This window comes from Silene latifolia, chromosome 6, assembly GCF_048544455.1.
Source record: "Silene latifolia isolate original U9 population chromosome 6, ASM4854445v1, whole genome shotgun sequence".
NCBI classification, from domain to species: Eukaryota; Viridiplantae; Streptophyta; class Magnoliopsida; order Caryophyllales; family Caryophyllaceae; genus Silene; species Silene latifolia.
In genome coordinates this window covers 9,138,253-9,209,395 of record NC_133531.1, presented here as the reverse complement: position 1 = coordinate 9,209,395, position 71,143 = coordinate 9,138,253, and the positions used below count along the sequence as shown (strand labels likewise).

The 71,143-nt window shown below is 41.3% G+C and overlaps 4 protein-coding genes across 4 annotated transcripts; all 4 read right to left on the bottom strand.

Annotated features, from left to right (window-relative positions):
• Positions 1–796: 796 nt before the first annotated feature.
• Positions 797–2,488, bottom strand: LOC141587489 (putative F-box protein At1g32420). Its single transcript, XM_074408972.1, has 2 exons — positions 2,419–2,488; positions 797–2,067 (listed from the first exon to the last, which is right to left on the bottom strand). Exons 1-2 carry the CDS (start codon positions 2,486–2,488, stop codon positions 797–799), a joined length of 1,341 nt encoding a protein of 446 aa, XP_074265073.1.
• Positions 2,489–14,009: 11,521 nt separating this feature from the next.
• Positions 14,010–15,719, bottom strand: LOC141587488 (putative F-box protein At1g32420). Its single transcript, XM_074408971.1, has 2 exons — positions 15,674–15,719; positions 14,010–15,277 (listed from the first exon to the last, which is right to left on the bottom strand). Exons 1-2 carry the CDS (start codon positions 15,717–15,719, stop codon positions 14,010–14,012), a joined length of 1,314 nt encoding a protein of 437 aa, XP_074265072.1.
• Positions 15,720–16,385: 666 nt separating this feature from the next.
• On the bottom strand, positions 16,386–19,766 carry LOC141658553 (putative F-box protein At3g23960). Its single transcript, XM_074465483.1, has 4 exons — positions 19,692–19,766; positions 19,426–19,482; positions 18,471–18,527; positions 16,386–17,829 (listed from the first exon to the last, which is right to left on the bottom strand). The coding sequence occupies exons 2-4, from the start codon at positions 19,460–19,462 to the stop codon at positions 16,595–16,597; spliced, it is 1,329 nt and encodes a 442-aa protein (XP_074321584.1). The 5' UTR covers positions 19,463–19,482; positions 19,692–19,766; the 3' UTR covers positions 16,386–16,594.
• Positions 19,767–24,961: 5,195 nt separating this feature from the next.
• Positions 24,962–26,881, bottom strand: LOC141658552 (F-box protein At3g07870-like). Its single transcript, XM_074465482.1, has 2 exons — positions 26,816–26,881; positions 24,962–26,458 (listed from the first exon to the last, which is right to left on the bottom strand). Exon 2 carries the CDS (start codon positions 26,393–26,395, stop codon positions 25,157–25,159), a length of 1,239 nt encoding a protein of 412 aa, XP_074321583.1. The 5' UTR covers positions 26,396–26,458; positions 26,816–26,881; the 3' UTR covers positions 24,962–25,156.
• Positions 26,882–71,143: the final 44,262 nt, after the last annotated feature.

Genomic DNA, 71,143 nt, shown 5'->3' with positions numbered 1-71,143 from the left:
GTAAAATGCGAGAGAAGCCTCAAAACACGAGGAGAAAACCAAGACCTAACCCTAGACCTAGACCGAACCCTAGGAGAGAAACCCTAGTTTTAGTAACTAGTATAAATAGTCTTATATATTCGTATCAAAGGACACAATATTATCAATAATACAAAGTACGTTTATGAAATACTCTCCCTTATAAAATCTATCAAAGACGGATCCAAGTATATTGTACTCTGTCGTGTAACTGTTTGAGGTCGTAATGAAATTCATATTTCATTGCAATACTCTTGCAAAAGAAAGAAACAAGGAGATAAATTTTTTTACAAAACATGTAAATTTGCAGCTAATTAAGCGTCGTAAAGGCATTCAAAAAGAGGTTCCCGTGTGTCCTGATAAATTAACCCTTAACCTCGTTGAAGAAAGTGCCGGGAATAAATAGAGGTGGCAATCAGGTCGAGTTTGGGTCAGGTCAAATAGGGTCGTATGGGGTTCGCGTTCTACCTAGTCGGTTTTTGGGCGGCTTTGTCAGGTCGGGTCAAGTTTGTCAGCTCTAGCTGGGAGCTCTGCTTCAGGGTTTTAGGCATCGTCATGGACTCGTGCAGTTCCTCTTTGTCTCTGACAAGGATACTGCCGAGATTTTAGTAGTATACCATGCTCACAACAACAATAACAACATTACCTCGGTCTAATTTAACTCTTTATATTATGTTGAATTTTTCGGTGCAGTTATAAGAATCCAAGTAAATAATTAATATAGAGTATAATTTTTAAAATAATTCCCAACGGTCATGGACTTCTTCGCTAGGGGTCGCTACTCGTCACATGCATTCAAGACTTGATAAATACTGTTGAAAAGATCATCTTCAGTAGCATCATCACCCAACTTCAGCCTGTCTAATACCCATTTTCTCTTGGGATTAGTCTTCCTTCCGTTTTCCATAATCCTAACCGGAGAAACTAAACTTCTGACATGAGGAGAAATGCACTGTACATATCTCGGAGATGATCTGCCTTTACGTTCCTTTTCCAACTCAATATTCATGACCTTGAAGCCTGTACATCCCATGTCGTGGCTAAAAACGTTCATTGTGGATTCCACGTGCCCAAACACATCGCCATTCTCCAAAATACCAGTAAGCCGATGATATCTGTGCAACGGTGGGGCTGAAAAATCGTACCTTTTACTCCATATACCCTTGATTTTGTCTTCCAACACCCAAAGTCTCTCATCCTTTACATACCCTAGTGTGTGACTCATGCTTACAAGAGTTTCCGTCATTAAACTTACACGATCGAGTGTTATATCAGCAAGATTGCGTGGAGGGCCAGGTATCTCATGAAATTTTTCAGAGACAAGATCAAACGAAACTAAATTAGACCCGTTCATCCAAAACAGATTCCCCTGACATTCAGTAGCACGGCGATTAATAAATATATTAAGTGGGAATGGGACATCCTGTATATCTATCCATAAGTTGGAACCAAGTGTGGTAATTGCACCCATAGCTAATGAAGTTGGTAAATCCGAAGTTTTTCGTGTCCTGAGTTTAAGAATCTTATACTCGTTGGTGGACGGTGAATAACCAAAGAACCACGATGGTATGTTAAACCAATTTTCAGGTTTAGGGAAACCTGAGACTTGAACTTCCTCTCCTATATGAGGATTGCAAACACGAAAGCAATTCGATTGCCTTGAATAGACACACATCAAACCTCCGCTTGATTGACACAAATACTCAAAGGACCTACCTACTGAGTACTCGAAGATCTTGGAGGTATTGAGATGAGCTTTCGATTCTTCCACAAAGTAACAATTTAGTTTCTTTCGACGACTTCTAACGTAAGATGCAGTAAAAAGATAGCCAGGCGGTTTCTGGAGTGAGCATGTCAAATGCAGATTTACAAACTTAGAGTCTGTTAGAAGGTTGTACCAAAACTTACTCGAGCGTCTCAACAGTTTTATTGAGCTGAACGGTAGCATCAGAGCAATGTTTTGCAGGATTTCACATGGAAGGCGATCAAAACACCCTCCAACCGTCGCCCACTTTCGCTTCTTTTTAAGGCTTGTCTGAGCAACTTCCACTGATCACAATATTAACAACAAGAGATAAATTAGATAGTGGCGTAGCCAGAAATATTAAAGCGTAAGCTATCACATACACCATCTACCACTCAATCCAATTTATACACCCGGCCCAACTATAGAGCCTTATTATACGTGCCAAAAAAACGAGTACCCGATTTCAAAAACGCTCCTCGCGTTATACAGGAGTATTACTCTCGGATTAAGGGGTAACGGATACATGCAATTATGCAATATGACCTTGTTTTAGTAAAACATAAATCTTTCAAAGAATAAATCTTTCTCAGAAGCATAATTAAGTTCGAAGTATGTAGCTGATTAAAAATAACGGGATTTAATAGCGAATTTACCTGGATTTTGGCCTTGTATTACGGGTATTGTCGCCATGGAAGCCGTGCTGGTAATTCCTATCACTTCCATTAGAACAAAATCACAACAACACTAATACTCCGTAAATAAAAGAAATTGACAACTGGGTTATTAATATTTTCTCGCAATATACAATTTACTATCACCTTGAGAGAAGGATTATCTTAGTGTCAAGTTCCTATATAGCAAAGCATATACGAATTACGTCAAAAAACATACGTATATGGAAGTTTGAATGTACCTTCAATGGCAACTATGAATCTATGATGAGACTTAGGGATGTTTGGTTCAAACACAAAAGGTATGAGGTATGGGTTTGGAATGAGTCAAACCTATACCAAGTGTTTGTTTGGCAAATTTGGGGGTTTCATACCCATACCCCAAACCCATGAGGTATGAGTCCAAGGAGAGGGGTGGGTATAAGATTGATACCTATGGGTATCAAACTATAATAATTAAACAAAAATGTAAAAATAAATATTGTGACATATTGTAAATGAAATATTTTATATAATTATTTGATTAAATCTTTATTTTCATGATTTTATATGTTAAAATTATTATTTAAAGTATTAGATTTTATATATTTCAACTTTTGCTTAGTTTCAAACCCATACCGCATACAATTGAAACAAACACAAGGTATGAGGAATGGAGTTCCAACCCCATACCACCCAGGTATGATTCCTGATTCCAAACCAATACCCATGCGCGAAACAAACGCCCCCTTAGGGCGCTGGTTCACTATTTTTTTTGGAAATAAAAATAATTTATTGACTCATCGCATTATTATTATTATTATTATTATTATTATTATTTTTGGAAATAAAAATAATCTATTGACTCGTCACATTATTATTAATCCGTATTATTTATCATGAAGGCACAACTTTTATTAAGATAAGGGTTTTTTGTCAAATACTACCTTATATTATTTTTCTTGTTAGAGACTACCTTTGTTTTCTCATTTTTTTGTCAATAACTACCTACGCTAAGAGTCTAGACATATTAATATTACTATTATTATATAAAAACGCAGCTTTTATTGGATGTGTAATAAATAATTTTGCAAGAAATTAGCGAGCAGCTGAGATACTGTCTAGGTCATAGGCCCATGGATTTCATTATAATTGTGAAAGTGGCGATCAACAATTGTTTTTTTCGCTACGAGTTTATTTACCTAAGATCCAAATACGCGTAGTTTGACCCATATAATTTGAGTAAAAGTGAAATTCAACTAATTTTAGATTTATTTTTGAACCAAAGGTTTACCAAAATGTGCTTTCGGACTGCTGAAAATTCATATTCAAACTAGCGAATGTACTTTTAGAGGATATGTTTTCGGTTAAAAATGGAGGCTGGTGGTGTCCCAACTTCCAATCACACGTATAATTCAGAAGGTGATTGGAGTAGCACACTGGGACACAAAAGTGGGACAGAGAATCCTTACTGCTCTAGTAGCACATCATTATATGCACTTCCAATATTACAAACGGAATCATCTCTAGCCTTTTGAATCAGAATGAAACCGTAAATCAATCGTATGAACATCCTTCCCGTTAAATGCCTGCTCTTTTCATTTGATTTTTCATTGAATGCCTGCTCTTTATCTAATAATTTCACATTTTTTAATTTTGCGAGAAACTACCGATTATTTTTTTACGTTTGCCTAACACTGCCAAATTGCAATTTTTGGACAAATTAGAGAAAATTTCGGTTGATGTAACAAAAATTCTTTGCTAGATTAGTGAAAAATCTTGCCAAATAGGTCAAAAATCAATCCAAAAAATCCAACCAAACGAAATACTAGCAATAATTTGTAGTCGTCAACTAAAAAGGATAGAGTAAATAAAATGCCAGAGCGAGTGTTATCTCGCCGGATATGATCTGACTCGATTGACCCGTTTCCATGTCTAAAACCTAGTCGATATAGGTAAGCATTTTCTGATACGAAATCTCATTTTAACGTTGTCGCTTTTTCAGCTTCCGTCGCTTTGTACGTGCCTGCGAGTCTGCAACTGTAAGATCTGGTACATTCTCCGTGACATCACACTGATCACTGATTTGCTTATTTCCCATTTCCATGATTCTAAGAGGAGACACAAAACTTCTGACATGAGGAACAACATACGCTATTCTTTCGAAAGAATCATCCAAAGTAATTTTCTCGACCTCTGTACACCCCATGTCTTGTCGAAACAAGTTGGCTGACCGTCTAATGAACCCAAACAAACCGCCATTCTCGGACACTCCTGCAATATGGAGATTCCTGTACAACAGAGGATTTGAAAACTCGTACCTGCTTATCCATATGCCCTTGGTTTTATCTTCCAACAACAAGAGCCTGTAATCCTGTATACATCCTACAGTGTGACCCATGTTTATAAGATGCGCTATTAGTATACCTGCACACGGACGTACGGGACCTTTAACAAGAGTATCATCACGTGGAGGGCCCGGCATCACGTGAAATTCCTCGGAAGCAATATCAAACCAAACTACAGATCGGTTTTTTATCCAAAACAGATTCCCCTGACATTCGGCAACATAATTGAAATCCTGATGATGAGGAATATTCTTCTTGATTTTTGTTCGACAGTATAAATTTCCCGTCTCGCTTGAGAACATTCATAGTTCGGAGTAAAAAGATAGCCAGGAGGTTTCTGAAGTGCACGAGTCAAATGCAGATCAATAAACTTAGGGTCCATCAGACGGTTGTACCAAAACTTACTAGAACGGCGCAGCTGTATAATTGAGGTGAACGGTAGCATTAGCGCAATCTTGTGTAAGGTTTCGCATGGAAGGCCGCGAAAATACCCTCCAATCGTCCTCTTTTGCTTTTTCTTAAAGCGTGTCCGAGCAATTTTCGCTGTTCCTAATGTTAAAAAGTATAACAAATAGGTTAGACAGTAGCATAGCCAGAAATGTCCGGCTAAGAACCTCTAAATTTAAAATCGTGCTAGTTTGTACGCGATATCAAGTCGTACACATTGTTTATAGTTTACTCAAAATCAACAATTCAATTGAACTTTCGTCTATTTATAAATATCTAATGTAGTAGCCAGAAATGTCCGGCTCGGCCCGGCTCGAGCTCGGGCTCGGGTAGAGCACCTGCGGTGCGGGCCAAAGGCCCCCTTTTGTCCTTTCCTTTTTTGGTTTTGTGCGGTTCTGATTCGTTTGGCTTGTGCGGTTTTTGTGACTGTTAGTGGGTGCGATTTTCTCTCCCCACTTTCAGTCCCTTAACTGCTCGGTTTTAGGGAGTTGTTTAGGCTCCTTAACTGCTCTTATTTTGCTATAAATAAGAGCTGAATCGTCTCTGGAAAAACACACAAACAATCAGAAACATTACCACTCTCTCTTCCTCTCTTATATTTTCTGGGTAAAGTATTAATGTCGTTCCAGGCCTTGCATTCTTGAGTGGGCGAGTTTGTAAGGCGGCAGTAGTGTAAACCTTAGGGACTACCGGTCAGTGCTGATCGCCACCACGGTCGTACCGGAGAAATAGTTTTCAAAGCAGTGGTCCGTCCACGACACTACCTTCTGTTCGGTATTTCTGATCTTTATTGTTACTGTTTCGTTTTTACAACAACACTTTGAAAACTATTTATTTGTTGTTGTCTGCTGCTGTAACATGGCGTCTGTGTTAGCAAAAACTCTTCCTGATTTGACTAAATTGGAAAAACTAGACGGTCATAATTATAAGCGATGGTCACAAAAACTGCTGATGTTTTTCGAACAACTAGAAATTGATTATGTGTTGTTTAGTGATCCGCCTGCTCCTGTTAAGGAGGCGGCTGCTTCTGAGACTGTAGAGAACACCCCCCCTGCTAAATCTGCTGTTAAGTCAAACGAAGAAGATATTAAGAAATTTGATAAGGACAATAAACTTGTTAGATGCCAGCTTCTAAACAACATGACCGACACCCTTTTTGACCTATTTATGGTTCATAAGTCTTCCAAACTGATATGGGAGTCCTTAGAGGCCAAGTATGGGGCTGATGATGCGGGGAAAAAGAAATATGTTGTGGGTAAGTGGCTGGAATTTCAGATGGCTGACGGGAAACCCATCATGGAACAAGTTCATGTCTACGAAAATCTATGTGCTGATGTAGTGAATGAGGGTATGAAATTAGATGACACTTTTGTGGCCAATGTTTTGCTAGAGAAATTTCCTCCCTCCTGGTCTGACTATAGGAACCACCTTAAGCATAAGAAAAAGGACCTGTCTCTCCAAGAACTAGTAGGACACATGAGGACCGAAGAGGCAAATCGCCTTAAAGACCAACCTGCTAGTCTTTCTGTGAATGCTTTTGTTGCTGCTGTTAAAGCTAATCTGGTTGAGTTTGGTGGTCCGTCCAATGCTGAGAAGTTCAAGGGTAAGGGTAAGGCCAAGGTTGGTCAGGGTAAGAACCAAGGTCCAGCTAAGAAGAATGGTCCAGGGAAGCATACCAAACCTGTTGCTAAGATTCAGAAACCAAAGGGTCCCATTGTTTGCTATGTCTGTGGGAAAACTGGTCACAAAGCCTACCAGTGCACTGAAAAGAAAACTGCTGAAGCTAATGTTGCTGTGACTGATGATGTCATTGCTGCTGTGGTTGTGGAAGCTAATCTGGTGGGTAATGATGCTGAATGGGTCTTGATATCTTGGCGCTTCCGGACATCTCTCTTTGATAAGGGATTATTTGCTGAATTCGAGGAGGTAGCTGATGGGAAATGCGTCTACATGGGTAATTCTTCATCTGCAGTGATCACAGGCAAAGGCAAGATCTTTCTCAAACTCACCTCGGGGAAAACACTTGCTCTCACCAATGTTTTATTTGTACCCTCATTGCGTCGAAACCTCGTGTCTGGTGCCTTATTGAACAAAGCTGGTTTGAAACTTGTTTTTGAGGCTGACAAGGTTGTAATGTCGCGTAATGGGGAATTTGTGGGCAAGGGTTATCTTTCTGGGGGTCTTTTTGTATTGAACACTGATTCAGTTTCTAATAATATTGCATCTACTTCTGCTTATATTGCTGAGTCTATTGATGTTTGGCATGGTAGGTTAGGTCATGTGAATGTTGACTATATTAAAAAACTTAGATCTATGAGTTTAATTCCAAGTTTGACGAGTCAAGAATTCTCTAAATGTGCTAGCTGTGTTGAGGCTAAATTCACAAAGAAACCTAGTAAACCTGTCACAACTAGGAATACGAGTCTTCTTGAGTTAATTCACACCGACCTAGCTGACTTCAAAAATGTGGCAAGTAGAGGTGGAAAGAATTATTATGTCACCTTTATAGACGACTGTTCAAGGTACACCCGTGTCTATCTGCTTAAGACTAAAGATGAAGCAGAACAATCGTTTATAAACTTTAAAAATGAAGTCGAAAATCAACTCGACAGAAAAATTAAAAGGGTAAGGTCTGACAGAGGTGGTGAGTATAAATCTAGTTATCTAGCCGACTTTTGTGCTGCTAACGGTTTAATACATGAGACTAGTCCACCTTACTTACCTCAGTCTAACGGTGTAGCCGAACGAAAAATAGAACCTTAAAAGAGATGATGAATGCTATGCTTTTAAGTTCGGCCTATCCGACGATATGTGGGGGGAAGCAATACTATCGGCTTGTCACATTTTTAACCGTGTACCTCATAAGAAACTTGACAAGACACCCTACGAAATTTGGAAGGGCTATCCTCCTAACCTGAGTTACCTTAAGGTATGGGGGTGTTTGGCTAAAGTGGGTTTACCAGATTTTAGGAGACCTACCGTTGGACCAAAGACCTATGATTGTGTTTTTATAGGTTATGCTCAAAATAGTTCTGCTTATAGATTCATGTCTTTAAGTGATCGTTCTATATCCGAAGCTAGAGATGTCTTGTTTTTTTGAGCATGTTTTTCCATTACAGAAGAATGTTGATTCACCTCCTAGTTTACCTGTTACATCTATTGATATCTCTTCACATGCTAGTAGTAGCACTTCTATTGATCATGTTGTTGAACCTAGAAGGACTAAGAGACCTAGATGTCCAAAGAACTTTGGAGCTGATTTTGTTTCAACTTTGTTTGTCGAACATGGATACATTGTTTGTGCTAGTGATGAATTTGTTTCAGCTTTTTTAATAGAAGATGACCCAAAAACGTATAGTGAGGCAATGAAATCCATTGATGGTAATTTTTGGAAAGATGCTATTAAAAGTGAACTTGACTCTATTGTGTCAAACCAGACTTGGGAGTTGACTGATTTACCTAAAGGTAGTAAACCCATTACAAGTAAATGGATTTTCAAAAGGAAAATGAGACCTGACGGTACAATAGAGAGGTTCAAAGCTAGACTTGTAGTTAGAGGCTTTACACAAAAGAAGGGTATTGATTATTTTGATACTTACTCTCCTGTGACCAAAATTTCGACTATTAGGACTCTTGTCGCCTTAGTCGCTATTCATAACCTTATTATACATCGATGGATGTTAAAACCGCCTTTTTGAATGGTGAACTAAGGGAAGAGATCTATATGTCTCAACCTGAAGGTTTTGTGATTGAGGGTCAAGAGAGTAAAGTGTGTAAACTGAACAAGTCACTCCATGGACTGAAACAAGCACCTAAACAGTGGTATGAGAAATTTAACAACACTTTGATAAGTAATGGCTATGTGGTTAACAATTCTGATTCATGTGTTTATTCAAAGGTAACAGAATCCGATTGTGTGCTTATATGCCTTTATGTTGATGACATGTTAATACTTGGTAATAATTTGGAGGTGATAATTAGAACTAAAGAATTTTTGTCATCACAATTTGAGATGAAGGACTTAGGAGAAGCCGATGTTATCCTAGGAGTTAAGGTCATCCGAAACCCCAATGGAATCTGTCTAAGTCAATCTCATTATGTTGAAAAAGTGTTGAGAAAGTTTAACTGCTTTGATGATGTGCCTGCTAGAACACCCTATGATCCTGGTGTAGCATTGTGTAAAAACTTGGGCAAGAGTGTTTCCCAAGAAGAGTATGCTAAAATCTTAGGTAGTGTGATGTTTTTAATGAACTGTACTCGACCGAGATATTGCTTATGCAGCTTAGTAGATCGAGTCGTTATACACATAACCCTAGCAATGAACACTGGAATGCTCTTCGTCGTTTACTAAAATACCTAAAAGGAACAGTTGACTTATGTTTGCATTATAGTAAATTTCCTGCTGTGTTAGAGGGGTATTGTGATGCGAATCAAGGTTGCGGTAACGATGAGATCTGTTCTACTAGTGGTTATGTCTTTACCATGGGTGGAGGTGCTATATCGTGGAAGTCTTCTAAACCGACTTGATTGCACGCTCTACCATGGAATCTGAGTTCATAGCTCTTGAGTTGGCAGGACAAGAAGCTGAATGGTTGAAAACCTTTAGCCGATATACCAAAGTGTGGGGCGGACCACTAACACCGGTCTCCCTGCACTGTGACTCGCAGGCTGCTATTGGTGTTGCAAAGAATAGTGTCTACAATTCGAAAAAGAGACATATTCGAATAAGGCACGCTGCAGTTAGACAACTCCAAGACAATGGAGTGATTGCTTTGGACTATGTGAAGTCCGAAAACAATCTTGCTGATCCCTTTACTAAAGGGCTGGAGACTAGTCGTTGATACGTCGAGGGGAATGGGGCTTAAGTCCTTAGGTCAAGAGTGAGACTTGACTAGGACTAAAGCTTCTATTCCTATGGCGTTGTATGATTCATAGCCTTAATGGTGGTGCTTTTGAGACGCACTTGATGGATCATACACCAGGTTGGACTTAGGTCCTTAATGACTCATGTGAGAAGTGCTGTTGAGAAGCACTTGAGTCACCTACGTAGGTGTAACGATCATTAGACTATGAGAAGTCTTCTGAACACATCTATTAGTACCGAGGTAAACGCATAGCTCTTCCAAGAGCGCGTTGCACTTTGAAACGCGGAACGATCTTAATTCTGAAGGTATGATATGTGTTGTGGGGGTATCGACCGAAGCTCAGCTAGGAATTCAAATCGCAAGATATTCTCTCGCTGTAAGTAAGTTGTTTCCTCATTTCACTAAAGTGTCAATTCAAATCGAAAGATATTGATACCTAAGTATCCAATCCTTCCTTTACCCAGTGTTCTTTTCTTCTGTTTTTTCTCTTAGCCATTAGTGGGGGATTGTTGGAAGTAATGCCTTGAAGAGAAAAGGCAAGGAAATTGGTCTGTTGTCCCACATCGGTGGGAAACAACCTCTTTCTCCTATTTTTATATACTCTCTCCTTTGTATGGTTAAGAGAATGGACCAAGGTGGGTTTTGTTGTGTTTGTTGGGCCTGTGGGTTTGGGTCCAACACACACGCGCGCGCGCCGGCTCGGCCCGGCTCGAGCTCGGGCTCGGGCTCGGGTAGAGCACCTGCGGTGCGGGCCAAAGGCCCCCTTTTGTCTTTTCCTTTTTTGGTTTTGTGCGGTTCTGATTCGTTTGGCTTGTGCGGTTTTACTCAGTCTTTGTGACTGTTAGTGGGTGCGATTTTCTCTCCCCACTTTCAGTCCCTTGATCGCTTTCGGTTTTAGGGAGTTGTTTAGGCTCTTAATCGCTCTTATTTTGCTATAAATAAGAGCTGAATCGTCTCGAAAAACACACAAACAATCGTAAACATTACCACTCTCTCTTCCTCTCTTATATTTTCCGGTAAAGTATTAATGTCGTTCCGTGCCTTGCATTCTTGAGTGGGCGAGTTTGTAAGGCGGCGAGAGTGTAAACCTTGGGACTACCGGTCGTCTGATCGCCACCACGGTCGTACCGGAGAAATAGTTTTCAAAGCAGTGGTCCGTCCACGACACTACCTTCTGTTCGGTATTTCTGATCTTTATTGTTACTGTTTCGTTTTTACAACAACAGTTAAATTATACAGTAATTAATAATTTACTATAGTCATTCCCCAAAACCCTACGAAATAATATTATAGTGAAGGAAGGGGAAATTTCGGCATGGGGCCTAGGGATTCTAATATTCTTTTACAATTGTGGTTTAATACGGGTATGTCTGTCTCAATAAAAAAAAAGTCATCGACTAATAAAAGGCTCATCTAGACACTTTTAAGACCGATATATCCATCTTATCTATACAAGTGGGTTATTATTTGACGTCTTAAGCTTAAAACAGATACTTTCCGTTTTTAAATGAGAAGTTGTGCTTGCTAATTGATAAAACTAGATCTAGCAAACCCGACCCAACTTGCTCGAACCCTTGACCCGAAAGAACCCGGAATATAGCAACTCAAAGCCGACCAGACACCTGATACAACCCGATAATTAGTGACCCGAACGCAATCCGACCTTAATATGAACCCAACTTGATATCAACGTGATAAGATTAATGGCACAACAATCATTATCATTATTTAAGCTTAATATTGATTTAATACACCGACAAGACGGAGATTTCTGTACAACTAGCTTTAGGCCCGTGCAAAAATATGCACTGGTATATTTCATGTAATAATCAATATCTATCTATATTAATAAAGGAAGCTTTTTTCGAGCAATTCTAGAGACTCCAACATTGTTGAAACACCTCAAGTTAATAAATCTATCTAATTAATTCCAAATGGAAAAAAAAAAAAAAAATCTCTAGAGACAACCAAACGTACCAATTCATGGACTATACAACCAGTTGTATATGTTGTACCGTGTAGAATCTGAACTTTGTGTCAAAGTATCCGAGCTTTATATTAAAGAATATGAGCTTTATTAGAAAATATTGAGTTCATCCATTTAGACATTAAAAACATGAACTTTAAATTAGCTCAGAAAGAATACACATAAGCTCGGATTCTTATACTTGGTTGTACCATGCTTATGGTACAACTGGATGTATAATCCTAACTGGATGTATAATCACCTAAGATTATTAAATTATTCAAATTAAATCTTAATTGGGAAAAAATAATAAAAAATATTACAAACTCCTAATCGTACAGTGCAATGCCATCACTATATCCAATCAAATTGTAACAAAAGTGAGTACCAAACTCATCCGTACACCATTGCACTTCTACTCCCTTCATAAGACATTAAAAAACAAAAAAAACCTACAGCAACTGCAATCCTATTCCCATCATAAAACTGAGAAAAAGTTTATCCGTATAGTCGAAAAGCTATCCGTACAGCCATTGCAATTCTATTCCTATCATAAGACCTTCACTTTCGAGCTTATTCCCAATTCCAATCAGTTTCCCGTATAACATAAAATTAGTTTCATGTTAGGAGAATTATACACACTATATATACAGCTCTTTTTGTATGTCAAATTCCACACACCAATTATCACATATCTCATAGATCTTGTGAACTGCCTACAACAATGGCACCATCCAAATCCAGGTTTATCTTGCTTTTCTAATATTCATCATTACATCGATATTAAGTCATTGATATTAATTTCATTTCTTTTCTCTGTTTCAGTGCTTACTCAACTATCAACGAACTGAACGAAAGCAAGACAAGCGGAAAAATCAAGGCCCGTGTATCTTGACTTTGGGAAGTAACGAACCCTTATGTCGCTGGCCAGCTAATCTGCATAGACATGGTCCTTATAGACGAAGAGGTATGCTGAATAAACTCTTTACGTAATATTAATTCATGATATATTATTGCTCTACTAACTTCACCATAACCACTACTTAATCATTAATGTTCACTTTCACAGGGCGGTTACGTTCATGCAACCATATATGGCAATTCTCTAATTGAAAGGTTCCGTTCAAGTCTCAGTGAGGGCGATGTTTATGTGATGAACCACTTTGCTATTGAGAAAGTTCCACAATCCCAAGACACAGGTTTGACTTTGTATCATTCAAAACTTTAGAACAACGACGACTCAAACCGGAAGTTCTCACATGTATTTCCTAGCATACTTTCAGAAATCAAGTACTTCTTTGTGTTTCTGTATTATTAATATAAACTATTCTCTTTAAAAAGATGTATACGGCGTTTTGGTGAACGAATCTGTGGATAAGGATTCAACCGCTATTGAAATCCGAGACAAGAGGTATCAAACAATCTCATTGTTAGCATTGAATTAAATTCCTTATTACAAATTAATTAACTCTACTACAATGATTTATGCAGTGAGAACATTATCAAGCTTAAGCTATGGAGACAATTTAGCGTTGACTACAACGAACAAATGAAAGAACACCGTGGTCAGTATAACATTATTATAGTCGTGACTTCTACTTTATTCTCTTGATTTTTAAAGATAGTTTGCTTATCTCATTCTTATTCGATGCACAATAAATATACTGACAACATCTATGAAGCTTGACACTTCCTCATCAAGCAAGGTTTATGTTAATCTAGACTTTCCAGAAGTCAATGAACTAAAAAGCCTATTAAGGTAACCACCAATAACACATACAATGTTACTAACTTTATAGCTAGCATAGTTTGACCTTTATTAAGTATTTGTCTTCCTTTATAGTGAGAATAAGGAAGAAATATTTGTGAGCAGTGTTTTAAGTCAAAGCAGCAACATTCTCAACAAAGATATCTCAACAATTATCAATCATTGCAAGTTACGGTCATAGCTTTCTTCGCTAGAGGTCGCTACTCGTCAGATGCATTCAAGACTTGATAAATAGTGTCGAAAAGATCATCTTCAGTAGCATCATCACCCAACTTCAACCTGTCTAATACCCATTTTCTCTTTGGATTAGTCTTCCTTCCGTTTTCCATAATTCTAACCGGAGAAACTAAACTTCTGACATGAGGAGCAATGCACTGTACACATCTCGGAGATGATCTGCCTTTACGTTCCTTTTCCAACTCAATATTCATGACCTTGAAGCCTGTACATCCCATGTCGTGGCTAAAAACATTCATTGTGGATTCCACGTGCCCAAACAAACCGCCATTTTCCAAAATACCAGTAAGCCGATGGTATTTCTGCAACGGCGGGGCTGAAAATTCGTACCTTTTAGTCCATATGCCCTTGATTTTGTTTTCCAGCACCCACAGTCTGTTATCCCTTACATACCCTACTGTGTCACTCATGCTTACAAGAGTTTCCCTTATTAAATTTTCACGATCGAGTGTTATATCAGCAAGATTGCGTGGAGGGCCAGGTATCTCATGAAATTTTTCGGAGGCAAGATCAAACGAAACTAAATTAGACCCGTTCATCCAAAAGAGATTCCCCTCACATTCAGTAACACGGTAATGAAATATATTAAGTGGGAATGGGACATCCTGTATATCTCTCCATAAGTTGGAACCAAGTGTGGTAATTGCACCCATAGCTAATGAAGTTGGTAAATCCGTAGTTTTTCGTGTCTCGAGTTCAAGAATCTTATACTCATTGGTGGACGGTGAATAACCAAAGAACCACGATCGTAAGTCAAACCAATTTTCAGGATTAGAAAAACCTGGCACTTGAACTTCCTCTCCTATATCAGGATTGAAAACACGAAAGCAATTCGATTCACTTGAATAGACACACATCAAACCTCCGCTTGATTGACACCGAATCTCAAAGCGCGTATCAGCTGAGTACTCAAAGATCTTGGAGGTATTGAGATAAACTTTCGATTCTTCCACAAAGTAACAATTTAGTTTCTTTCGACGACTTCTATTGTAATACGCAGTAAAAAGATAGCCAAGTGGTTTCTGGAGTGAGCATGTCAAATGCAGATTTACAAACTTAGGGTCTGTTAAAAGGTTGTACCAAAACTTACTCGAGCGTCTCAACAGTTTGATTGAGCTGAACGGTAGCATCAAAGCAATGGTGTACAGGATTTCACATGGAAGGCGATCAAAACACCCTCCAACCGTCGCCCACTTTCGCTTCTTTTTAAGGCTTGTCTCAGCAACTTCCACTGATCATAATATTAAGTACAAGAAATAAATTAGACAGTGTCGTAGCCAGAAATATTCACATCCATCATCTACCACTCAAACCGATTTATACACCCGGCCCAACTATAGAGCCTTATACTTGCCAAAAAAAATATATTAATAATGAACACATGTATCACACGGGTCAACAAAACGAGTACCCGATTTCCAAAGCGGTCCTCGCCTTTTGGATACAGGAGTATTACTCTCGGATTAAGGGGTAACGGATACATGCAACTATACAATATGACCTTGTTTTAGTAAAACATAAATCTTTCTTATCATTCACGTTTCAAAGAATAAATCTTTCTCAAAAGCACAATTAATTAAGAACGAAGTAGCTGATTAAAAATAACGGGATTTAATCGCGAATTTACCTGGATTTTGGCCTTGTATTACGGGTACTGTCGCCATGGAAGCCATGCTGGTAATTCCTAACACTTCGATTAGAACAAAATCACAACACTAATACTCCGTAAATAAAACAAATTGACAACTGGGTACTGTCACCTTAAGAGAAGGATTATCTAAGTGTCAAGTTCCTAAATAGCAAAGCATATACAAATTACGTCAAAAAAAATACGTATATGGAAGTTTGAATGTACCTTCAATGGCAACTATGATGAGACTTAGGGCGCTGGTTAAATACTCTGGTATGACTACTTTTTTTGGAAATAAAAATAATTTATTGACTCGTCACATTATTATTATTATTATTATTTTTGGAAATAAAAATAATCTATTGACTCGTCGCATCACTAATTCACTAGTAGCAAGCCATAAGACGACTCTATGTTACATATAACCCAATCATTATATGCACTACCAATATTACAAACGGAATCATCTCTAGCCTTTTGAATCAGAATGAAACCATAAATCAATCGTATGAACGTCCTTCTCGTTGAATGCCTGCTCTTTTCATTTGGTTTTTCATTGAATGCCTGCTCTTTATCTAATAATTTAACATTTTTCAATTTTGCGAGAAACTACCGACTATTTTTTTGGTTTTGTCTAACACTGCCAAATTGCAAATTTTGGACAAATTAGAGAAAAATTCCGTCACTGTAACAAAAATTCTTTGCTAAATTAGTGAAAAATCTTGCCAAATTAATCAATATTTCAGCTACACAACTCAAAAATCAATCCAAACAATTCAAGCAAATGAAATACTAGCAATAATTTGTAGTTGCCAGAGCGAGTGTTATCTCGCCGGATATGATCTGACCCGATTTACCCGTTTCCAGGTCTAAAAACTAGTCTATATAGGTAAGCATTTTCTGATATGAAATTTCATTTTAACGTTGTCGCTTTTTCAGCTTCCGTCGCTTTATAATTGCCTGCGAGTCTGCAACTGTAAGATCTGGTACATTCTCCGTGACATCACACTGATCACTGATTTGCTTATTTCCCAATTCCAAGATTCTAAGAGGAGACACAAAACTTCTGACATGAGGAGCAACATACGCTATTCTTTCGAAAGAATCATCCAAACTAATTTTCTCGACCTCTGTACACCCCATGTCTTGTCGAAACAAGTTGGCCGACCGTCTAATGAACCCAAACAAACCGCCATTCTCGGACACACCTGCAATATGGAGATTTCTGTACAACAGAGGATTTGAAAACTCGTACCTGCTTATCCATATACCCTTGGTTTTATCTTCCAACATCCAAAGCCTGTAATCTTGTATACATCCTACAGTATGACCCATGTTTATAAGATGCGCTATTAGTATACCTGCACACGGACGTACGGGACCTTTAACAAGAGTATCATCACGTGGAGGGCCCGGAATCACGTGAAATTCCTCGGAAGCGAGATCAAACCAAACTACGCTTCGGTTTTTTATCCAAAATAGATTCCCCTGACATTCAGCAACATAATTGAAATCCTGTTGATGAGGAATATTTTTCTTTATTTTTCTCCAATTGTTTGAGCCGACAGTGCAAATCGAACCAACAGTTGATTCGATATTGTTATTTCTTAATAATACGCCAATTTTGAGAATCTCATATTCTTTGGTGGACGGTGAATAGCTGAAGAACCACCAATGACGACATTTTTTGAATACAGGAACATTGTGAACTTGAATTTCCTCTGCTATATTTGGATTGAAGATACGGAAGCAATTAGACTGAGTCGAATACACACACATCAAACCTCCGCTTGACTGAAACTTGTTCCGTTTATTAGCTTCCCACTTAATTGAGTACTCAAAGATATTGGAGGTACTGATATGACCTCCTGATTGTTCGACAGTATAAATTTCCCGTCTCCCTTGAGAACACTCGTAGTTCGGAGTAAAAAGATAGCCAGGGGGTTTCTGAAGTGCACGAGTCAAATGCAGATCTATAAACTTAGGTTCTGTCAGACGGTTGTACCAAAACTTACTAGAACGGCGCAGCTGTATGATTGAGGTGAACGGTAGCATTAGCGCAATCTTGTGTAGGGTTTCGCATGGAAGGCCGCCAAAATACCCTCCAATCGTCCTCTTTCGCTTTTTCTTAAAGCGTGTCCGAGCAACTTTCGCTGTTCATAATGTTAAAAAGTATAACAAATAGGTTAGACAGTAGCGTAGCCAGAAATGTCCGGCTAAGAACCTCTAAATTTAAAATCGTGTTAGTTAGTACGCGATATCAAGTCGTACGCATTGTTTACAGTTTACACAAAATCAACAATTCAATAGAACGTTCGTCTATTAATAAATATCTAATGTAGTTTAGACAAAATCCAAAATAAAATAGATAATCAATTACTCCCTCCGTCCCGGTCAATTGTTGTCCTTTTATTTTGGCACAAAGACCAAGGAAAGAGGAGTGGGCCAATAACTAAATGACAAGTGGAACAAATTGAATGAGAATGATCAAATTACTCATCAAGTTCATTCTTAAAATAGAAAGGACAACAAATGACTGAGACACCCAAAAATGGAAAAGGACAACAAATGACCGGGACAGATGGAGTATTATTGATTTTTTCTTTCTCTCGACAACTTCTTTTGTAAAAAATAACTAAAGGTCTCTCGGGTCTGCCACTGTTCTAAATAGCTGATTCGGGCTAGATATTAGAGAACCAAGCTAAGTCTGTATTTATGCCTAAGCTTCGAAGATTACAAAATTTAAGTAGCTAATAATACAAAATTACGAAATTTAAGTTTTACATGAATTTACCTGAATTTGAGGCATGTTTTTGACGTAGTATCACCATGGAAAGCTTGCCAGTAATTCCTAAAACGTCAAATAACATACAAACATCACATAAAAAAGACTATACCTTCCGATGAATAAGAGTAACATTGTAATTTCTTGAGCTAAATATTTTAACAAACTTGATAACTCTATATAAAAGCTTAAAAACCGGTGATATAATCCACTAACTGAGCAGTGAGCATCACTAACAGTCCAACACTAATTCAAGTTGTAATCATTGTCTACGGTTTACACCCATGACATAATTCAATAGAATTGTGGCGATTTAGGAGGTTAGTAAGGACACTCTTCCTCGCTGAAAAATAAAAAAACTCGCAAGTTTTAATTAAAATTTTGGTATTTTTTACATCTAATGACATTTTTTTTGGTAACGAGGAACATATCTTATTAGCAGCCTAGGACGATACACCTTTGAGAGACCAAACCCCAAGAGATACGCGACAGCACGTTAAACCGGCACTCTCTTTTACAAACCCTGAAGGTCCCCGTGCAATAACCGCATACTGCCCATGCAGGGAGTCGAACCCGGGACCTCGCAATTCATGCCAGTACATGCTTTGAGGGTGACCCGCGCTCCACTGCACTCACACCACTTGGTTTTCATCTAATGACATTATTTGTGTGTCCCCGCTGTAATTTTTTACCACGCTAATCTCAAATCTCGACTCCGCCACTAAATAGAACGTACTTCAATTCAAAATCTAATGCCTTTTAGACAAAATCCAAAATAAAATAGAGGAATAATTATTTATACCAAAATCAAGGATCTAACATGGCTCTAATCTAGTTATTCAGGTTAGATATTAAAGAATCACCAAGTATATTATGCATATGATTCCAAGAAACAATCTTTTTATGAAATTACAATTAATTAGCTAACTCGAAATTACGGAAATTACGTTCAACTTGAATTTACCTATTTTTGAGGCATGTTTTTCACGTTTTTTCGCCATGGAAGCCTTGGGAGGAGTTCCTAACACGTTAAATGGCACAAAAAGCACAACATTAATCAATCGAGGAATTAACAAAGTAGGTTTATCAATTTACACAAACACGGTATAAGGCGGTTTTATACAATTTATTGTAAATCGGAGTCTAATCAATTAATATGGTTGTGTTTGAAGCCGTTTTACACTGATTTTGGGGTAAAATCGCGGTACACAAAACTAATTAAGAAATTACCTTATTGCTTGTGAGCTTCGCTTCAGAACGGCAGAGATGAGACTGGGCGCAAGTTAAATTATACTGTAATTAGTCAGTCCCTAAAACCCTACGAAATAATATTATATGGCCTAGGGGCTAGGGATGCTAATATTCTTACAGATTTAGGTTTAATACGGGTATATCCGTCTCAATTAAAAAAAGTCGATCGACTAATAAAAGGCTCATCTAGACACTTTTAAGACTGATATATCCATCTTATCTATACAAGTGGGTTATTATTTGACGTCTTAAGCTTAAAACGGATACTTTCCGTTTTTAAATGAGAAGTTGTCCTTGCTAATTGATACAAGTAGATCTAGCAAACCCGACCCAACTTGCTCGAACCCTTGACCCGATATAACCCGGAATATAGCGACTCAAAGCCGACCAGACACTTGATACAACCTGATAATTAGTGACCCGAACGCAATCTGACCTCAATATGAACCCAACTTGATATTGACGTGATAAGATTAATGTCACGACAATCATTATTAAGCTTAATATTGATTTAATACACCGACAAGACCGAGATTTCTGTACAATGGGAATACTGCCGAGATTTGAGTGAACTAATCAAAACTATCTAGCTTCTTGGATACGCTTACCATATACTCCGTACAGGGCTAACAAAACAACCAACTTTTGGCAATCACAATTGGGTTGTTCAATTGTGCAAGAACCGGAGCTGCTGTATCCAACTGCACTTCAGTATCTTTCGCTCTGATTCTACTAATACCATTAACAAAAGTCCTAAGAAACGAAAAAAATGACTATTTCCGTCTTATTACCAATAACAGTTCATCGAAGGTCGACCAATTAGCAATCTAAGTATCATTATAGTTCAGCATCAAGCTTGTATGATTGCATCGCCGTTCAATTATTAATTCACTGGCAAGAAAGCGCAACTTTACGATAAAATGAAGCAAATCAGAAACATAGAACAATTCAAAAACAAAAAAAAATAAAATAGCACAATGATCATCATTACTACATAAAACTTTCAATATCACAAACGGAATCATTTCTTGCGTTTCGAATCAAATTGAAGTACTAAATCAAACACCTTTCATGTCGAATGCTTGCTCTTTTCTTTCGTTTTCTCTTTATACAACTTGAAGTTGAGTCTGAAACCGTCAAATAAATTAGTGTTGACAGTAAAATCACGAGTAATGAAAGGGAGCAATGAAGGGTGGAGGAAAGACAGGGAAGTGAACAGTTTTGCCTCTTCAACTCTTCTCCATCTAAATTACCGCCCGCCACGGGTGGCAAGTAGTGGGTGAGCTGATGTGTCAGTTCAATAGAGGCTCCAAAAGTCTTTTTATATTATTATTTAAATCGATAATATGATGAGTACCAAACGAGGCCGATATGAAATGTCATTTATTAGGTTAAGAAAAAGTGATATTAAAGGTAATATAATAGCTAAAAATCTCGATTAAAGATAAAATGAGCACATTTATTATGTAAATAGATACGAAATTACTATGTCACGATCAACAACAAAATGATCACGAAATACAAATAAAAGGGTACGGAAAACCGGTCTCTCAATAACTTATGAAAAGACAGTCTCTCACAAGTTTTAGTGAGGAAAGAAAAGCCTATAGAATGCAGTCCAAGAAAAACTTGAATCATAAGTTAAAATTTTCGAACTTTTTTTGGAGTCTTGGCTTTATCATGTTTTTCATATGCTTGCAAAAATTCATACATTTTGTTGACAAGATCATCATCAGTAGCATCATAATCCAACTTCAATGTCTCTATTACCCTTTTTCTCTTGTGATTTAACTTGTTTCCCATTTTCATGATTCTAACCGGAGACACTAAACTTCTAACATGAGGTGCGACATACTCATCCAGTGGGTCGTCATCTTCGCTCCCACACTCGTCCAATTTATTCTCCATCACCTTGAAGCCTGTACATCCCATGTCATGGCTGAAGAATTTGGTTGGATAACTATTGTAGCCAAACAAATTCCCATTCTCCGAGGTACCAATAAGCTTAGAGCCTCGGTACAATCGAGGGATTGAAAAATCGTACTTGTTTATCCATATGCCCTTGATTTTGTCTTCCAACACCCATAGCCTGTTATTATTGTCTACATATCCTACCGTGTGACCCATGTCTAAGAGACCGCTCATGAAATCGTAACTGTGATTGAGAACATTCGTCACACGAACAGGATCAAGTACTGGAGGACCAGGAATAACATAAAAATTTTCAGAAACAAGATCAAAATAATGTAAATCGGACTTTCTCATCCAAAACGGATTCCCTTGACATTGAATATACCCATCGATATCCCAACTAGGAACATTTTGTATTTCCCTCCAACTGTTGGAACCAAGTGTGCAAATCTCAGCGACGATACGTCCTCTATAAACCTGGCTTTGTCCCTTCTCTATTGATTCTCCCAGCTTAAGAATCTTATATTCTTTGATGGACGATGAATAACTGAAGATGAAACGTAGAAAGCGCCATGTTTTAAATTTGAGATCACAAGGAACTTGAACTTCCTCTCCTATATGGGGATTGAATATACGAAAGCAATACGATTGATTCGAATAGGCACACATCAAACCTCCACTTGATTGAAAGCTAGCCCACATTTTACGTTCAAAGTAGTCGAATGAGTACTCAAAAATCTTGGAGGTACTAACATGACCCCCTGATTGTTCCACAAAATAACATACGGGATCTTCAGTAAAAAGATACCCAGGTGGCTTCTCAAGTGCATGAGTTAAATGCAAATCTACAAATTTCGGGTCCGTTACAAGGTTGTACCAAAACTTACTCGAGCGCCTCAGCTGTATGATTGAGGCGAATGGTAGCATCAGTGTAATGTTGTGCAGGATTTCACATGGAAGGCGATTAAAATACCCTCCAATAATCCTCTTTCGCTTGTTCCTCGAGCGAGTACGACCAAATTTGGCTGATCAGACGGAGTACAAGACATAAGTTATACAGTGGCGTAGCCAGAACATTTAATTTAAAAACTTTAAGATCTAATATAAGAAGTATTAAACTCAGGGAATGTTTGGACATAAACGTAATTTTTAGTTTTGCACCACGACATAAACGTATACGTCTTTTAATACATAGACGAAGGGTGAAACAATTAGGACCAATTCCGGATCACTTATTTTTCTACGTTACAAGAGTACTTGAGCCTCAAGTTATTATGAGATCGGTACACCAATAGGGCCAACACTGGTGAACCAGCATCCTTGCTACGGACTATCAAATTGTCCGTCACAATTAAAATATCGCTCGCAAAGAATTAAAAATCAGACAATTGATTGGGACCAAGGGAGTATCAAATTGTGTGCATTATTTACATCGAGATAAATATTACCACAAACCAGAAATTATAAACAGGGGCTCTCATCAATTGAAATAGGTTGGGTATTATACAATTAAACGTTATTAAAATCAAATTGAATTGAATTTACCTGAATTTGGGGCATGATTTTCCAGTACTTTCATCATAAGACTTCTCTGTTGAACGGCACCAATTAACACTTAGCGCGCAGTTTGGTTTTTAGTAGATCACCAATTGAATAAATCCGTCTTGTTTTATAGACCGTCTTATATACAAATATTTAATAAATAAACGTGCCCTACCTAATAATACTTATGGGTTGTGGCCTGGGCTACACCGAATTGAATAGATCTGTGAAAATTTTCAACTTATTAAAATTCCAGACTTAACAAGGGCGATTTAGTTACACTGAGTATAAAACTTTAGAGTTTGTTTTAACGGCACGCGTCTATAATACAATCATAAGTATAAATATTAAGTCTTACGACCTTTTTTTTTTCTCCATTAACACAGTTTTTATCTTTTATTTTAGGGTTTTTTTTGTCAAAAACTACCTTATATTTAGGGGTATTTGTAAAAAGACTATATTGTATTATTTTTCTTGTATTATACTACCTTTGTTTTCTCCTTTTTGGGTTAAAACTACTTATGCTGAAACTATGACAAGATTTGGTCCATTTAACGACATTAACCTATCTCACATGACTCTGTCTACCTCTAACAACAATATTGTAAGCAAAATTAATATTTTCACATTTTAATAATAACTACGAACATCTACTAAAGTTAAGCATAAGTACATTATGACTTCCCAAAATCGGGCCTAAGCAAGATTAAAGCATAAAAGAGTCACGTAAGATAGGTTATAGCCACGAATTAGAACAAATTTATCTGGACTCTTAGTGTTGGTACGAAAAGAAGTAAGAATGTCGAAAGTTCCATCTTTTAAAGTTGCGATCACCGGGAACTTAAACTTCCTTAGCTATATGGGGATTAAAAATACGAAAGCAATTCAATTGACTTGAATAGGAACACATCAAACCTCCACTTGATTGGAACCTAGTCGGTATATAAGCATCGTCAAATAATTCCACAAAATAACATGCCTGATTCTTTTGCTCAGATTCGGGAAGCGTAGTAAAAAGATAACCAGGTGGTTTCTGAACTTTGTAACAAATCATATTGGAGTAACAAAGTTTGAATGATGAGGCGTAGATTGTTTTTCCGGTTTCACAATTTAATCATGCCATCACTCCCTATTTATAACACAGTATTATCATGCTTCGTTTTATTGAAGCTTTTTATTTGATTTTTCTTGTTTTTCTACGTGGTAAACATATAAGACGGTCTCCTATGATACGATCTCATAATTAATAACAACTTTTTATTATTATTTTCTTTTTATTGTTTTAAAAAACCTTTTTCTCTCTAAACATATGATGATGTCGGTCAATTTATAATGGGAAGTATTTTACACGTTTTATTTCACATATACTTTGTAGTTTGTACTTTCTCCGATCCATTTGTTTCTTTACGTATTCCTTTTCAGTCCGTTCCATTTTATTCTTTACATTTCTTTATCTGAATACACAACAAATGATATATTGGAGTACTTTGCAATGTAGTATGCCTGTTATGTTTTTGACATCGTTTGGATGATGTTTTACTATTTAGAAGTATCACACTCACAATAAAAATTTATAATTTGACCTTCATATTATGTTGAGCAAGAACATAAAAATAAATAAAATTCAAATATTCAAAAGATAGCTTTATCGTCCTAATGCAGTGGCGGAACGATGAAAGACTAGCAAGGTCCCTCGTCCTGAATAATGAAAACCCTGAACAACAAGTCAACAATTACAACACTGCCTTAAGTTCCAAAATGATTTAGAGCCGACTCAAATGAATCCTTATTCAAAAACGCCGAGGCACAAATCCTATCCTTCATATTTAATTTAACAATATGAAAATAAAATAAAAATCAATTCTCTCCAGCCCCGTAACAATGTAATGCCATATTACATTACGGTTTGATCATAGCTTTGAAATTCTCTCTGCAAAACTATTAGTTGAAATTTATCAGATTCGTTGTTATAAGCCTCCGCCTTTTCGGTTTTAGTTTGTCGTCGTATCCCGCATGAATTTATACACTTCGTTCAAAAGATCATCTTCAGAAGCATCGTGATCTAACTTCAAAGTCTCTAATATCCATTTCCTCTTGAGACTAATGTCCATGAGATCAGAATGATCATAAATTTGCTTATTTCTCATTTCCATAACTCGAACAGGAGAAACTAAACTTCTTACATGAGGACCGATAACCGATATCATATCCCGAGTCACTTTACCTATATACTTGTCTAATATAATTTTGATTGCCCTGAAATTTGTAAAACTCATGTCTTGGCTGAAGAAGACCTTGGTTAAATTTTCCATGAAGCCAAACAAACCGCCATTCCCTGAGATACCCGTAAGCCCTCGAGCATACATGTCCAACGGGGGTATTGAAAATTCGTACTTGTTTATCCATAGACCCTTTGTGTTATCTTCCAACACCCATAGCCTGTAATTATATACATATCCTACCGTGTCACCCATGTTTATAAGCCTATCTCCCGTACTTGCAGGTCTGAGTGTAGGGCCAGGAATTTCATGAAATTTTTCAGAAACCAGATCAAATAATGAAATTAAACCGGACTCCGTTACCCAAAACAATTTCCCCTGACATTCTGTGAATAAATCAAAAGACAGGTAAGAGGGAACATTCTGTATTTCCCGCCAAATGTTGGAACCAAGTGTGCTAATCGAAGCTACATTTCGTTTAAAAACCGTGTCCCCTGTCTTGTTCTCACTTCTTAATACCCCGATCTTAAGAATCTTATACTCTTTGGTGAACGGTGAATAAGTAAAGTACCACCATTTAAAGTTAGTGCAATATTTATTTATAGGAACATCAAGAACTTGTACTTCCCCTCTTATATGGGGATTAAAAATACGAAAGCTCTTTGATTCCCTCGAATAGACACACATCAAACCTCCACTTGATTGAAGACCCTCATACCTGTCCTTTGAGTATTTAAGGATCTCGGAGGTAGTAAGATCACCTCCTGATTGGTCCACAGTATACATTTTATAATTCCCTCGTTTTTCGTCATGTACAGTAAAAAGATAGCGAGGAGATTTCTGAAGTGCATGAGTTAATTGCAAATCTATAAACTTGGCATCTGTCAGACAGTTGTACATAAACTTACTCGAGTGCCTCAGTTGTATGATTGAGTCGAACGGTAGCATTAGTACAATGTTGTGCAGGATTTCACATGGTAGCCTATCAAAATATCCTCCAACCACTCTCATTTGGTTGTTCTTCGAGCATGTCCGACCATTGTCTCACTACAGTTTTCGACATTGTTGTATAACCTATATATCCAACACCAATTATACGAAATATTAAACTCGTCAATGTTTCAACATATATTTTTGGTACTCCGTAATTTTTAGCCTCGCACCGCAAGTCTAAACGTTTAAGGTTGTCTATTAGATATACGCAAGACCGATTATTTTAAAGAGACTATTTTCCCGATGATTCATGATGCAATTCACATTGCGGACAGGAAAAATAAACACTGGTGAACCAGCATCCTAGCTACGGTGCGGTTTGTATCGGGTAGTCTCTCCGTCTCAATTATTTGTCTACTTTAAATTAAAACATGCTCACAAGGAATTAAAAATCAAACAAGTGATAGAGACGATGGGAATGTTTTTAACTGAAGTTACCTGAATTTGGGGAATGTTTTTCCGTTACTTTCACCATAAAGAGTTGTTGGCAATTCCTAGCAGTTCACAAAAACGTAAACACCAATTAACGTTAAAATTTAACAATTGGATTTATCAATTTTAGACTCACTTCATCTCAATTTCGAGTTTCGACCAATATTTTCTCGCAATATACAATACAGCAATCACTCTAAGAAAACATGCAGCAGAAATTACCCTATACTAAAGTTAATAAAAGATGATAAATGAAAGTTTGAATGTACCTTGGGGTTCTCTGTTGAACGGCAGCGATGACACTTAAGGCGCACGTTGGTTTCTCACAAATATCATCACCACGACTTATTTATAAACCGTCTTACCCAAATATTTATGCAAACATACCCTAATACTCTTTGGGTCATTTTGGGTCAACCCACAATTATTATCAAGTTCTTTATGGATAATAATTAGTTTGTAACAATAAACATTTGGATCGAGTTATATTGGGTCTGGTCTATTCAGGTTCGAGTCAAGCTCGGGCAGTCCTGGCAAAATGGACCTGACCCGAATAACCTGAATCGTACCTGATCTGACACTGAACTTGAGACCAAATTTTGACATGAATCCGAATTGATCATACCCCATATAACTCGTCCCGAATGTTTATTGTTGCAAACTGATTATTCCATAAATATCTTAATAATCGTTGTCCCGAACCTAAAATGACCTGACCCGACCAATCCCCAAAATTGACGGAAGGCGACCCTAGCCCGACCTGTTTTCCAAGTCTAAGCTCGGGTCTTGAGTTTGGGTGTCGGGTCGGTGCAGGTCGAATTTTTTGGGTCGAGTCAACCTAAAATAACAGGTCACTTCGCGTTGGGGTCAAATTGGTCACGGCTTGAGTAATTTGGGTTTTGACCCTTGCAAAAATAGATCGTGTCGGGTCAAAATTTGCCCGGTCTAGTTTGAGGTCCTATACAACCTAAATTCATCTTAACAAATACGGTTCGAACAAGAGTAAATTCTTAAGTAAAAAGGCCTTACACAATAATTTGTGTTAAGCGGGTTTTTTGGTAGACGTTTTTTTTTTTCTTTTTTATTTATTTAATTATTTAGAGATCAGTTTCACTTTATTAGTGTAAAATCCCTTACATAAGACGATCCAGAATTTAACAATATAAAAGCTAAAATTTTAGAAGTTTGGGTATTAAAGCAAAATTCTTTGCAAATGGTATCCAACTTTTAAAATTTCTGCACATGGTACTCTTGGAGCTTGATTTTCAAGTACGATGTGTCTTTTTTATCGTACCAAAAATAAAAACATCAATTAAGCACAAATTATAGACCACGTACCAAAATTTGCCAAAAAATTCTAAATTGATTACCTTTTCGATATCTATAAATGACTATAATTCTAGCCAAATTAGCAAGAAATTCTGGCCAAATAATAAAAAAAATGTTTCACCCATTGGAGTCAAAAATCAACACAAAAGGGTCGAGCAAATAAATTACGAGCCATTTGAAACAATTTGTAGTGTTTGGCCAAGAAACTTTAACAAACCCGAAAATGACTTGACCTAATTGCCTCGTTTGTCAGGTCAAAATTTTAGTTTATATACGGAGTATGCAAGTATTTTCCGATATGAAATCCATTTTTAAGCTTATCACCTATTCAATTTCCGTCCCTTTAAGACCTCGTACATTCTGTGGAAAAGATCATCTTCAGTAGCATCATCCCCCAACTTCAGTGTGTCTAATACCCATTTTCTCTCATGGCTAATGTCGTCGACATCGCAATGATCATAGACTTGCTTATTTCCCATTTCCATGATTTTAACAGGAGACACAAAACTTTTAACATGAGTAGCAACATACACTATTCTTTCCAAATCCTCGTCTAAGTCGAGTTTCTTCTTGACCCTGATGCTTTCACATCCCATGTCTTGGATAAAAATCTTGGGCGAAAGTCCTTCGAAGGCAAACAAACTGCCATTCTCCAAGACACCGGCAAGTTGGAGATTTTTGTAATTTAGGAGATCTAAAAACTCGTGCCTTTTTATCCATATGCCCTTGGTTCTGTCTTCCAAAACCCACAATATATAATCCTGTATACATCCTATAGTATGACCCATGTTTATAAGACGCCCTGCCTTTAAACCTACACACTCAACTCTGTCCGCATTAAAAGAAGTACGTTTGCGTTGAGGGCCGCAACTCACATGAAATTCCTCAGAAACAAGATCAAACGAAATTAAACATCGTTTTTTCATCCAAAACAGATTCCCCTGACATTCAACAAAATTATCGAAAAACTGATGAGGAATATTTTGTTTAATTTCTCTCCAAATGTTTGAGCCGAGTGTATAAATTGCACCAACAGTTGATTCGATGCTGTTATTTCTTAACAATACCCCGAGTTTGAGAATCTTATATTCTTTGGTAGACAGTGAATAGCAGAAGAACCACCAGTGACGGCATTTTTTGAAAATAGGAGCATTACGAACTTGAACTTCCTCTGCTATATTTGGATTGAAGATACGGAAGCAATTCGATAGAGTCATATAAACACACATCAAACCTCCACTTGATTGAAACCGGCCCATTTTATTAACTTCAATGTTGGTTGAGTACTCAAACATCTTCGAGGTAATGAACTCGTCTCCTGATTGTTCGACAATATAAACTTCCCGTCTCCCATGACAATATTTGTAAAACGGAGTAAAAAGATATCCAACGGGTTTCTGAAGTTCGCGAGTCCAATGCATATCTACAAACTTATTGTCTGTCAGAATATTGTACAAAAACATACACGAACATCTCAGCGATTTGATTGAGGTGAATGGTAGCATCAATGCAATCTCGTGCAGGATTTCGCATGGAAGGACGTTAAAATACCCTCCAATCATCCTCTTTCGCTTGCTTTGTTTGCCTGTTTGAGTAACTTTCGCTGAACATAATGTTAAAAAGCATAACAATAAGTTAGACTGTGGCGTAGCCAAAAATATCAGGGTAACAATTAGTCTTGCTTAATGGTTTTAAGCTCTCGTTGTAAATTATTCTTTTTTTTTTCTTTTTTTTACAACGGTTGTAAACCAGAATTTGTGAAGTTACAATTGGGGCTCTTATGCAACTCCATAATTTTTCAACATCGTGTTATTTTAGAAAATAGAGACTATATCGTCAATTCGTCTATTTAATATGTTTCCGAGAAACAATCTTTCTTAAAAGCACAATTAAAGTAGCTTATTCAAATTTACGAAAATTAATTTATACTTAAATTTACCTTTTTTTGAGGCATGTTCTTCATCTACTTTCATCATGGAAGGCTTGCTGGGAGTTCCTAACAAATGGGAGTTCCTAACAAATCAAATGGATGGCACAAAAAAGCACAACACTGATTAATCAGAAAAAATATTAACAAAGCGAGTTTTATCAATTGTAAGACCGCAATACAAAACATATTGTAAAACCGCATTCACATAAAGGGTTTATATTAACGCTTATATAAAACAGATTAACGCAAGTATTTAAGGCACCCTTCAATACTTCATCTCAAATTGGACCAAAATTTTCTCTTTACAATGTACCTTGGGTTACTTGAAGGTATAGACAAAGATGAAATTCACGGGATGCAAGTGAGATGCTATTTAACTCGTTTTATATTTTTCTGATGATTATTCTTGTGAATAGATTTTCTGGAAAAGAAAAAAAAAAAAAAAAAAAAAAAGAGGCATTGAGCAGTGAGCACGCAATTAGTGCTTCTAATATCGACAATTTTGAGACTAATTTTTGCCTTTTAGGTTTTGTTTGGGCTTTCTAAAAAAAAATTACTGTGACCTTTTGAAAGAAAAACGAGTTTATGGGCAAATCTATAACTTTGGTTTTGGGGGGTTTAAAGACAGAGTAGGGTTAGCGTACCAAAAAAAAAAAAAGACAGAGTAGGGTTTAATCTCGTAAACGATATGACGCCGCTAGGGTTTGAACCCAGATCATTTGTGAAATTGTGCTGGAATAAGTAAGTTCCCGTGATGTTGTTTAACAAAAGATCTCTAGAAACATAGTGTCCCTTCCTTTAAAATCCGCCCTTACCCGCTAAAATTAGATATACTTGATAAAAAGAAAGAAAAAAAAAAACAGTTATCGGAGGGTATAATAAAAGCCGACTTTTTTAAAGTTTTTTTATTAGCTGAGAGATTTAAAGAAAACATGCATTTGTTTTGTTAGTGGTGGGCCTAGACCTGTCAAAATTCGACTCGGCCCGAAAACCCGACCTGCCCGACCCGTTTTTTAGGGTTACAAACCCGGTTTTTTCGACCTGCGCCCCGTTTGACCCGAACCCGAAATGACCCGTTATTTTAGGGTCGATACCCGACCCGAACGGGTCGACCCGTTTGGTCAAGGAAAAATCATGAATTTTATTAAAAATATTAATATTTATATATTATATTTGAAAATATAGTTAAAAAATTATTTTTTTAATACTTAAAATTAAAAATTAAACCAAAAAGTCAATTTTATATAACTTTTATAATATTTAATAATAAAATAATTATTAAAAAAACTTTATTTTAATAATTATTTATATCAATATAATTATTGTATATGATGAGTATGATTAAAATAATAATTTTAAATATATTTTAGTTTTTTAAATTAAAAAAATCGTTTAAAACAGACGTTAAAAATTATTTCTTGACCCGTATTCTGACCCTAACCCGACCCGTGACCCGTATCTGACATGATCCGTATTTGACCCGACCCGTATTCTAACCCAACCAGTATGACCCGACCCGCCCGACCCGTTTGACAGGCTTAGGTGGGCCACATTTGAAAAAAACAAATTAATTAATTTCAATTCTTTTATTTTGCAAGTTTAGTTTTACAAATTTATATGTCTATTCACCAAGTTTTACAAAACACTATACCAAGGTTGCATTATTATATTAATAAAATTGTCATTTTAAATCTATTTTATGCGCCCGCACTTTAAATTTTAAGAAATAATTTTACAATACTCAACAAAAAATCTACTTTTAATTTTGTACAAATTTAAGTCAAAAAAAAATTAACTTGCAAATGAAAAATCGATTTTTGAATAGAAATAATATAATGTGATTTCAGATTATGTACTTATAATATACTATATTTTACAATTTTTGAAGTAATTATATTCTTTAATCTGTCCAGAATAATGTATTTTTATATCTAACTTAATGTATTTATGAACGTGATGTTTACTCTTTTCTCGTTTCTTAGTAGAATTCGTTATTAAAAATACCCGTCCATTTTTTGCACTGGATTAAAACTAGTTTACGTAAAATGCTAAATTGCGTAACGCAAAGTTTTAAACCCGTGCAAAAAAATGCATGGGTCGTAAAAATAAACGCTATTTACATGAGCATATATAGAATCGTATAAGCGAGCGTGATTAAAAACAGTCAATATTGTGACAAATATGATTGTTGATATACTAATAATTTAAAACATATGATGGGGCATATTCTGCACCGCTGACCAAGTCAACATATTGAGCAAGGTCAAAGATATCCACAGCAAAGTCAACGACTCACAAATTAGCCGACGAGCCCATCGGCCACACCTGGGTCTCGGCCTGTTACCACCACCAAATGGGCACTATAACAACCCGACCCACCACATCGTCGAACACAACCCAATAAGATGGGATGTGCACTTTTGGGCCGTTATTTGTCCTCACTTAAGCCCAAAAGCACAAGGCCTTGTTACTAAGTGGTGGGTGGAATCCCTTATAAACATATCACAACCTCCTCAATTCCCCGATGTGGGACAACCTTACTCTCAATAACTTGGGGTGTTACAATCTCCCCCACTTAAAGAACACAACGTCCTCGTTGTGCCTCCAACTCGACCGCAGCCAAGCCCGGAATCCTCCCCGCTAGGTGTGTGACCCGGTACTCCCGACCACGGGCTCACCACACGGTCGCAGTGGTCGCTCCGATACCATTTATAACAACCCGACCCACCATCGTCGTAACACGATCCCAATAAGATGGGATGTGCACTTTTGGGCCGTTATTTGTCCTCACTTAAGCCCAAAAGCACAAGGCCTTGTTACTAAGTGGTGGGTGGAATCCCTTATAAACATATCACAACCTCCTCAATTCCCCGATGTGGGACAACCTTACTCTCAATAACTTGGGGTGTTACAGGCACACATCCGCGTACTCATATCCAAGACCCTCGGCGAGCCTGCCACAGGTCCATCGGCCGAGGGTACAACGGTCTTTCCACCTGATAGCCACTTGGCCACTTGGCCACTACGTGACAAAAGGTGAAAGCCTATAAATACTCCTCAACCTTCATTGAGGAAAGGATCCACAAATTGACCTAATAACCACTATTCATTTGGTATTATCTTCCTTATCTCTCTACAATACACTCTTAGCCAAGTTACAACAACATCTCTCTAAGTTTACTGACTTGAGCGTCGGAGTGAGTACGCTCGGCCAAAGACGAGCCCTCAGTTTGTTCATCGTTTCAGGAGACCGCGAGGAGGATTCAAGCAAGGACATCATTCTACTAGCCGCGCGTGGTAACTAATATCCGCTTCCGGAATTACACCCGAACAATTGGCGCCCCTCATGGGGAAGACACTAGAAGCTAGTCACATTCATTCCCAAACAACAAAAACAAAAACACAAAAAAAAACCCACCCCAAGAGCTAAGAAGATGTCGAAACAACAAGAGGTATTCGTGAATGACGAAACCGAACCACACCAAGATGATACTTTTCACAATTCTGGAGTAGTGCAACCCTCCACCGGCGGAGTAGTCCAACCGGAATTCGGAATGCCGATAATACCGGACACACCGCCGCCCGTCAACCAGGTCACCATCATGGGACAGGTAGTTGACGTAGCAAAATCGAAGACACTCCCGGACCTAATGGGAGTACACCACCACACAGCACGCCGACACGAGCGGCGGAAGCCGTCCAGGAGACCAGGGCCCAGAACGTGACTCCAAGAAACTTGAACGGAGCACTGGGAGAAGCAGACCCTATCAAGACGCCGGAAGAGCCCAAGGTGGACGTGGTGGACCTAAGCCCTTCTCGCACCCATGAGAGGACAGCGTCGCCGCAGCACCGACGAGGCACACCCCGGAGGAACCGGAGAAGCCCGACTCAGGAGAGTCGGAGAAGAAGCCCGAGTCGGAGAAGGAGTCCTTCCCGCTACGAGGAGAGAAGCCGGACTAGGAATGCGAGGAGTCGGTCGCCGCGTGTCATTCGACACGTGGTCAAACAGCCCCTCAGTGATTATGTCCTAGACACCGCCGTGCCAGCCAAGCTGAAGTTGCCGGCGTTGACGTACAAAGGAGATAGCGACCCAACCGACCACGCCGAGGCTTTCGAGTCTTACATGTCGGTATGGGAACAGCCCGATGAAGTCTGGTGCCGAGTCTTCCCGACAACTCTGCACGGGATGGCTCAGAATTGGTACAAGGGGCTTCCCGACGGCTCGATATACTGCTTCGCCGACCTAAGGGACGCCTTCGTAGCCCAATACTCCTGCAACAAAAGAACGGCCGTGGAGACGTCGGACCTCCTAACTATCAAACAGGAGGAGGGCGAGTCTCTACGAAGCTATGTGAAGAGGTTCGACGGCAAGGTTCAGCAGATTCGGGAGATCAACCCCGAACTGGCGGCTTTCGCACTAATGAAGGGCCTCCCGAAGGGAAATTTAAAAGACGAGCTCATCAAGCACGGGGGCCTGGGCCTAAACGCCGCTAGGAAGATGGCCGACCAGGCCATCAAGGTGGAAGATTACCACAAGACCTGGGTAGGCCCCAGCGAGGCCGAGCCCTCAGAGAAGAAAAGCCCCCGGGATGACAGCCGGATGAGAGACGCCGCGACAATAACAGTCACGGTCCGATGAGAAACGCCGTGACAAAACAGTCACGGTCGATAGATCCGCCAAGAAACAGGACTCGACGGGCGCCGGGGAGTTCGGGGATGTTTTACCAAAGGCATTACCATGACAAAACCCCTCTGGTCGCATCGGCCGCCGAGGTCTTCGCCCTGAGTAGAAGCGAGGGCCAGAAGTGGGAACGGCCTCCCAAGCCAAAAGGAGACGGTGACTCGAGCCAGTACTGCGAGTACCACGGTAGCACCGGCCACCTCACTGACAACTGCCGGCATCTGAAGAATGCCATCGAAGAGCTAATCCGGAAGGGAAGCCTCGACAAGTATGTGGCCAAAGGCCAAGACCGACGCCACGCCGGCTGATAAGAAATCCGTTTTCAACGGATAGGAGTGATCAATGTGGTCATCGGGAAACGAAACGGCGGGTCAGCTCATGGGCACAAACGGCACCTAAACGAGCTGTATCAGGCCATCAACTTTGTGCCCAACACGGCGACCGCCCCCGACATTCCCGATATGACTATTGGGAGGAAGGACTACGAGGAGTCATCGCCCCTCACAAATGACTCCACTCGTAGTCAACTTGGACATATCCAACCACCTGGTAAAGAGGTGCCCGATTGACACAGCGCCTACGCGAACATCATGTTCGGGAGTGCTTCCTTAGCCTCGGCCGAAAGTGAAGGACTTGAGCCCTGTACCAATCCACCGTGCATGCCTTCTCCGGGGCTGGCCCGATACCCCCGGGCTCAATCAAATTGCCAAAGGATGCTCGGCGAGGGAGTGCGGCTAAGAATGTCCTAGCCGAGTTCGTCGTCCATTGACGGCTCGTCCGCCTACAACGCGTCCTCATAGGCCGAGTCACTCGAGTGAGGCCGACGCAGAATGTCCATCCGGCCCGACACTAATGTATATCTCGGACCGGGGGGAAGCGCATAAACTCGTCTCCAAGGACGAGAAGGACGAGGCGGTCAACGTTCAGGTATCTGCCAGAGGATGCAACATGCAATCCCTCAAAGTGGCAAAGCAATCCGAGAGGGGGAAAAGCTCATCCTTACAACAGGAGGGCGACCTCATGGACGCGACCGACGGCTGACAGGGAAGGAGCGCCACCGAAAAAGCATTAGGGAACTAGATGACCTTGTGTAGCGGCGGAGGTGTCCAAAATGGCTGTGGACACCCCGACGCATTTTTTTATATCTAATGTGAAAATCGGCCAAGTCTCCCAACAAAACGTTCTTTTTCCCATAATCACTAGCAAGAGGCCGACGCCGTCTCATACTGTCGATTCGACAAGAGCGGCAGTCGTTATGAAGAAAGAGGTCGACGCCGTCTCATACTGTCGATTCGACAAGAGCGGCAACGTTATGAAGAAAGAGGTCGACGCCGTCTCATACCGCCGATTCGACAAGAGCGGCAGTCGTTATGAAGAAAGAGGTCGACGCCGTCTCATACTGTCGATTCGACAAGAGCGGCATCGTTATGAAGAAAGAGGTCGACGCCGTCTCATCTGTCGATTCGACAAGAGCGGCATCGTTATGAAGAAAGAGGTCGACGCTGCCTCATACTTGTCGATTCGACAAGAGCGGCAGCTTGTTATGAAGAAAGAGGTCGACGCTCTCATACCGTCGATTCGACAAGAGCGGCGATCGTTATGAAGAAAGAGGTCGACGCTGTCTCATACTGTCGATTCGACAAGAGCGGCAGCGTTATGAAGAAAGAGGTCGACGCTGTCTCATACTGCGATTCGACAAGAGCGGCAACGTTATGAAGAAAGAGGTCGACGCCGTCTCATACTTTTTTCGATTCGACAAGAGCGGCATCGTTATGAAGAAAGAGGTCGACGCCGTCTCATACCGTCGATTCGACAAGAGCGGCAGCGTCGTTATGAAGAAAGAGGTCGACGCCGTCTCATACTGCGATTCGACAAGAGCGGCATCGTTATGAAGAAAGAGGTCGACGCCGTCTCATACCGTCGATTCGACAAGAGCGGCACGTTATGAAGAAAGAGGTCGACGCTGTCTCATACTGTCGATTCGACAAGAGCGGCAACGTTATGAAGAAAGAGGTCGACGCTGTCTCATACTCGTCGATTCGACAAGAGCGGCAGATCGTTATGAAGAAAGAGGTCGACGCTGTCTCATACTGTCGATTCGACAAGAGCGGCAGCCAATGTTATGAAGAAAGAGGTCGACGCCGTCTCATACCGTCGATTCGACAAGAGCGGCAATGCGTTATGAAGAAAGAGGTCGACGCCGTCTCATCTTGTCCGATTCGACAAGAGCGGCAATCGTTATGAAGAAAGAGGTCGACGCCGCTCATACCGCGATTCGACAAGAGCGGCAATGCCGCGTTATGAAGAAAGAGGTCGACGCCGTCTCATACTCGTCGATTCGACAAGAGCGGCAAGTTATGAAGAAAGAGGTCGACGCCGCCTCACACTCACAATTGGACAAGAGCGGTGGTCTCCATGAAGAAATGTAGCGCCGTGGCGCCACCCCAAATAGTAGACGCTTCTTGGCAAAGCACTTAAAGTGGTAGACGTCGCGTAACACGTTATCCAGAAATGTGACGCCGACTCACACTGTCATAGACAAGAGCGGTGGTCTCCATGAAGAAATGTAGCGCTGTGGCAGTCACCCAAGTGGTAGACGCCGCGTAACACGCTATCCGGTAACAGACGCCGACTCATACTGTCGTACCGACAAGAGCGGCGGTCTCCATCAGAAAGCAGATGCATGATCGTCGCGCCCGGACGGGTTGATAAACAGATCAAAATGCCTTAAAAGCGTTAAAAACAGTTGAGATACACACTCTAAACTGCCTCGGCCAAGCCAAGGCGGAAACAAAAAGAGACGCTCAATTAGTAACGTAAGAGGGCAACTCAGACAAAAACAAGAAAAGACCTCGGTCAAGCCAGAGGCAAAGTGGAAACACTAAATACCGTTGAGACGCTCAAAAGAAATAAAGACCTCGGCCATGCCGAAGGCAAAAGAAACGAACTCTTATTAATAATAACAGTTTACAGGCGAAAAGAATGGAGATGACGGCCACCCCCATTGGGATAAACCAAAACACAACCTACCAAAGTGGTACAAAATACAAGGAGAAAAGCAAAAGCTACAATTATGTCATTCGAAGCACCAAAAGATGGCGGGGAGGAAGGGATTAATGATCGGCTCCCGAACAGCTGAAACAGATCTGCTATAAACTTGTTCTCATCAAGCAGCACATGATGGTGTGTGAGGAGCTGAAGCAGATCTGCTGTGAACTTGTTCTCATCAAGCAACCTATGCCTGATGCTGCTTACCATCAGTAGCGGTAACCGCATCTTCTTCAATAGGCAACCCAGCAGCTTTCCTAGCAGCCTCAGCCTTGGCCTCGGCGTCATCAGCCGCCCTCATTCTCTCAGCTTCCTCCTTGGCCGCCTTAGCCTTCTCAGCAAGAGCAGCTTTCTCCGCGGCCGCCTCCTTCTCCATCTTCGCTCTCACAGCCTCCTTGGCCTTCTCCGCCACGGCTTTCTCTTTAGCCTCGAGCTTGTCGTCAAGCAGCTCGTCAAATTTGCCCCACGGAAAGGAACCATCAAGAGGGAAAAGCTCCCCGATCACTTCCCTAGCCGCTCCTTCGGCCAAGTCCCGGAATTCAGCGCACAGATTGGGGAGCATGACGGTTTGGAGCATCTCAATGTCCTCCTCCTTCTGCTTGATGATGGCCTCTTTGCCCCGAATCACCTCCGCCTGGGCCTTAAACAGGCCCTTGGATTCGTTCCTCTGCTGGAGATAGAGGTCGGCACGCCCGAACAAGGTCACACTTCTCCAAAGCCTTCGCAGCCTTCGGCCGCCGCAGCCTCGGCCTTGGCTCTCTCGGCAAGGACCTCCTTTTCAGTCGTCCTCCCCGAGTTTTCTCTCGCCAAGAGCGCCTTCTCGATCTCCCCTAAGCTTCCGCTCCTTGAGGAGATCCAGCCGCCGACGCAGCCACCGCTTAGTGGCATTACGCTCATAAATGCAGCTCGAGCCACGGCCTTCTCCCCTCCATGAGACGAGCACCGGTAACCACGTTCCCACCTTGCCGGCTCCCCCTAATTAGCTTCGTGCCTTCCTCTATAAGCTGGGAGACGGAAGCCTTCCGGGATGAAGGGACGGTGGTAACACTTGACCACCACCAAGGGCCGGGAGAAGGAAGCCTTCGGGATGATGGGTTGACGGTGGCGCCTTGATCACCAACCTGCGCAGAGGACCCCTCCCCCTGCTGCCCAACGAGAGCAAAAGCCGACTGCGGTTGGTCTGCAAAAATTTAATAAAAACATCAGTATCAACGCGTATCGACATATCAGAAAGCCTGGATAAATTTGAGCCACAGGATAGATAGGTACCATGCTTGGCCTTCTTGGCCGGAGGAGGCACTTCCTTGCCAGCGGTAGAGGCTGTCTCTTTCCTCTTACGGATGAGAGGAGATCCCTCCGCATCAGAGTCCCCCTCATCGGGAATATCAACAATCTCCACCTTCTTAAGGGGGGGATAGGAGGTGGAACCAGCGTCGACGTCTTCGCCGCCGAAGACGTTGTTTTCCGCGTCCGATGCACTACGCCGCTAACAACCTTCGCCTGAGCCTCCTCCACGCTCAAGCCCTTCAGCCGCTGCTCCATAAGATCATTCGGCGACGTCCTACGGTCGTGGGCTAGAGCCTTGGGATGCAAGTTAGCAACGGTTCCATCTTTGTGCAGCCCCATTCTCCAGAGAATATCCTCAGACAAGTCCGTTCCAAAGTGGTCTGCGAAAGAAACAAAGCAAGAGTTAAAGTAAGGGAAATGAATCGAAATTCGAGGAACAAGAGCATTAAGAGCGGCGATGGGCCTCACACCGACCCCACTCACCCTGTGCTAGGGCCGGTATGAGGCCGACATGGCAGAGCGGCTCATCCCGAAGGATGATCTCGTCGGGGAATCCATCTTTTCGGCACCCCACTCTTGTCCACCTCAAAGAGCCTCATTGCCAGCCTCTCATCCTCCTTGAGATAGACACTGCTGGCATCCATTTTGAGCTTCTTTCGGGAAACCCATCTGTCGTGCTCCGCCTGAGTCTCACACCGCAAGTTAACTCGGTCTTTGGAAAGAGCAGGCAGCGGATAGTCATCCGGCACCTTAACGTACACCCACCGCCTTGCGATCCTTGCAAGAAGAAAGTTTGTCGACAGAGACATAACCCGCTCCATTTGCACACCGTGCCATCCGACGCGCCGAGAATGGTTTGAGACAGTGAAGCCGGCGGAATAAATTCACCGTTGGGGCCTCTCCCTTGAAGAGACAGAGCCAGACAAAGCCGATTATGGTCCTCATAGCCAACGGGTGCAGTTGTGCAACGGCAACGTTCATGGCTCTAATAATGGCCATAACGTACCCATTCAGCGGAAACCGGAGCCCATACTCCAAATGCCGCATATACACGCCGGTGTGGCCCGATGGAGGGCAACAAACGGCCTGACCCTCCTCAGGGATAACAATTTTGTATCCCCTACCGAAGAAAAAATGGCCCTCGAAAAATTACTCGCTTTGAACAATCGAGCTTATGAGTCCAAGCACGATCAAGACGGACCTTACAGCGTCGCCGTGATCCAGACGATCGCCTCCCTTCATTAGGACGAGGCCTTTCCACTTCATCACCGAAATCATCACCAAAATCACCATAGGAATCAGAGTCCTCCCATTCCTCAAGAATTTGAGGATCAACTTCAGGAGAAGGAGACTTAGGGCCCCCCGACGCGGGTTTACTAGGTCCAGCATCAACAGAAGACATGTTCGCAACAATTACTAACGAAATAAAAGAAAATTTGTTTGATTACCTTGAAGAAATACACTCGCCGGATCAAAAACTCTGAAGATTAGAAGAAATGGAAACCCTTGAAAGTTTAGAGAGATGAAGATCTTGGAGGAAAAATTTGAGAAAATGAATTTGGTGGCCAAAATCACGGAATAACTGCCCTATTTATAGGGAAAAGCCCACAAAGAAGGACCAATCAGGGCACAGCCCATGAAGCGTCAACCAATCAGCGAACAAACACGTGTCAGACATGCAACCACGGAATGTCAATCGTTGCAACAGTTAAATGTCAATCAATGCTACAGTGACCAAGCGTATTCAACACGCCCATTCACATCTCTTCGCCTGTTCCTCTCTCTCAACAAATTCCTAGGTACTGCTCTCCGCCGCCACATGATCGACCAAGCCGGGAAGCACGGCGGGGCAATCAAAAATAACCGCACTCTCTCACCGGTCTCGGCCAACACACATTCTTTCCCACATCGGATACCCTTTACGCATCCATGTGGAGGGGGGATATGGTACGGCCTAACAAGAACCACGCCGATGCATCAGAAGGAGCCGATGCAGAAAAATTTTGCAAAAATACTTACGCAGAATATACGCTCAACATACATCGGAGCCCATACCACGGCATAGACTATGCTGGGGGCAAATTGATGGGGCATATTCTGCACCGCTGACCAAGTCAACATATTGAGCAAGGTCAAAGATATCCACAGCAAAGTCAACGACTCAGACAGCCTAGCCGACGGAGCCCATCGGCCTGTCACCTGGGTCTCGGCCTGGTTACCACCAGTAATGGGCACACATCCGCGTACTCATATCCAAGACCCTCGGCGAGCCTGCCACAGGTCCATCGGCCGAGGGTACAACGGTCTTTCCACCTGATAGCCACTTGGCCACTTGGCCACTACGTGACAAAAGGTGAAAGCCTATAAATACTCCTCAACCTTCATTGAGGAAAGGATCCACAAATTGACCTAATAACCACTATTCATTTGGTATTATCTTCCTTATCTCTCTACAATACACTCTTAGCCAAGTTACAACAACATCTCTCTAAGTTTACTGACTTGAGCGTCGGAGTGAGTACGCTCGGCCAAAGCCGAGCCCTCAGTTTGTTCATCGTTTCAGGAGACCGCGAGGAGGATTCAAGCAAGGACATCATTCTACTAGCCGCGCGTGGTAACTAATATCTGCTCTGGAATTACACCCGGAACAACATATATTTCAAAATATAATACACATTAAATTGTTATGTCGTAATGTCATGAAATTTTAGTAGATTTATATATTAGACGAAATAATAAGCATATATGGATTAGATAAATCTCATAATATAAATTAGGATACATTATCAATTTTTCATGAACGGACCGATCTGACATGGGTTTCATGATCCGAAAAAACATTGGAACACTCGCCCTGTAATAACATAATTCAATTTAAAACCATACCCATTTTTTCCCATATGAATTATCCCACAGCAAACTCTATCTCATCCCTCTCCATATTATTATTAGATGTACACTTACTCCTCTCGTAATTTATATACGAGTTTATCGTCATAATAAATGGTGTTTTATTTACAAAGATAAAAATAAAGAAATGACTAAAATAGGTAAAAATTGAATTTTTAGTTGTTGAAAATGAAAATGTGTTAACGTAGACTTGAATTTTAAAGTCGCTAACTCGGTCAACGATTTATTAGATCTGGAAATCTTATTAATTTTAACATATATTATAGGCCAAAAAACTTAAATAAAAATTGTAACCCAAGACAAAATTAAACAATACAATCTCATTATCTACTCCGTATTATCCAGCCACCTCCAACCCCCCAAACAAATCCTAAGTTCATACGGAGTATTTACTAATGAATACCGTCTACCTTGTCCGCATCTCACTCTCATTCATTACCCTCTCTTAGAAAACTCCAAATTAAACCCATGTATTTAACGCCACTCATACCCTCATTCATCTTCCTCAAATATGGGTTTTCATCATCTACCTTCTTCCAATCGTCCTCCCATTTTTTTATTAAACACAATTTATTGTATATTTAAGATATTTTCGGTCAATATTGAAGATATTTGGGTTAAATATTGTAAAAAGATTCATGTAAGTAATAACTTTAAATGTTTTTAAAATAAATTTTCAAAGCAATCGTTAATTTGCATGTCATTTAAAATTGTTAAATCTGCAGATAATTATGATCGTGATATTGTTATTTTCTTAAATAAATATACTATTTTGAAAAATAATAATTTTACAGGACGTCTTTTTTCAATTTATACATGATTACTTTATTGCTTTTACTGATATCGTATTTATTTTACTCCTTATATTATTTTTTCGATTGTTATACATTTATGATTAATTTCTTTTTGTCCAAATATTTGTTTCAAATTTTTTATTATGTACAAATCGTAATTAAAGCCCTAATTTTTTAATTTTTTAAAATTTCTAGGTTTGTAGTGAATTTCCTAGATGTAAAACTCTTTTTAATTTTTTTTAATTATGTTCATATTGTAATTTAATATTATTATTTTATTTTTAATATTTATATATAATGATACTTTCAAAATATTATATATAAATCCGAGAAATATTAACTTTTAAGAATTTAAATATACATGATTTCAATTTTTATGAAAGGTGTTTTTCTTTAGATTTTAAGCTAATTTTGTTATAGTTTATATTTTGTTTTTTTTTTTTGGTTTGAGGTAATATATTTGTAGTATTTGATTTTTTTTAAATTTAATCTTGTATTAAAGAGCTCATAGTTCAATTTTCATGGAAAGGTATTTCTGAGATTTTAATCTAATTTTGTTGGAGTTTAAAAGAGAGGAGGAAAATTGCTTACGTATAATAGTGATAGAATATAAGAAGATAGAAGAGAGGGCAATTAATTCACTCAATGATAATGGGGGACCCTACATCACCAAAAAAATTCTCAATCCGATCCCTTGATTTCAGCCGGCAATCAAAAGCCAAGAAAAAACCTGGCTGGTATACTATGTAGATTCATGGTTACTCTATTTATACAATTTTTTTTATTTTGAAAATTTTTACATCTTTATAAACTATAACTAATTACTCCCTTTTTTTTCATTTTAACACTTATATTGCAAATATTGATATCCGAAATGTAACGATATTTACAAATTGGACGTGTGAACCTTCTCTCGGTTAGCTTTATAGTCAAGTTACAATGAACCCAACTTGATATCGAGGTGATAAGATTAATGGCACGACAATCATTATTAAGCTTAATATTGATTTAAGACATCGACAAGACGGAGATTTCTGTACAATGGGAATACTGCCAAGATTTGAGTGAACTAATCAAAATGCTTGCCATATTAAGGTGTTTTTTTTTTTGTGTTGACCAGGAGTATCCCCTACCGACAGCTGAGACAATCTCCTTCGGGGTACTGAATGCAATTTAATGGGTTGACCCCTCCCAAGTTTGGCTTTTTCATTCGCAAGAGTCAGGAATCGAACCCCTGAACACTTGTTTAAGAGATGAGAGCCCTTACCACTCACACCAGCCAACTTTAGTGCCATATTAAGGTGTTTGACAAGCTACTTTCATGCTCGCCATTCTCCTTGCTCCGACCACCAAATAACGAAATACCACCATCATTCTCTTCTTCTCACTTCCCTTATCATATATGCACGTCTTTGTTTAAGTTATTAGCTCAATGGTGTGCACGAAAAACCACCCGCAATAATGACGTGGACCTGTTTTTGGTAAATAGTTTGAAACCGACACTATTTTTTTAAATAGTTTGGGTTTCAACCCCATTTAAGCAAAAACTTCGTATATGTCAGCGTATCCAAGAAGGTAGATAGTTTTGATTAGTTCACTCAAATCTTGGCAGTATTCCCATTGTACCCAAATCTCCGTCTTGTCGGTGTCTTAAATCAATATTAAGCTTAATAATGATTGTCCTGCCATTAATCTTATCACCTCGATATCAAGTTGGGTTCATTGTAACTTGACTATAAAGTTAACCGAGAGAAGGTTCACAAGTCCAATATGTAAATTTCGTTACATTTCGGATATCAATATTCGCAATATAACTCGACTGTCGTTATAATTTATAGCTCAGCATCAAGCTTGTATGGTGGCTTCGCCATTCAATTATTAGTTCACTGGCAAGCAAATGGGCAAAGCCCAACTTTATGACAAAACGAAACAAATAAGAAGCATAGTACAATTCGTAACACACAAAAACATAAAATAAAAAATAGCACAACGATCATCATTACTACATAAATAAAAATTAAACTTTCAATATCACAAACGGAATCAAACGCCGCCTTTCATGTCGAATGCTTGCTCTTTTATATCGTTTTCTCTTTAGACCATGTTTTCTTAGCCCAATATCGTAAATACCACCTAACATTTGAAATTTTGCGAGAAACTATGTACAATTTTTTTTTTTTTGGTCTAAATACTACCAAACTTTTTTTGACAATTAGACAAAATTTCGGCCATTGTAACAAAGATTCTTGCTAAATTAGTTGAAATTCAAGCCAAATAATTTCAGCCAAAGAAGTCAAAAATCAACCCAAAAGATTCAAACAAATAAATTACTTCGTACAAGCCATTTAGAACAATTTTGACCAGGTCAAGAAACTCTTACAAACCCGAAATTGACCCGACTCAAAATGACTTGACCTGGTTGACCTGTTTGACATGTTGAAATTTAGTTTATATATTTAAATATTTTCCGATATGAAATCCAATTTTAACCTTGTCGCTTTTTCAGTTTTGGTCTCTATCTATCCCTTTAATTGTAGCTGCAAGTTCAGAACCTCGTACATTCTGTGGAAAAGATCATCTTCGGTAGCATCATCCCCCAACTTCAGTGTGTCTAATACCCATTTTCTCTCGTGACTAATGTCGCCGACATGGCAATGATCATAGACTTGCTTATTTTTTCCCATTGCCATGATTCTAACGGGAGATACAAAACTTCTGACATGAGGAGCAACATACGCTATTCTTTTCATACCTTTGCCGATTTTCTTGATCGTGATACGGTTACACCCAATGTATTTGATAAATACTTTTGTTGAAAGTTCCGAGTAGCCAAACACACTATTATTCTCCAAGACACCAACAAGTTTGCGATATCTGTACGATTGGAGATCTTTAGACTCGTACCTTTTTATCCATATGCCCTTGGTTCTGTCTTCCAAAACCCACAGTTTGTAATCATGTATACATCCTATAGTGTGACCCATGTTTATAAGACGACCCGCCTTTACACCTACACACTTAACTCTCTCTAAGTTAAAAGATGTACGTTTTTTCATCCAAAACCCACAGTTTGTAATCACATGAAATTCCTCGGAAACAAGATCAAAAGAAATTAAACATCGTTTTTTCATCCAAAACAGATTCCCCTGACATTCAACAAAAGTATCAAAAAACTGATGAGGAATATTCTGTTTTATTTTTCTCCAAATGTTTGAGCCGAGTGTATAAATTGCACCAACAGTTGATTCGATGCTGTTATTTCTTAACAATACTCCGAGTTTGAGAATCTTATATTCTTTGGTAGACGGGGAATAACAGAAGAACCACCAATGACGGCATTTCTTGAAAATAGGAGAATCACGAACCTGAACTTCCTCTGCTATATTTGGATTGAAGATACGAAAGCAATTCGATTGAGTCATATACACACACATTAAACCTCCACTTGACTGAAACCGACCCATTTTATTAACTTCAATGTTGGTTGAATACTCAAACATCTTCGAGGTATTCAACTTGTCTCCTGACTGTTCGACAATATAAATTTCCCGTCTCCCTCGACAAGATTTGAAGAACGGAGTAAAAAGATATCCAGGGGGTTTCTGAAGTTCGCGAGTCAAATGCATATCTACGAATTTAGTGTCCGTCAGAATATTGTACAAAAACTTACACGAACGTCTCAGCGGTATGATTGAGGTGAATGGTAGCATCAGTGCAATCTCGTGCACGATTTTGCATGGAAGGACGGTAAAATACCTTCCAATCATCCTCTTTCGCTTGTTTTTTTGTGCCTGTTCGAGTAACTTTCGCTGATCATAATGTTAAAAAGTGTAACAATAAGTTAGACTGTGGCGTAGAAATATAAGGGTAACAATTAGTCTTGTTTATAACCGTTGTCAGTTGTAATACAACCAAAAATCTTGTTGTAGATTATTCTTTTTTTACAACGTTTGTAAACCAGAATTTGTGAAGTTACAATTGGGGCTCTTATGCAACACGATAATTTTTCAACATCATGCTATTTTCGAAAATAGAGATTATATCGTAGATTAAACACTGGTGGTATAATCTGTACGTCTCTTTAATATGTTTCTGAGAAACAATATTTTTAAAAAAGCACAATTACTAATTCAAATTTACGAAAATTAATTTTTAATTAAATTTACCTTTTTTTGAGGCATGTTCTTCATCTACTTTCGTCATAGAAGGCTTGCAGGGAGTTCCTAACAAATCAAATGGTACAAAAAAGCACAACACTAATTAATCAAAAAAGTTAACAAAGCGAGTTTTATCAATTGTAAGACCGCTATACTAAACATATTGTAAAACCGGATTCACATAAAGGGTTTATATTAACGCTTATGTAAAACGGTGGCAGAATTACCTTAATGCTTATGTTCTAATGTACCTTGGGTTTTGCTATCGAACGGTAGCGATGAGACTTGCGGGTAGCAGACAAAGATAAAATTCAAGGGGATGCAAGTGAGACGTTATTTAACCCGTTTTATTTTTCTCCTGATGAGCAGTGAGCACGCAATTAGTGCTTCTAATATCGACAACTTTGAGACTAATTTTTGCCTTTTAGGTTTTGTTTGGGCTTTATAAAAAAAAATACTGACCTTTTGAAAGAAAAACGAGTTTATGGACAAATCTATAACTTTTAAAGACAGACTAGGGTTTAATCTCGTAAACGGTTTGAGACCACTAGGGTTTGAACCCAGATCATTTGTAAAGCTGTGCTGGAAGCCTGGAATAAGTTACCGTGATGTTATTTAACAAAAGATCTCTAGAAACATACTGCCCCTTCCTTTAAAATCCACCCTTATCCGCTAAAATTAGATATCAACTATTTTTCAAACCGTGATGTTATTATAATTGAAGATTTTGTTATTAAAAACATACATCTTTTTGCCCATAAAATTTTTCGAACATGTTGATACTATTTTTCTCTAGAAACATCGTGCCCCTTACTAGGTAGTATCCCGCGCTTCGCGCGACATGTTTGAAAATTTTGTTATTCTAATTGAAAAAAAAAAAATATAATTCATATATGACATTTAATATCTTTACTTATAAATAAAAATAAATTAACTTTCTCAACTCTTATTTTCTTAGATTTAACTTCAATATTTTAAAATAAAATACACCAGTTTTAATTATAACTAAGAAGTGGTAGTTACCTATTCATGATCATCGTACTTGAATGATGGGATGTTGGGGTATATGCGAGGAGAGGAATCGATGGGTGTTTGAGAACGTGAGGGTTGATGGTGCTAGAGTGGTGGCAAGGGTGGAGAGTTTGCGACGGGAAAGTATGGAGGGTGTGGCATATGCGGAAGGGGGTGCAGAGGGGAGTGTTGATGGGGGTGCGAAGTTTTTAAGGGGAAGGGTGGTAGCATGAGAGATGAGCTGGTTGAAGCCGGTTGATGGTGTGGTGAAACTGAACGTGGATGCAGGCACGAAAGAAGGTTGGGGGACGGGAATGGGGATGGTGTGTAGGGACAGTAGGGGCGAGGTGCTGTGGGGTGGGGGATTACGGAGTTCAGCATGGCGGTTATGGAGCCGAGGATAGCGGAAGCGGTGGCGGTTCTTGAAGGTGTGAAGGAGGCGGTCAAGCCTGGAATATCAAAGATTGTAGTCGAGAGTGATTGCAAGGTTCTTATGGATGCGTTGAAGTCCAAAGCGCAAGGTCGGAGCGATTTTCATTTGATTGTTGCGGATATTTTGTCTTGTTGTTTTGCTTTTGATGTTATTTCGTGGTCTTTTGTTAGTAGGAAGTTAAATAGCGTAGCTCATGAACTTGCTCATTTTAGGTCGATGTTAGTAGGCTGAAAACTTTGGATCAATGATATGCCGCATCATATCGTTGATTGTGTTATTTCTGATCGTGATAATATATGATAACCCTCTTTGGGATTTCAAAAAAAAAAAGTACAAATCTCCACTCGTTATCACATTATTTAAAACATCTTAAACCTCAAATATATTTTCATTAATTTTTTCATAATTTTTTCAAATATCTCACTCGTTATCACATTATCACTTGTCCAATATAGCGTTGTTCCGGGTGTAATTCCAGAGCAGATATTTGTTACCACTCGTGGCTTGTAGAATGACGTCTTTGCTTGAATCCTCCTTTGATCTTTCCTGAAACGATGAGCAAACTGAGGGCTCGGCTTTGGCCGAGCGTACTCACTCCGACGCTCAAGTCAGTAAACTTAGAGAGAAGTTGTAACTTGGCTAAGAGTATATTGTAGAGAGATAAGGAAGATATTACCAGATGAATAGTGATTCTTAGGTTAAATTGTGGATCCTTTCCTCAATGAAGGTTGAGGAGTATTTGTAGACTTTCACCTTTTGTCACGTAGTGGCCAAGTGGCCAAGTGGCTAGCAGGTGGAAAGACCGTTCTACCCTCGGCCGATGGACCTATGGCAGGCCGGCCGAGGGTCCTTGGATATGAGTACGCGGATATGTGCCCCGGCTGGCTGGTAACCAGGCCGAGACCCAGGTGACAGGCCGATGGGTTGCATCGGCTAGACTGTCTAAGTCGTTGACTTTGATGTGGATACCCTTGACCTTGCTCAATATGTTGACTTGGTCAGCGGTGCAGAATATGCTCCATCAATTTGCCTCCAGCGTAGTCTATGCCGTGGTATGGGCTCCGATGTATGTTGAGCGTATATTCTGCGCAAGTAATTTCTGAAAATTTTTCTGCATCGGCTTCTTCTACCTCGGCCTGGTTCTTATTAGGCCGTACCATATCCCCCCTCCACATTGATGTGTAAAGGGCATCCGATGTGGAAAAGAAAGTGACGCAGGCCGAGACCAGGGTTGAGAGTGCCGGTTGTTTTTGATTGCCCCCGGCCGGTGCTACCTAGCTTGGTTGATCATGTGGCCGGCGGAGAGCAGATACCTAAGAATTTGTTGAGGAAGATGAATAGGCGAAGAGATGTGAATGGGCGTGTTGAAGACGCTTGGTCACTGTTGCATTGATTGACGTTCAACTGTTGCAACGATTGACATTCCGTGGTTGCATGTCTGACACGTGTCTGTTCGCTGATTGGCTGGCGCTTCATGGGCTGTGCCCATATTGGTCCTTCTTCATGGGATTTTCCCTATAAATAGGGCAGTTATTCCGTGATTTTGGCCACCAATTTCATTTTCTCAAATTTTCTCCAAAATCTTCATCTTTCTAAACTTTCAAGGGCTTCCTTTTCTTCTAATCTTCAGAGTCTTTGATCCGGCGAGTGTTTTTCTTCAAGGTAAACAAACAAATTTTCCTTTATTTTGTTAAGTAATTGTTGTGAACATGTCTTCTGCTGATGCTGGACCTAGTAAACCTGCGTCGGGGGGCCCTAGGTCTCCTTCTCCTGAAGTTGATCCTCAAATTCTGGAGGAATGGGAGGATGATGATGATGTCGGTGATGACGGTGATGATTTCAATGATGATGCGGAAAGGGCTCGTCCTAATGAGGGGAGGCAGTACGTTATGGATCACGGCGACGCCTGTAAGGTCCGCCTTGACCGTGCTTGGACCCATAAGCTCGCCAGTTGTTCCGGCGAGACACTTTTTGAGGGCCATTTCTTCTTTGGTAGGGGATACAAAATTGTTATCCCTGAGGAGGGTCAGGCCGTCTGTTGCCCTCCACCGGGCTACACCGGCGTATACATGCGGCATTTGGAGTACGGGCTCCGGTTTCCGCTGAATGAGTACGTTATGGCCATCATTAGAGCCATGAACGTTGTCGTTGCCCAACTGCACCCGTTGGCTATGAGGACAATAGTCGGCTTTGTCTGGCTTTGTCTCTTCAAGGGAGAGGCCCCAACAGTGAATTTATTCCGCCGGCTTCATCATCTCCGGCCATCAATCTCTGGCCGCGTCGGATGGTATAGTGTGCAAATGGAGCAGGGTTATGTCTCTGTTGACAAACTTACTTCTTGCAAGGACTGGCAAGATCGGTGGGTGTACGTTAAGGTGCCGGATGACTATCCGCTGCCCCGCTCCTTCCAGCACCAAGTTAATTTGCGGTGTGAGACTAAAGCGGAGCATGACAGATGGGTCACCCGGAAAAAGCTTAAGATGGATGCCAGAAAGGTCCCTCTCAAGGAGGATGAGAAGCTGGCGATGAGGCTTTTTGAGGCGGACAAGAGTGGGGTGCCGAAAAGATGGATCCCCCCAACGCAGATCATTCTTCAGGATGAGCCGATCTGCCATGTCGGCCTCATACCGGCCCTAGCACAGGGTGAGTGGGGTCGGTGTGAGGCCCATCACCGCTCTCAATGTTCCTGTTTCTCGAACTTCAATTTATTTCTTCTACTTAACTCTTGCTTTGTTTCTTTCGCAGACCACTTTGGACCGGACCTGTCTGAGGATATCCTCCGGAGAATGGGGCTGCACAAAGACAAAACCGTTGCTAACTTGCATCCCAAGGCTCTAGCCCATGACCGTAGGACGTCGCCGAATGATCTCATGGAACAACAGCTGAAGGGCTTGAACATGGAGGAGGCCCAGGCGAAGGTTGTTAGCAGCATGGCGCGCCGGACGCGGAAAACAAAGTCTTTGGCGGCGACGGCGTCGACACCGGTTCCACCTCCCATCCCCCCCCCCCTAAGAAGGAGACGGTGGAGATCGTTGATATTATTGATGGGGGGGACTCCGATGCGGAAGAATCTCCCCTTGTCCGTAAGAGGAAGGAGACAGCCTCTACCGCTGGCAAGGAAATGCGTCCTCCGGCCAAGAAGGCCAAGCATGGTACGGATCTATCCTGTGGCTCAGATTTAGCCGGTTCATTAGGTGCTTCTGATGATAGGCTCTCTGGTATGTCAATACGTGTTGACACTGATGCTTTCATTAAATTTTTGTAGATCAGCCGCCGTCGGCCGTCGCTCTTATTGGGCAGCAAGTGGAGGGGATCCCCGTGCAGGCTGGTGATCAAGACGTCACCGTTAACTCTTCACCCCAGAAGGCTTCCCTCTCCCAGCTGCAGGCTGGTGATCAAAACGTCACCATTGTCTCTTCATCCCAGAAGGCTTCCCTCTCCCAGCTGCAGGCTGGTGATCAAAATGTCACCACTGTCTCTTCATCCCAGAAGGCTTCCGTCTCCCAGCTTATAGTGGAAGGCACGAAGCTGATCCAGGAGCTGGCGAGGTGGAACGAGCTGACCGGTGCTCGTATCATAGAGCAGGAGAAAGCCGTGGCTCAATCTGTTCTTGAGCGTAATGCCATTAAGCAGGTAGCCGTGTCGGCGAAGCTGGATCTCCTCGATGAGCAGAGGCTTAGGGAAGATGCTGAGAGGGCGCTCTTGGCTGAGAGAAAACTTAGGGAGGACGCTGAAAAGGAGGTCCTTGCTGAGAGAGCCAAGGCCAAGGCTGCGGCGGCCGAAGCTGCTAAGCTGCTGGAGAAGTGTAAACTTGTTCAGAGGCACGCCGACCTTTATCTCCAGCAGAGGGACGAATTCAGGGGCCAGTTTCAGATCCAGGGGGAGGTGATTCGGAGCAAAGAGGCCATCATTAGACAAAAGGAGGAGGACATTGAGATGCTTCAAACCGTCATGCTCCCTAACATGTGCGCCCAATTCCGGGATCTGGCCGAAGAAGCTGCCAGGGAAGTGATTGGGGAGCTCTTCCCTCTTGATGGTTCCTTTCCGTGGGGCAAATTTGACGAGCTGCTTGACGACAAGCTCGAAGCTAACGAGAAGGCCGTGGCGGAGAAGGCCAAGGAGGCGGTGAGGGTGAAGATAGAGAAGGAGGCGGCCGCGGAGAAAGCGACTCTTCTTTGAGAAGGCCAAGGCGGCGACGAGGAGGAAGCCGAGAGAATGAGGGCACTGGTGATCTTTTGAGGCTAAGGCCGAGGCCGCCAAGCCGAGGCCGCTAGGAAAACTATTGGGTTGCCCATCGAAGAAGATGCGGCTACACGCTGCGATGGCAAGAAAAGAACGGGCATAGGGAGACGGGCGGTTGTCACCAGGCTCACCCGGCGTCTCGGATAGCTTCAGCTGTTCGGGAGCCAATTATTAAGCCCTTCCTTCCTGCCATCTTTTTGGCGCTCCAAATGACATATTTGTAACTTTTTGCTTTTCTTTCCTTGTATTTTGTTCAACTTTGGTAGGTTGTGTTTTGGCTTATCCCTATGGGGACGGCCGTCGTCTGTATTCTCTTCACCTGTAACCTGTTATCATTTTTAATAAGAGTTCGTTTCTTTTGCCTTCGGCATGTCCGAGGTCTTTACCTTATTTCTTTTCCTTGCGCTAATAGTTGAGTGTCTCAACTGTACTTAGCGTTTTCACTTTGCCTCTGGCTTGGCCGAGGTCTTTTCTCGTTTTTGTCTGAGTTGTCCTCTTACGTTATTAATTGAGCGTCTCTTTTTGTTTCCGCCTCGGCTTGGCCGAGGCAGTTTAGAGTGCGTATCTCAACTGTGTTTAACGCTTCTAAGGCATTTTGATTGTTTTTTGAGAGTATCAACTGCGCTGGCCGCGACTGTCGCGGTGTCTGCTTTCTGAGGGTGATTGCCGCTCTTGTCGGTGTGACAGTGTGAGCCGGCGTCGGTTTCTTGACGATGACTGCCGCTCTTGTCGGTATGACAGTGTGAGCCGGCGTCTGCTTCTTCATAGAGACTGCCGCTCTTGTCGGTATGACAGTGTGAGCCGGCGTCTGTTTCTTGATAGCGTCTAACGTGGCGTCTACCACTTGGAGTGACTGCCGAAGCATCTACTACTTGGGGTGACTGCGACGGCGCTATATTTCTTGATGGAGACTGCCGCTCTTGTCGGTATGACAGTGTGAGCCGGCGTCTACTTCTTCATAACGACTGCCGCTCTTGTCGGTATGACAGTGTGAGCCGGCGTCTGTTTCTTGATAGCGTCTCACGTGGCGTCTACCACTTGGAGTGACTGCCGAAGCGTCTACTACTTGGGGTGACTGCGACGGCGCTATATTTCTTGATGGAGACTGCCGCTCTTGTCGGTATGACAGTGTGAGCCGGCGTCTACTTCTTCATAACGACTGCCGCTCTTGTCGGTATGACAGTGTGAGCCGGCGTAGGCTTCTTGACGATGACTGCCGCTCTTGTCGGTATGACAGTGTGAGCCGGCATCTGCTTCTTCATAGAGAATGCCGCTCTTGTCGGTAGACAGTGTGAGCCGGCGTCTGTTTCTTGATAGCGTCTAACGTGGCGTCTACCACTTGGAGTGACTGCCGAAGCGTCTACTACTTGGGGTGACTGCGACGGCGCTATATTTCTTGATGGAGACTGCCACTCTTGTCGGTATGACAATGTGAGCCGGCGTCTACTTCTTCATAACGACTGCCGCTCTTGTCGGTATGACAGTGTGAGCCGGCGTCGGCTTCTTGACGATGACTGCCGCTCTTGTCGGTATGACAGTGTGAGCCGGCATCTTCTTCCTGCTAGTGACTATGGGGAAAATGAACATTTTGATGGAAGACTAGGTCGATTTTACATTAGATATAAACATGCGTCGGGGTGCCCACAGCTGTTTTGGACACCTCCGCCGCCATACAAGGTCTTCCCGAGATTACCAGTTTCCTAATGCCTCATTAGAGGCGCACCTTCCCTGTCAGCCGTCAGTCGCATCCATGAGGTCGCCCTCCTGTTGTAAGGATGGGCTTTTCCCCCTCTCTGATTGCTTTGCCACTTTGAGGGATTGCATGTTGCATCCTCTGGCAGATATCTGGACGTTGACCACCTCGTCCTTCTCGTCCTTGGAGACGAGCTTATGCGCTTCCCCCCGGTCCGAGACATACATAAGTGTCAGGGCCCGGATGGACATCACCGCGTCGGCCTCGCTCAAAGTGACTCGGCCTATGAGAACGTTGTAGGCGGACGAGCCGTCAATGACTACGAACTCAGCTAGGACATTCTTAGCAGCATTCCCCTCGCCGAGCATCACCGACAGTTTGATTGAACCCAGGGGTACCAGGCCAGCCCCGGAGAAGCTGTACAGTGGATTGGTGCAGGGGTTCAAGTCCTTGATTTTCAGGCCGAGGCTGAGGAAGCACTCCCTGAACATGATGTTCGTGTAGGCGCCTGTGTCAATCAGACACCTCTTCACCAGGTGGTTGGATATGTCCAAGTTGACTACAAGTGGGTCGCTGTGAGGGGCGATGACTCCCTCGTAGTCCTTCCTTCCAATAGTCATATCGGGAATGTTGGAAGCGGGGATCGCTGTGTTGGGCACAAAGTTGATGGCCTGATACAACTCGTTCAGGTGCCGTTTGTGCCCATGAGCTGACCCACCGTTCTCGTTGCCCCCGATGACTACATGGATCACTCCTATCCGTTGAAAGACGGATTTCTTATCTGAACCGCTGGCGTCAGTTTTTTGGCCTTTGGCAACATACTTGCCGAGGCTCCCCTTCCGGATCAGCTCTTCAATGGCATTCTTCGATGCTTGCAGTTGTCGATGAGGTGACCGGTGTGGCCGTGGTACTCGCAAAGATCGGCTCGTGTCACCGTCTCCTTTTGGCTTGGGGGCGTTCCCACTTCGGCCCTCGTTTTTGCTCGGGCGAAGACTCGGCCCGATACGGCCGAGGGGTTTTATCATGGTAATGCCTTTGGTAAAACGTTCCCGAACTCCCCGCGCCCGTCGAGTCCTGTTTCCTGGCGGCAGATCAGCGCGACCGTGACCTATTATTGTCACGGCGTCTCTCATCGGACCGTGACCCGTTATTGTCACGGCGTCTTTCATCCGGGTTGTCTTCCGGCGCTCTTCTTTTAAAGGGCTCGGCCTCGCCGGGGCCTACCCAGGTCTTGTGATAGTCTTCTACCTTGATGGCCTGGTCGACCATCTTCCTAGCGGCATCTAGGCCCAAACCTCCGTATTTGATGAGCTCGTCTTTTAAGTCTCCCCTTGGGAGGCCTTTCATCAGTGCGAAAGCCGCCAGTTCGGGATTAATCTCCCGAATCTGTTGAACCTTGCCGTCGAACCTCTTCACATAGCTCCGCAGAGACTCGCCTTCCTCCTGTTTGATAGTTAGGAGGTCCGACGTCTCCACGGCCCTTCTCTTGTTGCAAGAGTACTGGGCTAAAAAGGCGTCCCTTAGGTCGACGAAACAGTATACCGAGCCGTCGGGAAGCCCCTTGTACCAATTTTGAGCCATCCCATGCAAAGTTGTTGGGAAGACTCGGCACCAGACCTCATCGGGCTGCTCCCATACCGACATGTAAGACTCGAAAGCCTCGGCGTGGTCGGTTGGATCACTATCTCCTTTGTATGTGAACGCCGGCAACTTCAGCTTGGTTGGCACGGCGGTTTCAAGGACATAGGCACTGAGGGGCTGTCTGACCACGTGTCGAATGACACGCGGCGATCGGCTCCTCGCATTCCTGGTCCGACTCCTCTCCTCGTAGCGGGAAGGACTCCTTCTCCGACTCGGGCTTCTTCTCCGACTCTGCTGAGTCGGACTTCTCTCGGCTTCTTCCGAGGCGGGCCTCGTCGGTCTTTGCCGGCGACGCTGTCCTCTCGTGAGTACGGGAGGGCTCAGGTCCACCACTAGCACTCTGGGCTCCTCCGGCGTCTTGGCGGGGTCGGCTTCTTCTAGTGCTCCGTTCAAATTTCTCGGAGTCACGTTTTGGGCCCTGGTCTCCTGGACGGTTTCCGCCGCTCTTGTCGGCGTGACAGTGTGAGCTGGCGTATTCCCAATTAGGTCGAGGAGCATCTTCAGTTTTGCTACGTCAACCACCTGTCCCATGATGGTGATCTGGGTGGCGGGCAGCGGCGTGTCTGGTATTATCGACATCCCGAATTCCGGCTGGATTACTCCGCCGGTGGAGGGCTGCACGACTCCAGAGTTGTGGAAGGTATCATCTTGGTAGAGTGCGGTTTCGTCGGTCACGACTACCTCTTGTTGTTTCGACATCTTCTTAGCTTTTGGGGTGGGTTTTGTGTTTGTTTTTTTTTGTTTGGGAATGATTATGACTAGCTTCTAGTGTCTTTCCCCACAGACGGCGCCAATTGTTCCGGGTGTAATTCCAGAGCAGATATTTGTTACCACTCGTGGCTTGTAGAATGACGTCTTTGCTTGAATCCTCCTTTGATCTTTCCTGAAACGATGAGCAAACTGAGAGCTCGGCTTTGGCCGAGCGTACTCACTCCGACGCTCAAGTCAGTAAACTTAGAGAGAAGTTGTAACTTGGCTAAGAGTATATTGTAGAGAGATAAGGAAGATATTACCAGATGAATAGTGATTCTTAGGTTAAATTGTGGATCCTTTCCTCAATGAAGGTTGAGGAGTATTTATAGACTTTCACCTTTTGTCACTGTTAGGCCCAGTTTAGCCTGGTCTGACCATAACCTGGCCTGACTTAACAAGGCTGATTGGTTAAGACGAGGACCGGACAAATCTAACTGTTATCTAGCTGTTGAGAAATATTATAACAAGCAGGCCATTAAATCCTGGAGGAAGAGCCTGATGGTCGGTGTGGAATAGCTTGGCAGAGTATTGAAGCAGCCTGGATTAAGAAGATAAACAAGAAATATAATTGTATAAGTCAAATAACCATGCCCTATTCCCAAGGAAGACCAAGTCCAAACTTAAAACTATATAATCTATGAATTTGGACGGAAAGAAGAGGAAAGGCTATAAATTGGTTGAGATTGGAACGGGTCAAGCGAGTAAATAGGGAGCATGCCCTATTAATCCGGCAACAACTCCTATAATGGAGAAAGACGTTGAAGAAAAAGGCAACGGTAGCATTTGTAGAATTATAAATAGCAGAATCTAAACATTTGTAAAATCATTCAATCTTAGTCAATTATTTTTACACCTTATCTCTTCCCACTCTTGATTATTCAGATTTTACATACAATATTGTACTCGGCTGATCAAGATAATAAAAACGTTATTCTATATACTTAATTCTTCCTTTGTTATTTACTCATATTATCCCAGATATATAGAACTAGATACCCTGATTATTAAATTATCAAGTCGGATTCCTTTCAGGAAAATCCTGCTAAAACAATTGGCGCCCACCGTGGGGCATCTAGTTCTTCAACCAATAAAATTCTCCTTATCATCTTTCATTTAATATTCACACACAAAAATGGTAGAACTTACCGCAGAACAACAATTAGCGGCTGCCCTGGCCAAGATCAAAGAATTGGAAACAATCCAAGAGAAGGCGGCCAGTGGCAGTAAATCAATAGGGTCAAGGAATCGAGTCTAGCCTGAAAAAGAAATTGGAAAATCAGGCTTCGGGTTCCAGGACCAGATTCGAACCAGGAACTCCATTCTCATCCATTATCAAAAACATAGACTTCTCTAATTTTGGAACCCCGGAGAAGGATACCTTATCCGGCACTCCAACCATTCCCAATGACGAGACAAACAAAACTGAAGCAGCAATAATGATGGCTATGCTTCAGGAAATTCAAAAACTCCACAACAAAATAGAAAATATACCCGGAGTACTGGACACTGTGGATCAAGTAGAAGTTGATGACTTTGCAGATTCACCTTTTGCGGATGAAATTGCAAAGATTGATCTTCCCAAGAAATTTATCTTGTCCCATCCATGAGAACTTATGATGGAACCTCCGATTCACAAAATCATGTTGCCATATTCAAACAAAAAATGTTGGTCGCCTCGATACCCAAAGCTCGAGCTCAGGCAAGTCTGCATGTGCAAAGGCTTTGGCACAACCCCCGACCGGAGCAAAGATTACAGTGGTTTATCAATCTACCAAACGGAGGTATCAAGAATTTTGCAGAATTGATCAATGCCTTCAATCAACAATTCGCAAGCAGCAGAGATATGGCCAAGAGACCCAGTAACCTGTTCAGGGTAAAACAACTTCCTGAAGAATCTCTCAAAGAATTCCTGGCCAGATTTGTCAAAGAAAAGGTGGCCATTCCCAGATGCGATGAAGAAACAAAGAAGAGAAGCATTCGACACAAGGAGTCACCTTGCTGACAAGTGACATCTATGCAGATCTGACCAAGAAAGCATGTCCAACCTTTGCCACTGTCCAATCCATCGCCTTAGAGCATGTCGATTAGAAGAAGATCTCAACTTCGGACGAACTCATCCGGGAGGAAAGCAAGGCTATGGACACACCAACAGAAAAGTTCCTACCGAAAGGAGGCAATCCTAGATCAAAGACCCTATTCTAGGCCCGAACGATCTGAAGTCAATATGGCACAAGAACATAAAGGTAACCTTTCTAGCCTCCCAACTATTCCTGAATATAACTTCTCTATTAATACCGGGATTAATCAAACGCCTGGAAAACCCGGGAGATACAAATCGATGGCCAAAGAAATCGATAACCCAGAAAGATCCAACGAGATGGTGTGACTTCCATCAGGATATCGGACACACAACGGAAGAATGCATCCAACTCAGGAAACAGGTGGCATATCTCCTAAAGAAAGGCTACTTGAAAGACATAATCCAACAGCCAAAGAACAAAGATGAAGGACAAAACAAGAGAGACCCTCCTCCTCCTCCTCCCATCTATGAAGTCAAAATCATAAATGGAGGATCGAAATCAGTGGACCGACCAAACTCGGCCGCCAAAAGAATATCCAGGGAATCCAGACTCCAACCTCCTCCCAGGCCAAAGTCATTGCCTGCTATTACCTTTGATGACTCGGATTTGCAAGGAATATCGATCTACACAATGACACTGGTAATCACCATGCAAATCGGTGCAGACAAAAAAAGTGTCAAGAATCCCGATAGACGGAGGCGCTCAATCAACCTGGTGATGCTTGACGTCCTTAAAGCTATGAAGATAGACGAAGGAAAGATCATCAAAAATCCAGCGTCCTGGTTGGATTCAGGTGGAGAAACAAAGAACACCCAGGAGAAATCGGCTTGCCTACCTATGTGGAAGGCGTGGCTTCATATGAGAGATTTGGAGTAATGGATTGCCTATCCTCGTATAATGTAATCCTGGGCAGACCATGGATCCACAATGTCAAAGCAATCCCATCAACATACCATCAATGCGTGAAAATTCCAACGAAATGGGGGATAACCACCATCGAGAGGAGAACAAAGGACGGCTCAGAATGTTACACTCGGGCTTTGAAACCCTCAAAGTCGTAAGTCCTTGCATAGCAATTAAAGTCACCTGTCAGGGAAGAATTTATAGCACAAACACAGATGGAAACAGGAGAAGTCACATTAGATCCGAATTCCCTGACAGAAAGTACTTGTAGGGTCGGATGCACCCGACTCAATCGGACCAAATCGGGTCACTTTCTAAAACTAAAATGTCTTGTTTTGCTTGGTCGCATTTTGATATGACTGGTATAGATGCTGATGTTATTACTCATAAGTTGAACATTGACAAATCTTTTAAGCCTGTACAGCAAAAAAGAAGAAAATTTGCTGCAGAGAGGCATGAAATCATCAACCAAGAAGTTGACAAGCTCATGGACATGGGAATGATCGGGAAGTAATGTACCCCGACGGCTTGCAAACGTGGTAGTTGTCCAAAAGAAAAATGGCAAATGGAGAGTCTGTGTAGATTACACAGACTTAAACAAAGCCTGCCCAAAAGATCCATTTCCCCTACCACACATCGATGCAATGGTAGATGCCACTGCAGGCCACGAAATGTTGACATTCATGGATGCCTCCAGTGATTCAATCGAGATAAAAATGCACCCAGCAGACTAGGAAAGCACAAAATTTTCATCACTGAAAGAGGTATATATTGCTATACTGCTATGCCCTTTGGATTAAAAAATGCAGGTGCAACCTACCAAAGGCTAGTCAACATGATGTTCAAAGATCAGATAGGAGACACCATGGAAGTCTACATAGATGACATGGTAGTCAAATCAAAAAAGGCAGAAGACCACGTCAAAGACCTGGAAGTAGCCTTTCAAATACTGGAGGACAAAACAAGAGAAAGTTTCCTTCGTGCATCTATTAGAACCTGCAATAAATAAACAAGCAATAAATAAAGACTTCGACAAAATACCCATCGTGCATCTATTAGAACCTGCAATAAATAAACAAGACGAAAGTTTCCCAATCTATATTGCTAATTCTTGGACAAAACCTTACTATGACTGGCTACAACAGGGAATCCTTCCCTTAAATAAGCAAGATGCCAGAGCACTAAAAATAAAAGCTGCTTCATATACTATTATTGACAACGTGCTTTTTAAGAAATCGCAGGCCGGGTCGTATCTCAGATGCCTGGAACCATAAGAAGCTGAGCAAATATTGTCTGAAATCCATGAAGGATACTGTGGAAATCACAAAGGTGGAAGAAGCCTGGTGTTAGGCCCAGTTTAACCTGGTCTGACCATAACCTGGTCCGACTCAATGAAGCTGAATGGTTGAGACACAGACCGGACAAGACTAACTACTATCTGGCTAGTGAAGAATATTATGGCAAGAAGACTACTAAATCCTGGAAGAGAAGCCTGATAATCAGTATATCATAGCTTGGCAGATTCCTGAAAATAGCCTGGATTAGGCAGATAAACAAGAAATACGATTGTATAAGCTAAATAACCGTGCCCTATTCTCAAGGAAGACCAAGTCCAAACCTAGAACTATATAATCCATGAATCTGGACGGAAAGAAAGGAAAAGGCTAAGGATTGGTTGAGTTGAGAACGGGTCAAGCAAGCTAATAGGAAGCATGCCCTATTATTCCGGTGACAGTTCCTACAATTTGGGAAAGAGGTTGCTGATTATAGACGTTGCTCAATATAAACGTTAGAAGGGAGAAAAATATAAATAGGAGATTTCCAACAATTGTAAAGTCATTCATTATTGCTTAATTTTATCTATACTTTATCTTTTTTACTCTTGAGCATTTGAATATTCTTTCAACATTGTGCCCGGTATATCAAAACAATAAAAACGTTATTCTTTATACTCATTTCTTTCTTTGTCATTTATTCATACCATTCTAATCTTATAGAACTAGATACCCCGATCACTATATAACTAAGCTTCGGGATCCCTCCAGAAAATCCTGCTAAAACAATTGGCGCCCACCGTGGGGCATCTAGTTCTTCAAACCAATAAAATTCTCCTTATTATCTTTCAATTAATATTCACACACAAAAATGGTGGAACTCACCGCTGACAACAATTAGCGGTACTCCTGCCAAAATCAAAGAATTGGAAACAATCCAAGAGAAAGCGGCTCAACAGTGAAGAAATCAATAGGTGAAGGAATCGAGTCTAGCCTTGAAGAAGAAATTGGAAAATCAGGCTTCGGGCTCCAAGACCGATTCAACCAGAACCCCATTCTCATCCATCATCAAAAACATAGACTTCTCTAATTTTGGAACCCCGAGAAGGATACATTATCCCAAGACTCCAACTATTCCCAATGATGAGACAAACAAAACCGAAGCCGCAATAATGATGGCTATGCTTCAAGAAATCCAAAAACTCCACAACAAAATAGAAAATATACCCGAGTACCGGACCACTGGGTCTGAAGTAGAAGTTGACACTTTGCGGATTCACCCTTTGCGATGAAATTGCAAAGATTGATCTACCAAGAAATTTACTTGTCCCATCCATGAGAACCTATGATGGAACTTCGATTCACAAAATCATGTTGCCATATTCAAACAAAAATGTTGGTCGCCTCAATACCCGTGAACTCGAGCAAGTCTCGTATGTGCAAAGGCTTTGGCACAACCCCTGATCGGGGCACATTACAATGGTTCATCAATCTCCCAAATGGAGGTATCAAGAATTTTGCAGAATTGATCAATGCCTTCAATCAACAATTCGCAAGTAGCGTAGATATGGCCAAGAGACCAAGCAACCTGTTCAGGATAAAGCAGCTTCCTGAAGAATCTCTCAAAGAATTCCTGGCCAGATTTGTCAAAGAAAAGGTGGCCATTCCCAGATGCGATGAAGAAACAGCAGTAGAAGCATTCAGACAAGGAGTCCTGCTTGACAGTGACATCTATGCAGATCTAACCAAGAAAGCATGTCCAACCTTTGCCACTGTCCAATCCATCGCCTTAGAGCATGTCAGATTAGAAGAAGATCTCAACTTCAGGACGAACTCATCCGGAGGAAAGCAAGGCTATGGACACACCAACAGGAAAAGTTCATACCAGAAAGGAGGCAATCCTAGATCAAAGACCCTATTCCAGGCCCGAACGATCCAAGTCAATATGACACAAGAGCATAAAGGTAACCTCTCTAGCCTCCCAACTATTCCTGAATATAACTTCTCCATTAATACTGCAGGATTAATCAAACGCCTGGAAAACCTGGGAGATACAGTCAGATGGCCAAAGAAGTCCGACAACCCCAGGAAGGATCCAACAAGATGGTGTGACTTCCATCAGGACATCGGACACACCACAGAAGAATGCATTCATTTCCAGAAACAAGTGGCATATCTTCTAAAGAAAGGCTACTTGAAAGATATAATCCAGCACCAAAGAATAAAGAGGAAGGACAAAATAGGAGAGACCCGGAAGCGGCAAGAGATCCTCCTCCTCCTCCTCCCATCTATGAAGTCAAATTCATAAATGGAGGATCGAAAATCGTGGTCCGACCACTCTGCGACAAGAGGATATCCAGGGAATCCAGACTTCAACCTCCTCCCAAGCCTGTGTCATTGCCTGCTATCACCTTTGATGACTCGGATCTGCAAGGAATATCGGTCTACACCATGACACTGGTAATCACAATGCAAATCGGCACGACCAAAGTATCAAGAATTCTGATAGATGGAGGAAGCTCAATCAACCTGGTGATGCTTGACGTCCTTAAAGCTATGAAGATAGACGAAAGCAAGATCATAAAGAAATCCAGCGTCCTGGTTGGATTCAAGTGGAGAAACAAAAAGCACCACGGGAGAAATCGGCGCCTACCTATGTGGAGGGCGTGGCTTCATATGAGAGATTTGGAGTAATGGATTGCTTATCCTCGTATAATGTAATCCTGGGCGGACCATGGATCCACAATGTCAAAGCAATCCCATCAACATACCATCAATGCGTGAAAATTCCAAAGAATGGGGGATAACCACCATCAGAGGAGAACAAAGGACTGCTCAAGAATGTTACACTCAGGCTTTGAAACCCTCAAAGTCAGGTAAGTCTCTTGCATAGCAATTAAAGTCACCTGTCAGGGAAGAATACATAGCACAAACACAGATGGAAATAGGAGAAGTCATATTAGACCCAGAATTCCACGACAGAAAGTACTTGTAGGGTCGGATGCACCCGACTCAATCGGACCAAATCGGTCGACTTTCTTAAAACTAAAATGTCTTGTTTTGCTTGGTCGCATTTTGATATGACTGGCATAGATGCTGATGTTATTACTCATAAGTTGAACATTGACAAATCCTTTAAGCCCGTACAAAAAAAGAGAAGAAAATTTGCTTTGAAAAGGCACGAAATTATCAACCAAGAAGTTGACAAGCTACTGGACATGGGAATGATCAGGGAAGTGATGTACCCTGACTGGCTTGCAAACGTGGTAGTTGTCCAAAAGAAAAATGGCAAATGGAGAGTCTGCGTAGATTACACTGACTTAAACAAAGCCTGCCCAAAAGATCCATTTCCCCTACCACACATCGATGCAATGGTAGATGCCACTGCAGGCCACGAAATGTTGACATTCATGGATGCCTCCAGTGATTCAATCAAATAAAAATGCATCCAGCAGACCAGAAAGCACAGACTTTCATCACTGAAAGAGGTATATATTGTTATCTTTGCTATGCCCTTTGGATTAAAAAATGCAGGTGCAACCTACCAAAGGCTAGTCAACATGATGTTCAAAGATCAGATAGGAGACACCATGGAAGTCTATATAGATGACATGGTAGTCAAATCAAAAAAAGCAGAAGACCATGTCAAAGACCTGGAAGTAGCCTTTCAAATATTGGAAAAATTCAATATGAAGCTCAACCCACAAAAATGCCACTTGAGTCTCAAGAGGCAAATTCTTGGGCTACATGGTGACAAAGAGAGGAATAGAAGCCAGCCCTGAGCAGATCAAAGCTATCCTAGAGCTAGAACCACCAAAGACAGTCAAAGATATACAAAAACTGACTGGAAGGATAGCAGACCACTGAACAGGTTCATTTCAAGATCATCGAAAAGATGCAAATCATTTTATAACCTGCTAAGGAAAAACAAAGACTTCCAATGGACCCCGATCATCAGTGCCTTTGAAGACTTGAAAATATATCTATCCTCCCCCTTTACTGGCAAAACCAGTCAAAGATGAACCCCGACAAAGATACCTGTCGATCCACAGCTTCTTTGTCGGTGCGATCCTGGTCAAAGAAGCAGACGGACAACAAACCACTGTCTACTATGTAAGTAAAAGTCTACGGATGCGAAAATCGGTATGGATTACTAGAAAAATATGTTTTAGCTTTAATAATGAGTTGCACAAAATTAAGACCATATTTTGAAAGTCACCCTATAATAGTTAGAACAAATCTTCCTATTAAGTCTGTACTTAGGAGACCGTAATTGTCCTGGACGAATGTGCAAATGGTCACCCAACTAAGCACATACAATATAACGTTTGAACCAAGGACAAGAAATTAAATCACAAGCACTAGCAGATTTTGTGGCTGATTTTAGTCCGACCCTAGAACCCGACCTAATAAAAGAAGTAAATAAACCGACCAACGACCAAACAGACCTAGAATGGACCCTATTTGTCGATGGAGCAGCCAATACAAGGGCACGAGCCTAGGTGTAGTACTAAAATCACCACAGGGGGATAAGATAGTACAGGCTATAAGTTGTGCATTTGAGGCCACCAACAATGAGGCGAGAATATGAAGCCCGATAGCGGATTAAAGGTATGTATTGATCTTGGTGTGCAAAATTTAAAGGTACGCACTGATTCCCTTCTCGTCTCCAACCAGGTAAATGGCATATATACTGCAAAAGACCCCAAAATGATGCTTTATCTAGATGTTGTTCAAATGCTAAAATCAAAGTTTAAGAACTTTAATATTGACCAAATTTCCAGGGACTTAAATACCCAGGCCGATGCCTTAGCCGGCCTAGGGTCCAACTTTAGTCCCCTTGATTTTGACAAAATACCCATTGTGCATTTATTAGAACCTGCAATAAACAAACAAGATGAAAGTTTCCCAATCTACATTGCTAATTCTTGGACGAAACCTTACTATGATCGCTACAACAGGGAATCCTACCCTTAAATAAGCAAGATGCCGAGCAATCGAAAATAAAAGGCTGGTTCGTATACTATTATTGACAACGTGCTTTTTAAGAAATCGCAGGCGGACCTTACCTCGGATGCCTGGAACCACGGAAGGCGAGCGGATATTATCAAATCCATGAAGGATCTTGTGGAAATCACAAAGGTGGAAGAAGCCTGGCAAGCAAAGTACTCGGAAACAGGATATTATTGGCCCACCTTAAGAGCCGATTGCACGGATTTCACTCTAAATGCAAAGCCTGTCGATTCACGGACCATATATCCATCACCATCCGAGGAACTACATTCTATATCCGCACCCTGGCCATTTATGAAGTGGGGCATGGATATAGTAGGAAAACTACCTCAAGCACCCGGACAGAAAGTTTTCATGCTAGCAATGACTGATTACTTCTCCAAATGGATAGAAGCTTTGAATCATACGAGCAAGTCAAGGAGAAAGATGTCATAGCATTCATCAAACATAATATCATATGTAGATATGGCATCCCCTCTGAAATAGTATGCGACAATGGCACACAATTTGTGGGAAAAAGAACAATGACCTTTCTTCTGCTCAATGGAACATCAATCTGGTAACATCCACGCCAGGATATCCAAAAGCCAACGGTCAAGTCAATCCAAGAACAAAGTGGTGATCACCGTATAAAGAAAAAGCTGGAAAGAAGAAAAGGTAGATGGGCTGAAGAGCTCCCCAGGTCCTTTGGGACAACCACGCCTAAAACATCCACTTTGGCCAAACCCCTATTCCTTGGTCTATGGATGTGAATCGATAATTCCGAGTTGAGGTGGACATTCCATCAGCCAGGTGTAGCCTAAACACAACAACAAACAACATACCTCTAATGGAGGATAGCCTGGACTTAACGGAGGAGCTAAGAGATGCAAAAGCATCGAGTTAGCGAGATACCGACAAAGAGTTGCGAGAAGCTACAACAAAACTCAAAAGCCGAGTATTCGGGGTAGGAGATCTCGTTCTCAGGAAAGTTTTCCAAAACACAAAAGAAAAGAATGCTGGCAAATTGGCCCCAACCTGGGAAGGCCCCTATCTGATTGATTCAATTGTTGGCCAGGGAGCTTATAGACTACAAACCCTGGACGGCGAAATGATCCCGAGAGCCTGGAATATTACACATTTAAAACTATTTCACATATAGAATATATCGCACAATCCAGGTATAACTTTTTACTTCAAATACTTCTTGCCTGGAACCTACATGTATGATACTTGCAATTACATGAATAAATGCCGTATATGATTTCTTCAATTTATATGTCCAAACATTTATTTATATTCTCATATTCATTTAGCGAAATCTTCAACACTTATTTTACATATTGCATTTTAATTAAAACAAATCTCAAAGATTGGGGGCCACCCCACCAAATATCCAACTCGATACCCAAAATTCATTTGCAAAATAGGCCTTTAAATATCGAGCTCAACATACAAGCCCTAAAATCTATTCCTGAATTGTATGACATAGGTGGGTCATAAGCCCTCCAGGCATGCAACAACCCCACCCATAACACATCAAATGGCTGATCGTCGAATAATCGGCCGATCCAGTCGAATAATCGGCTGATCGATCAAAAAAATCGCACGATCGATCGAATAATCGGCCGGATCCAAGTACATGTCCAACATCAGTACCTTATCAAAACACAAAAAGAAACAAAACAGAGACCAAATATTTATTCACCCAAAATACTGGTCCCACCTAATAACCATCCATCCCAGGGACATTCCCCCTGGATGGGCCAAAAAATTCCTTAAAACTCTAAAAATTCATTCCAGGGACATTCCCCTGGATAGACCAAAACCCAAAAGAAAAACTAAGTTATTTTTGAGCCGATGAATCACTCACAACCATCCACCATCTCCTGATCACCAGACTTTGCCTTGGAAGGAGGGGAATCCACTTCTTCTTCTTGACCCATGTTGGCCAAATCAGGATACTGAGCATCCAGAGCTGTCTCATCTCGGTCCGGATTCCAATCAGCCCGATCAGATTCTGGGTCCCTCATAGCATCAACCCGACCTTTTCCGAAGAAGTACTGAGCTGCATCAGCCAACCTCGCCTCCACTAACTCCTTTTCAGCAGCAAGCTCTTCATTCTTTTTCAACTGATCTTGCATTGCCTGCCTCTCAGCCTCCAACTCTTGCCTGACAACCTTCTCAGCATTTTTTGCAGCCACCTCACAAACTATAGCAGCCCTGACCGACTCCTTGGTCTGTCCCCAACCGAGATTGAGTACCACTTCATTACCCCTGGATGTGTGCAGGTCACGGTTCAGTCTATCCAGCTTTTCCTCCAAATTAGCAACCTTGGCCTGTGCATCCCTAAGCTGGCAAGCAGTAGCCAGCCCGGCATCCAACCCCTGCATACATACGAAATCAATCAGCCAAACACAAGATAAAACAAAAAGCACATAAACGATTAAAAATATCCCTTTACAACTTACCTCCCTGGCCTGGGAAGCAAGAAAAGTCAGAATAGAAACCACCCTGGTAGATGACTCAAGGGTACTAGCAGACAATAGTCTCGCTCATCTTTGCGAAAAAACTCATCTATCCGAGCCCGGCATCATCCATGTCATCAACCCTAGCAGGTACCTGCCTTATACTCCTGAGAGGCTGAGCTTGAATAGGCTCTTTGCCTCCCTCTTCCTCTTCCAGGATCACATCTTCCCTCTTCCTTTTTTGAGCCTGGACGACCTCTGGTGACACTATCCTGGGCGGATCTTGAGGAGGCTGGACATCAGAAATCAGGATATCCAAAGTCTTGTCACTCCCACTAGTTTCCTGGCTCTTGGACCTTCGTTCAAAGAATCCTAGCCACCCCACCTTCAAATCCTTGGCGAAAAGCTAGCCACCTAGCGAAGACCTAAACACTGGATACATAAAAAATATACGTAAATATCAAACCAAAAAGCGACAAGAAGACAACAGCCAAAATAAAAGCATGCAGAGGACGTACAGGAAAGAGCAGTAGAACTAGGCTTGCCTTTGGGTACTCTGACCCCAGTCAGTTTGGTCTTCATATACCGGGGCAACAATTCCCCCCCAGGCAAAGGCTGTCCTCTCTTCCTCAGGAATGGCAAGGAAAGCATCTATCCTTGCAATAGCCTCTTCATCCAGAGGATCGTGATTCCAATCAGGAGCTACAAACATTACAGAAACAAAATATACAGGTAAGATTTATATATCTCACTCTCACTCAATATAACTGCAAAATAAGAATACAGAAACCTACCACTCTCCAAAGGAGGATATCTCGAGGTAATCAAAGCCCGATCCCGAGTCTCATCCGGATAAACAGAAAGTCTTTGCCCAACTCTTGTCATCTCCAGAATCCAGGTTAGTAATTAATGGAGTCATCTTTGACTTAATTCTCAAATTAAAACGACCAACAGAAGGATTTTTAAAATGATATAATGCCTTAATATCATTAAGAGTAATCACAAGATTGTGTTTAGCACATAAATTTTCTATGGAATGAACAAGTTTCCAAACCATCGGCATAATTTGAAAAGGTGACACTTCCATAGCACGGATGGTGTCAATCATTAAGGGAGTAAAAGGTAACTTACACCGCTTTGAATGCCCATTCAAAAATACAGAACCAACCAGGTGATACCCGATTTAGCCCTAATCGGACAAGACTCGAGAATCCATACCTCGGTCGATTCAGAATTATTTTCTTCTCCCTAAGTATCTTGTCATAATTTGTTTTCAACAAGTTCTCTTCAGAAAGTAAGGATCCAAAGATTGAAGGGCGGTGAAAACAGAATCCTGGTACTTAAAAGCAACAAAGACGAGCGGGAGGATCAATCTCCATCACTTCTTCTTCCCGGACGTTTACGGGTTCGGGCTCTCAGCGAGCTTTCAGGATGTAGGGCGTTTCTTTGCTCCCATGTTCTTAAGTATTTGATTTATTATAGAAATTGTTGAGAAAATACAGAACAGATTACTTGAGAAATATGGAAGAATTCCAGAAGAATTTTAGAAGAATGTTTAGCAAAGAAAGTGGAGGAAATTTGGTGGAAGATAATCTTGCCCTAAATACCGAATTTATAGAAAACCTATAACGGTGTGAAAACCCTAGGGATTGTAAAACACTCAAGATGACATCACCTAGCCGTTATAGTGTCCAACGGTAACTAGGAGTCTAAGAGTCATTAATTAAGTGTAAGTCTCTTTATTGTTTAACCGGTAAAAATGACATTTCACCCTGGCCCGACCCAAAGACGGGTAAAATGTCAAGGGCAATTGTTAGGCCCAGTTTAACCTGGTCCACCATAACCTGGTCCGACTCAATGAAGCTGAATGGTTGAGACACAGACCGGACAAGACTAACTACTATCTGGCTAGTGAAGAATATTATGGCAAGAAGACTACTAAATCCTGGAAGAGAAGCCTGATAATCGGTATATCATAGCTTGGCGATTCACGAAAATAGCCTGGATTAGGCAGATAAACAAGAAATACGATTGTATAAGCTAAATAACCGTGCCCTATTCTCAAGGAAGACCAAGTCCAAACCTAGAACTATATAATCCATGAATCTGGACGGAAAGAAAGGAAAAGGCTAAGGATTGGTTGAGTTGAGAACGGGTCAAGCAAGCTAATAGGAAGCATGCCCTATTATTCCGGTGACAGTTCCTACAATTTGGGAAAGAGGTTGCTGATTATAGACGTTGCTCAATATAAACGTTAGAAGGGAGAAAAATATAAATAGGAGATTTCCAACAATTGTAAAGTCATTCATTATTGCTTAATTTTATCTATACTTTATCTTTTTTACTCTTGAGCATTTGAATATTCTTTCAACATTGTGCCCGGTATATCAAAACAATAAAAACGTTATTCTTTATACTCATTTCTTTCTTTGTCATTTATTCATACCATTCTAATCTTATAGAACTAGATACCCTGATCACTATATAACTAAGCCGGATCCCTCCAGGAAAATCCTGCTAAAACACCTGGCAAGCAAAGTACTCAGAACAGGTTATTATTGGCCTACCTTGAGAGCCGATTGCCTGGATTTTAGCTCTAAATGCAAAGCTTGTCAGATTCACGGACCATATATCCATCAGCCATCTGAAGAACTACATTCCATATCCGCACCCTGGCCATTTATGAAGTGGGGCATGGATATAGTGG

What these genes read in the sequence shown, in the direction of transcription:
- LOC141587489 (XM_074408972.1), bottom strand. Translation starts at nt 2,488, where the DNA reads ATGGAAGTGATAGGAATTACCAGCACGGCTTCCATGGCGACAATACCC. An exon ending in AATACAAGGCCAAAATCCAG is followed by an intron (nt 2,068 to 2,418) that starts GTAAATTCGCTA and finishes TATTGTGATCAG; the next exon opens with TGGAAGTTGCTCAGACAAGC.
- LOC141587488 (XM_074408971.1), bottom strand. Translation starts at nt 15,719, where the DNA reads ATGGCTTCCATGGCGACAGTACCCGTAATACAAGGCCAAAATCCAG. An exon ending in AATACAAGGCCAAAATCCAG is followed by an intron (nt 15,278 to 15,673) that starts GTAAATTCGCGA and finishes TATTATGATCAG; the next exon opens with TGGAAGTTGCTGAGACAAGC.
- LOC141658553 (XM_074465483.1), bottom strand. Translation starts at nt 19,462, where the DNA reads ATGGCGAAAAAACGTGAAAAACATGCCTCAAAAATAG. An exon ending in AAAACATGCCTCAAAAATAG is followed by an intron (nt 18,528 to 19,425) that starts GTAAATTCAAGT and finishes TTGACGTTTTAG; the next exon opens with GAATTACTGGCAAGCTTTCC. An exon ending in AAAACATGCCTCAAATTCAG is followed by an intron (nt 17,830 to 18,470) that starts GTAAATTCATGT and finishes CATTATGAACAG; the next exon opens with CGAAAGTTGCTCGGACACGC.
- LOC141658552 (XM_074465482.1), bottom strand. Translation starts at nt 26,395, where the DNA reads ATGAGAGTGGTTGGAGGATATTTTGATAGGCTACCATGTGAAATCCTG.